General features: G+C 39.2%; 1 protein-coding gene across 4 annotated transcripts; it reads right to left on the bottom strand.

Annotated features, from left to right (window-relative positions):
* Positions 1–5,672: 5,672 nt before the first annotated feature.
* Positions 5,673–56,778, bottom strand: TCAF1 (TRPM8 channel associated factor 1). Of its 4 annotated transcripts, none has more exons than XM_025379583.1 (9): positions 56,511–56,778; positions 30,569–31,202; positions 16,981–17,975; positions 16,595–16,692; positions 15,251–15,464; positions 14,365–14,604; positions 13,169–13,506; positions 11,442–11,692; positions 5,673–8,477 (listed from the first exon to the last, which is right to left on the bottom strand). In XM_025379583.1, exons 2-9 carry the CDS (start codon positions 31,186–31,188, stop codon positions 8,468–8,470), a joined length of 2,766 nt encoding a protein of 921 aa, XP_025235368.1. In that variant the 5' UTR covers positions 31,189–31,202; positions 56,511–56,778; the 3' UTR covers positions 5,673–8,467. The 4 variants fall into 4 exon arrangements, with proteins under 4 accessions (XP_025235368.1, XP_025235369.1, XP_025235370.1 ...); XM_025379584.1 differs by having other exon boundaries at positions 56,577–56,729; XM_025379585.1 differs by having other exon boundaries at positions 11,416–11,692; positions 56,577–56,729.
* Positions 56,779–72,089: the final 15,311 nt, after the last annotated feature.

Below are 72,089 nucleotides of genomic sequence, written 5' to 3' on the forward strand. Positions count from 1 at the left end.
GACCAGACTTACAAGAAATGCTTGAGTATTTCTATTGGAAAAAAAACTTTTCATGATAATTGCTACCATTAAAAAGCATGAAGTATAAATGTCACTGCTGGCAGTAAATGCATTAGCAAATTCATAATACTTCATTACTTCAATGGTGATATGTAATTTTTCAAATCTCTAGTATGAAGGTTAAAAACCACAACAGTTGGGTGCTGTGGCATGTGCTTGTAGTCCCAGTTATTTAGGAAGTCTCATTGGAGCCCAGGAGTTTGAGTCCAACCTGGAGAACATAATGAGACCCCATTTAAAAAAAAAAAAATTTAAAAAAAAACCGCAGTTCTGTCGGATGCCAATAAGTGAAAATGATAATAATGATTATAGCTATGATAAGTTGTTAAGGAATAAACAATATATAAAGATGTATATTAAGGCAACAAAATTATAAATTTGGGGGCAGAACGAAAGTCTAGAGTATTGGTATGCAATGAAAGTTAATTTATTATCAGCTTAAAATAGTCTATTATAAGTATGAGAGTTTTTAATGTAACCCCAATACTAACCACAAAGAAAAAATTACAACAGACATACAAATGATAAAAAGAAAGGAATAAAAGCTTAACACAACAAATACCCTCATCAAGCCAGAAAGATAAACACGAGAGAGGAAGGAACAAAGGATAAACAAAAGAACCAGAAAATAATGAACAAAATGGCAGAAGTCCTTACCTATCAATAATAACTTTGAATGTAAATGAAATAAATTCCCAATTAAATTACATACAGTGGCTGAATGGATTTAAAAAAAAAAAGATTCAGCAACATGCTGCCTATCAGATACTCACTTCACCTATAAGGCCACACATAGACTGAAGTGAAGGAATAGAAAATGAAATTCTGTGAAAATGGAAACCAAAAGAGAGCAGGTATAGTAATACTTATATCAGACAAAATAGACTCTAAGTAAAAAACTGTAAAAAGAGGAAAGAAGGTCATTATATAATAACTCAATTCAGCAAAAGGTTAGGACAGTTGTAAGTATATGAGCACACAACACCAGAGCACCCAATATATAAAGTAAATATATAAAGCAACACATAAAGCACATATTATGTGATCTAAAGGGAAAGAAAAATTGAAATAAAATAAAAAGGACTTTAGCACCATCTTTCAGCAATGGATGGATCATCCAGATAGAAAATCAACAAAGAATTATCAGATTTAAATTACATTCTAGATCAAATAGACCCAGCAGATATTTACAAAACATTCCCCCCAATAACTACAGAATGTACATTTTGCTCAATAGCACATGGAACTTTCTCCAGGATAGAATATATGTTAGTCCACAAAACATATTTGAAGAAATTTTTAAAAATCAAAATCACATCAAGCATCTTCTCTTACCACAGTATAGTAAAAACTAGAAATGAATACCAAGAGGAACTATAGAACATACACAAATACATGAATACTAAAAACAAGTTTTTGTACAACCAGAGCATCAATAAAGAAATTAAAAAGAAGATTTAAAAATTCCTTGAGACAAATAAAAATGGGAATATAACATACCAAAACCTATGGGATACAGCAAAAGCTGTTCTAAGAGGGAGTTTATAGCAATAGATGCCTACATCAAAAAAGTATAAGAATCTTACATAAACAACTTCATGCAGCACCTCAAGAAATGAGAAAAACAAGGGCCAGCTGAACCCAAAACTATCAGAAGACTCATAAAGATCACGCAGAAGTGCAACAGAGACTGAAAATAACATAAAAATCAGTAGAACAAAGAGTTGGTTCTTTGAAAAGATAAATGTTTTAGCTAGACTAACAAAACAGAGAAGACTCAAATAAATACAATCAGAGATTTAAAAAAAAAAGCAGATGCCACAGAAATACAAAGGATCATAAAAGACTTTTATGAGAAATTATATGCCAATAAATTGGAAAACCTAAAAGAACTACATAAATTCCTGAACACATGAAACCTACCAAAATTTAACTAATATGAAGAAATAAAATACCTAAACAGGTCAATAATGTGTAACAAGAATGATCAGCAATAAGTCTCCCATCAAAGAAAAGCCCAGGACCTGATGACTTTACTGCTAAGTTCTACCAAACATATAAAGAATAATATCACTTCTTTTTAAACTATTTTGAAAAGTTGAAGAGGTGGAAATTCTTCAAAACTCATTCTATGAGGCCAACATTATCAAAACTAGACAAGGATACAACACAAAAAGAAAACTATAGGCCAATCTCCTTTATCAACATAGATGCAAAAATCTTTAATGAAATCAAGTGAAACAAATTCAACAGCATATTGAAAAGATAATTCACCACAATCAAGTGGGATTTGTCCCAGGGATGCAAGGATGGTTCAACATATGTAAGTCAATAAATGTGATACATCACATTAACAGAATGAAGGACAAAAATGACATAATCATTTCAACAAAGAAAAAAAATTTGATAAAATTTAACATCCCTTCATGATAAAAATTCTCAACAAATTAGATATGAAAGTAATATACCTCAACACAATAAAGGCCATAAATGACAAGCTCATAGATAACATCACACTGAAAAAGTTGAAAGCTATTCCTCTATCATATGCAACAAGACAAGGATGCCACATTTACCACTTTTGTTCAGTATATTACTGGAAGTCCTAGTCAGAACAATTAGGCAAGAGAAATGAAAGGCATCCAAATAGGAAAGGGGGAAGTCAAATTGTCCTTGTTTGCAGATGACATGATCTTATATATAGAAAATCCTAAAGATTCCACAAAACAATTGTTAGAATAAATAAATTCAATAAAGTTGCAGGATACAAAATCAACATGCAAAAATCAGTAGTGTTTCTATATGCCAACAGCAAGCTACCTAAAAAAAGATATCAAGAAAGCAATCCATTGACAATAGCTGTACAATAAATACCCAGGAATATAGTAAACCAAGGAGGTGAAAGATCTCGAGTGGAAACTATAAAATACGGATAAAAGAAATTGAAGAGCACACATATAAATGGAAAGATAACAATGAATTGCAAAAATTAACATTGTCAAAATGTCCATATTATCCAAAGCAATTTACTAATTCAATGCAATCCCTACTCTTCACAGAAATAGAAAAAAATCCTAAAACTTCTATGGAACCACAAAAGACCCCAAATAGCCAAAGCAATCCTGAGCAAAGGTAAAGCTCGATGCATCACACTACATGACTTTAAAATATACTACAAAGCTATAGTAACCAAATCAACATGGTACTGGTATAAAAAGAGACACATAGATAACTGAAACAGAATACAGAACAGAAGTAAATCCATGCATTTACAGCCAACTGATTTTCAACAAAAGTGTCAGCAACATGCATTAGGAAAAGAAGAGGCTCTTCAATAGATGGCACTGGGAGAACTGAATATCCACATGTAGAAGAATAAAATTAGACCCCTATCTCTCACCGTATATAAAAATCAGTTTAAAATTTATTAAAAACTTTAAGAGCTGAAACTGTAAGCATACTAGAAGAAAACATGGGAGAAACAAGTCATGACATTGGTTTTTTGAGTAAGACCTCAAAAGCATACAACAAAAGCAAATATAGAGAAATGGTACTACAGTAAATTAAAATTCAGATGTACTGCAAAAGAAACAGATTGAAGGTAACTTAAGGAATGGGAGAAAACATATGCAAACTATGCATCTGACAAGGGGTTAATGCCCAGACTATATAGAAAACTCAACTCAATAGCAGAAGAATAAATAATTCCATTTAAAAATGGGCAAAATGCCTGAATAGACATTTCTCTAAAGAAGACATACTAATGCTTAGCATCACTAATCATCAGGGAAATGCAAATTAAAACCATAATGACATATCACCTCAGTTCAGTTAGAATGGCTATTATCAAAAAGACAAAAAATAACAAATGTTGGGGTAAATGTGAAGAAAGAGGAAGTCTTATATGCTGTTGTAAATTAGTCCAGCAATGATGGAAAACAGAATGAAGTTTCCTTAAAAAAATTAAAAAATGGAAGTACCATATGATCCTGAATCCCACTACTGAGCATATATCCAAAGGAAATAAAATCAGTTATGTGGGCCGGGCGCGGTGGCTCAAGCCTGTAATCCCAGCACTTTGGGAGGCCGAGACGGGCGGATCACGAGGTCAGGAGATCGAGACCATCCTGGCTAACATGGTGAAACCCCATCTCTACTAAAAAATACAAAAAACTAGCCGGGCGCGGTGGCGGGCGCCTGTAGTCCCAGCTACTCGGAAGGCTGAGGCAGGAGAATGGCGTGAACCCGGGAGGCGGAGCTTGCAGTGAGCAGAGATCCGGCCACTGCACTCCAGCCTAGGCGGCAGAGCGAGACTCCGTCTCAAAAAAAAAAAAAAAAAAAAAAAAAAAATCAGTTATGTGGAATGATATCTGCATTCCCATGTTTACTGCAGCATTATTCACAATAGCTGCATGGAATCAACCTAAGTGTCCATCAGTGGATGAATGGATAAAGAAAATGTGGTGTATATACACAATGGAATACTATTCAACTGTAAAAAGAAATTTTGTCATTTGTGGCAACATGATTGGGCCCAGAGGACATTATGTTAAGTGAAATAAGCAAGGCATGTAAAGATGACTACTATACAATCTCACACAAAAGTAGATTCTATAATTTTAAAAGTTGATTTCATAGCAGTAGAGAGTAGAATAGTGGTTACCAGAGGCTTGGGAGGGTAGTGGGGCAGGGGAGATGGGGATAGACTGGTCAACAGGTACAGAGGTTCAGTTAGATAGGAACAAGTTCTGGTGTTCTACTGCACAGCAGGGTGACTATAGTTAACAATAGTATATTGTATATTTCAAAATAGCTAGAAGAGAGGATTTTGAATGTTCTTACCACAAAGGGATGATAAATGTTTGAGGTGAAAAATATGCTAAATACCCTGATTTGATCATCACAAAATGTATACATGTATCAAAACATCACACTATACCCTGTAAGTATGTACAATTATTATGAGCCAATTAAAAGTAAAATAAAACTTAAAAAAAAAAAAGAAACTTGGTGGCCTAAAGATTTCCATTAGATAGTTGGCTGTTTCTCCAAAGTACAGGGTTAAAAATAGCTGAAAAGAGGTTATGATGTTCAGGGAAAGTAGCAAAGAGTACACCAGGGAGACTGACAGGTGGACAGAAATCCTCTGACACCAGCTGGCCTCATGTAAGACTAAAACTTATTAAAACTGTCAAATGAAGAGGAGTGCAGGAAAGCTTAGGGCCCTGGAGGGTCCTTCTTGAAATGTTTCCTAGAAAAGGGGCAAACATCAAAGGCCTTCTTGGAAAAGAATAAAGTTGGCAAACTTCATTCAATGTTGTATTGGACATTCTTTCATGCAACAAATATTAAAAAAACCACTAGATGGTAAGCTTACTCAGCAGACATGGTGAGATCAGCAGTAGGCTTTGTTTTTTTGTGGAACACCTGTACAAACAAAAGAATGTGAAGTGTGTTTTAATAACTGGAAGATACCTAATGTATTTTAACAACTGGAAGATACTTAAGAGACTAGTGGGGAGATATCATGAGCCTGGACACATCAAGTGGACCTAGGTACTTGAGGACCTTGAAAACCATGTTAAAAGCTTTAGCTGGGTTGCATCTTAATCAATGTGAAGTCACTGGAAGATTTTTATTTGGGTTTATTAGAAATTTTTTCAAAGTAATACATGCACAAGGTAAAAAATTAAATAGTACAGAAGGACTTAAAATGAAAAACACAGTTTCCCATCCCACCCTTTTTACATCTAGTCCCATTCCCTAGAGGTAATGCTTTTAACAATATTTATTTTAGATCGTCTGGTAACTAACTTTCTAACTTTAAATAATATGTTTGAGCAATAATTTCCTGACTTAGTGACTTTACACCATCTTTAATAATTCCCCATTACAAAAGATAAGGATTTAACTTACACTATCTCCCCTTTCCTTTGTCCATCTCTCTCCAAATGTCTGATAGTTACATCACTTTTTAATACATCTATTGGTTTGATTTATAGCTTTGAACAATATACTAATCCTCTAGTTCTTGTTCCATTAACTGAAGATCTTTTCATCCCCACTTTGAATATATAAGTATCTCTACCTTTGATTCCACCTATCTTCCTCTAATTCTCAATCTCTTTCTGCTTTCTTTCCCTTTGTCAGCATTAATTACTTTCAACTTCAGTTCTGAATAAAAAATGAAGCCTTTCACACTTTGTCAATAGGCTGATCTGAACACTGAATACTAATAAATGATATCAATATTATTTTGGCTAGATACTTCTTACTGAGAGCTTACTATATTTTCTTTCTAGGATATTTTCTTCCCTACACACCCAATATCATCATGCCTGTGCCATAGAAAAGGAAATGTACGTATCAAGCCTCTTATTTTTCATGAATAACTCAAAATCATGCCTCATTTTATTTTGCTCTATAATTGGACCTGAATTTTTTGACATATTGTTGATTTGTCTTTTTCTTGACTAAATAACCTTCTCAAGCATCCCAGCTTCTCAATGATACCATCTATGGCACTGAATGCACATTCTTCCCAGAAAGCCCAAGACTGTGTTCTCATCCGAAATTAGTCTGCTGGATAGCTGTCACTCTAGAGTAAGACATCCTTTTGGATAACTGTCACTCTAGAATGAGACATCCTAAGTAAGGTCCACTGTTTTATAGATCCCATTTCTTCTTCTTTCTGCTGTTTTATGGATCCCATTCCTTCTTCTTTCCTGGTTTTCATCCTCATTTTGCTGGAGAGCTTCCTCAAGATACTTCCTCAGTAAGGGTGCAAAGGAGGGAGACTTTCTGAAAATTTGCCTGTCAGAAAATGTCTTCACTTTGATATTCTTCTTGACAGTTTGCCTTACTGTGAAATTCTAGGTATAAAAATTTTCTATAAGCTATGTGAAGATGTTGACCCATTGACTTCTGGCATTCAGTGTTGCTGATGACAAATCTGTCAGCAGTCTATTTCTCATCCATTTTTGTGTTGAGCTAATCGTGATGACCTCATTTGTTTTCTCCCTGGCCACTTTAATCTCTTCCTTCTATTCTTAATATTCCAAAATTTTACAATATTGTGTCTAGATGTAGATTTTATTGGGACCTCTAAATCTGGAGACTTAGCTTGCTCTGTTCTTCCATTCTTTTTCTTTTTACTTCTTCACCTACATTGTCTCTGTTCTCTCTTCCAGGAACTCCTAACATTAAATATTGATTGTCTATGTCTCTTTTCTTTCTTTATATTTTCTATCTCTTTTTGCTCTTTATCTGGAGAGATTCCCTCAACTTTATTTTCCAGACCGTATACCAAATACTTATAGCAGTCTTATTTTATTTTCAAAGAGATCTTCTTATTCTCAGTTTTCTCTTTCTTTTGCTGCTTTTTAAGAGACAGGGTCTCACTCTGTTCCCCAGGCTGGAGTACAGTGGCACCATCATGGTTCACTGTAGCCTTGAACTTCTGGGCTCAAGTGATCTTCCCATCTCAGCCTCCCAAGTAGCTAGGACCACAGGCACATGCCACCATGCTTGGCTAATTTTTAAAAATTATTTTGTAGAGACAGGGTGTTGCCATCTTGCCTAGGCTGGTCTCGAACTCCTGAGTTTTCTGTTTCTTTGTAGTATCCTGTTTTTCATCTTAAATACACCCCAACTCTCTCTGAAGATGGAATTAAAATTAAGTTATTCTTTCTACATTGTCTTTGTTTCCCTCAGAGTTTGTCATATCTTAAGGCCCCTAATTCTACCTGGTGACTTTTCTTATTCCTCTTCCCTCCCCATCACCCATGTCTGGGAATTTCTAACTCACTATTCCCATTTAAGAATCAACATAACTGTTAACTTCTATAACAGTCAGCATGGGTTTCCTCTGCTGTTGTACGGTTAGGTCTGTTTCTTCAGCAAATCTCTTCTATACCTGAAGGCAACAGGCACTTGAGTAGGAGGTCTCAGCTGTCAGTAGAGAATCAGCTACTGGCTGGGGGCACTTATTTCCACTAGAAGAGAAATTTTTTTCTGGATCACCAACTCTTATATCTCTGCAGGCAGTCTGTTCAATTCCTTTATACAAACAACAGCAACAATAACAAGACATTTTTAACGGGTATCAATAGTGGAGACTGCCTGTGTTCTGTGCATAAGAGTTGGGGAAGAGTAGGAGAGGGCTCAATTTTACAACCGGAGTAATTCTTCAGTAGACAAACTTTTCAGGTGCTCAAGTCTCTTTGGGGTTATGTTGTTCAGATCAGCTTATATTTTATCTGAAAGGTTCTTCACTCTTTCATTATCATGCTTCATCCACTTTCTCTCTTCCAGAAATGTGCTGAGATCTTCTCCACTTATAACCAAATCCCTTCAGTTTTCTTTGCTGAGATGTGTCAATTCCTTTTTGCATTTCTTGACTTCAATTTCAGTGGGGCCTGGGGAGGGAGGGAAGGTAAACTTATGTTTAGTTCATTATCTCAAATTAGAAATTCCACTGGAGGCTTTTAGACACGGAAGTAACATGGATAACTTTATATTTTAAATATATCCCTGGGATGTACTGCTAAAAATATATTAAAGAGGGCAAGAATGGATACACATATTCTCAAAGATGGAGGTTCTAATTTCCTCTCTGAGAACCTGCAGTGTTTGGGATCTTTGGGAGTCAGATACTTCACCGAAATAGTCCATCATTCAAAATCCAACAAACTAGAGAACACTTTCATGGTGGTACCCTAGAAAGAATAACCCAGAACCTAAAAGATCTGGCTGATGCTAAAGGGCTCACTCCAGCACTATATATTGGGAAGCACTTCAGGAGCCTACCTTAAATTCTTTGAATTGTCATTTGGGATAAACAAAATGACTTTTTGTTTTGATAAAAATAGATGATGGGTAAGTATATGCAGCCAAAGCTCTGGCAAGTAGGGACATAATGATCCTTTGGTTTGCTGGTTGGCTTATTTATTTACCCATTAATTGGGTCATTCAAAGCACTGTACTTATGAATGCCCATTCTATAATCAGAATGCCTGAATTCAAATCCCAGATCAACCACTTATTAGCAATATAGCCTCAGATAATTTACCTTATCTTCATTAAATTCAGTTCTCTGTTTCATAAAATGAGAGTGATAATAGTTGCCATGTCATGAGATTATTGTGAAGATTAAATGAAACAACCTATATAAAGGAATCACTACAATAACTGGTATACACCCAATAATTGATAACAATTATTTTAAATGTTGAACAAATATCCAATGTCTAATGTTCAAAGCAGCTAGGCAATGGATATTCATGCAATCAGGAGAAATAATCCTAGGACTGACAAATAACATGATAAATAAATCTACTGGGAGGCCGAGGTGGGTGAATCACCTAGATCAGGAGTTTGAGACCAGACTGGCCAACACGGCGAAACCCCATCTCTGCTAAAAATACAAAAAAATTAGCTGGGTGTGGTGGTGGGCGCCTGTCATCCCAGCTACTCGGGAGGTTGAGGCAGGAGAATCGCTTGAACCTGGGAGGTGGAGGTTGCAGTGAGCTGAGACCGTGCCATTGCACTCCAGCCTGGGCGACAAGAGTGATACTCCATCTCAAGAAAAAAAAAAATCCAAAGAAAAAACTCTATAGGTCAAATCTTACAGTCTACATATCTACCCAATTACCAATTAAGCAAATAAAATGATATATTAAAATAATTAAAATAAACAGTGAGCTAAAGAAAAACTGGCTGGATGTATATGACATCAATCAAAAGGAGCCAACTTTAGTTAAAAGTATAAAGAAATAGGGGATTCTGAATAAAATTAAAAGGAAGTAAGTTTGGGTGAACTCTATCCAATTATTTTGTTTCAGAGTAAAGTCCTCTATGTGTGTGGACTTTGTCTGCCAAACTGGTGAGTAACTCGACAGGGACTGTGTCTTGAATCTGCGTTACAGAAATATAAACACTGTCACGAAACCAGATACACTCTGTTTGTTAAGGCCAAATGTCATTATGGAATTGATCTCGTTTCTTCAAGACATCTAGTCTTGATTTAATCAAAGAAGGAATTGGATGTGTAAGATAGAACTGGGTAAGGAGATCCAAGGAAGAGCTCCAAATTCACAATGGGGTTCTTATAAATAGCTTTACAAATCTAAGTTAAAAAAACTAAAATTTTTAGCTATTTTTAAAAAACCTATTGTGAATTTCTAAATTCTCTTCCTTTCCTCTCTTCTCTAGAGCTCTTCCTTTAGATTCATAAGGCAACATAGCAGAATCCTTTCAGAGGTTGCTGTATAAAGTGCAACATGGGCTAGGATTCACTACAACCGCCTCTGTAAATATAATCTAAAAGTCAAGTCTAGCTCATAAAGAATGATCAGTCAATTCGATAATAATAATGGCAGCAGACATTTTCTCAACACCTACTACCTGCCAGGGACTGTTCCATTGCTTTTTAGAGGTCTTATAAAATGTAATCTTCACAATAATCCTGTGAGATAGATACTATTTTAAAGATGAGAAAACTAAATCACAGTGAAGTTAAGGAAATTGCCAGGGGTATACAATTCGTGGGTGAAAGAACCAGAATTTGAACACAGGCAAGCTACTTGTAGAAAGAGTTATCCTAACCTCTAAATTCTGGAGAGAGGATGGAAAATAGTAAGCTCATTATCCTGTGGACCAGCATAAAATAGAAAAACCCCTTAGATGACATGCTCTGCAGACCTCACAAGCTTCTTCAGAATTTATCAGTCTGAACCTCCAGACAACCCTGTGAACTGGGAATTTTTATCCCCATTTTACACACAGGAAATGAGAGTACCAAGTTGAAATGACTTTCCCAAGAGCTAACCCTACCTAGTTCTGGGCTCTTCCCACTATACCAGAATGCTTGTCTAGCACTTTGAAAACTGCTCAAGTCACAAAATATATGCGCCCATCCGGGAGCTGTCTGGGTCTCATGGTAAATTTGTGTTCCAGTTGAGTTTTATGGTCAAGTTTTTGGAACAACTGATCAAAAACAAAAGCCCAAAGGGAGTCCTCAGGATGCCAACATGAGAACTACCCCCTCTGGGCTATGGCCTATGATGGTGAATCAGGGCTGATATAGAAGCAGGTGCCAAAGCTCTCGGAACTGGGCCAGTGCAGGGTTAGGAGGGAATGTGGCAGCTGAGAGCAGAGGAATAAGATGCAGAAACAGAAGCCCTTGCACCTGAGAAATTCTGATTCCACTTTTGGCTGTGTTCTGAACCCACTTCCTAGAGACAGAAGTCGGTAATAAGGTATAGGGCAATGAACTAAGAGGACAAGGCCAGACCCTGGGAGGCAGAGGTAGAGGAATGAATCCCCACCTCTGCCTACCTCCCCAAACCTCTCTACCTGCCACCTCGATGGGCACTCCTTACATCTGTGTGAGGAGGTACAATTTCATAATATTTTCCTTCCATTCAGGCAGATAGGCCAGGCTGGTAGCCACTTCCTTCTGGATGGGCCAGGCCCAGGCCTCAAAGAACGGAGCCAGGTTCTTCTGCACTTGGTGGGAGAACATCTTGACCCACAGATTCATTTTGTCAACATTATCTGTGGGTAAGTTGGTCTGGTTCCTGTACTCGGTGAAGAGACGGATGAATGGCTCCCAACCAAAGGCTTCCTGTAGCTGGAAAGAGAAAGAAAAATACAGGTGAGATTGAGAAATAAAAGAGGGTCCAACAAGAACCACTATAATAAGTGAACTTAGTGTATGTAACCCGTTACCCATCAGCTTCACGTCTATCACCGACCTGCTCTCCTCCATTTTGCCTACTGGCCTCATGCCCTGCTCTCCCACATTCTAATCTTAGGAAGGGCCTTGGGACCAGCACGGTGCTCAACACCAAGTGAACACTCAATCAGTGAGGGCCATGGTAATAACTGCAATGCTTAATATCAATATTTTCTACCACTGTCATTATCCATATATCCCACTAGATCATGCAAATGGAGATACGATATTACACAAGGATTTAAAATTGGCAGAATTGGAAAAATCCTCTTATCTCTCAAGAGTTGAAAAGTGAAACCTCAATAATAGGGAAACTTCCACCTCATCCTGGCACAAAGAAATCCTCATTAATCATAGATCTTTGTCAATGTGCAAGGCTATTAAAATGGCCTTTGGGGAAAAAAGTGAGTTGGATAGAAGTAGAAGACTACAGATTGTCTGGGTAACTAGAATTAAGAGTGAGTTGTAATTTTTGAAAAAGGCAGCCATCCTGAGGCTGTTGAGTTACAGAGCTTGAATTATGAAGCACTTGAGCAGTTCTCCAGACCAACTTCACATTTATTTCACCAGTGAGAAACTTGGTGTTCCTGGGGCAAAGCAGCCATAACAAGGTTGAAGTGGAGCCTCCCTGGCTGTTTCCCATAATTCTCATGGCAGTGGGAATGAATAAGAGAGCCTCCAGCAGGTGGAAGAACCAGAATAGAGCATGCTTGGCCTGAGACTGAGTTCTGAAATTCAAGGTGATGAAACTCTCCAGTTTCATGCCAGGAACTGATCCAGGCATTGCAGGGAGGGAACTGGTCATTAAACAACTGGTCAAAGGCGAGGCCACCTCCTTGTCCAGGTCAGTGAGGACTCTTGGACTGCCTACATAACGGGGACTCTGAGGCATGGCCAAGGCATAATGAGAAGATGGTACATTCATCTAAGGAAAAAAACGTAAGTCATAGCCTATGGATTATGTGTATGGGGGAGGGGAGACTGGTTTTAGATAGCTATTAAGTAGGAGAGTTTGGCTTCAGTCTCAGGTATGTCTGGCTTTAAAGCCAGAGACAGTGAGTACATGTATAGTACTTTATTTGCCTCTACCATTTTTAACCTTTCTCAGTGCTTTCTATTTACTATCATTAGCTCTATGGGGTGGAAGGTGAGGCTCAGGCAATTAAATCCACTTGAGGGTCATGCAAAGCGATACACGGAGAGACATCATCAATACGACTGTCACAGTTGGACTTTGTTAGGGCCCCCATATCCTGGTGTGTGAGACAGGGGCCATGGGAGGTCTTCTGGGCCACTAGAACATTATCTGACAGTTCCCCAGATGGTCCCCGCAGTAGGGGTCCCCCGTCACCTGCCGTTCTTGCCCAGTACCTGTAAATACGTTTCCAGTGCGGTCCATGCATTCCAGTTTTTCACATTGGGACCCTTGCTCAGGTAGATTCTGACTCTTTTCTCCCGAACTGGGGGCCACAGAGCAATATTGGCACGGCTTCGAGGAATGCCCAAGACCGTCTCATGCACATACACACACCACAGGTTGCAGGTGGCCTCCGTGGTGTGTGGTGGGAACTCCCACTCCTGCCGCTGCTGGTTGCGGCCCAGCTCGTGGACGGGGCCCCACAGCCCCTTGGTTCTGATGAGCTTCTCGTTGATGAGCTCCTGCACTGACTCCAGATGGCACATGATGGGGTACCCTGCATGCATCCAGCCTGGAAAATGCAGGAGGGAAGAGAGAGTTAGGGTCCTCCCCATTTAACTGGTAACATTCTTCTGTGTATTGTGTCTGTTTGAAAACAGTAACCCCAGCCAAATTCCAGCACACCATAATGCTCAGAAAAGCAGCCCAAACCAAGACCCTGCTAGGTGTTCCTTCTCCTCTTCTCATTCTGTAAGAATTCCTTCATCTTCACTCTGACACAAAATAGTGTGACTATGGAAGGAGACGCAGCTTAGAGATAAGGAGCCATTCATGTTACCATTCAATTTTTCTATTTTGATGAGGATGCCTTATCCATGTGAACCTGCATCACTATAACCTTTTCTCAAAATTCAGAGCTCTTTAAGGTAGCTCCTCTCTCACTGTTCAGATATGGAGTTGCCACATTAACACAAGTTTACAGTGAACATCTGTATAAGAGAAGAAAATGAGGGTCCAGAGAAATTCCCATGTTTCTTTAATGTCTGTATATTTCCCTCATTTTTCATGTTCCTTGACCATAGGCAAAGATCACTTTATTCAGTGTGTTCATAAAGTTGTAAAATATCCCTGTTCCAAGCCAACAATTCTGACCTAGGTCAAGGCCCTCTGCCATTTTCACCAGCTTGAAGTCCCCGATGAATGCCTGTGAAAGCTCAGGTGGCATTTCTTGATGTCCTTGACATGCTGACATAAACTGTTATATATATATATTATATATATATTTCCTTCCCATTTAAATAGCAAGGATACATCTATATGTCTTGCTAGCAAAATATGTTTCCCCTAATGGCTGCCTACTGCATGGCTGATGAAGCACAGGAAGGCGCTCGGAGGCAGCATGCACAGAGGGTTTGCTTGGAGCACCCACCCACTGAGATCTGCACGTCGGCAACAATCCTCTGAGGCAGGCGCAAAGGGAAGGGCTCAGCTCCCAGTCGCGCCACAGCCTGCATCACCTCGTCCCAGAGGCAGAGCAGCGGCTCAGGGTTCTCCAGAGTACGAAGATTTGCGGTCGGCACGGTCAGAATGATGTTGTCCGTGGCCAGCTCTCCCCAGGGCCCTGGATTCTCCTGGATACGCCTCTTCCACTCCTCCAGGGTGGTCTCCCCTAGGAAGAGAGATCATGGAGCTTGAAATCCTTTCCCAAATCCCACAAATTACAACATACAGCTTGGACTCCAGGAAGAGAACACCAAAATCATGAACTGCCACATCCCTCCTCTTTTTGAAAAAAATTAAAGTTCCGGGATAAGTGTGCAGGACATGCAGGTTTGTTCCATAGGTAAAAGTGTGTGATGGTGGTTTGCTGCACCTATCAACCCATCACCTAGGTATTAAGCCCAGCATGCATTAGCTATTTATCCTGATGCTTTCCCTCCATCTGCCCCGCTACCCACCCCACTGACAGGCCCCAATGTGTGTTGTTACCCTCCCTGTGTCCATGTGTTCTCATTGTTCAGCTCCCACTTGTAAGTGAGAACACGTCATGTTTGGTTTTCTGTTCCTGCATTAGTTTGCTGAGGCCATATCCCTTTTCTCTATGCTTTTTCTACGAAGTCCCCAAGGATGTGGTTTGGTCTTTATCTGTACAACCCCAAAGCCGAATCTAAGGAAGCTGACCCTCCTTCCTGTATTAGTCCGTGTCTCTCTCCTTGTGCATCAAACAGGCTCTAGTCACCTCCTGGACTCCCATGCTCTCTGGAGTCATCCCAGTTCTTCCCCTTCCCTCGGGAGCACCCAGGGCTTCCACTCACCCAGCTTGTAGTATGGAGCATGCACAGCCCCCTTCACGGTGATGGGCACAGAACCCAGTTTGCTGTTCTGAGGCACAATTATATAGAGGAGTCCACCCCAGAGGCACGTGATCGATTTTGTGGGTTTGTCCAAGCAGCACCGGTTAATTACGAGTGGGCCTCGGAAAAGCTTGCTGGCCCTGGTCAGGTCATCTGTGTGGCAGCCAATTTGTATCTGGAGCAGAGAGATTCCCCCCACAGAGTCACCATGGGACACGAATGGGTGGAAGAAGAGAGCCCAGCAAGGGACTCAGGATGGGTCATTCAGCCATGACCCCACGAGAGCCCAGCCTTCCCACCACTGATGAACCTTGTGTGATACCCCCGCGAAACTGTAGCATTCCTTGGGGCATATGGACTGAAGAATGTATAAATATTTTCCCAAGGCATTCAAACAGCTCCATAATGGGTCATGTTAGATAGATATTAATGTGAGGAGTGCCAGGTGTAACCTATAAGGCCAATTCTGAAGAGGGCTGACTCCCATGCCCAGTCCTCTGGTGTTGCTAACAAATAGAACACTCGGTCGCCTATCTCATGGTGGTGATTCCGGCATTTGGAATGGGGCAGAGGGAACCCTGCCTTTTGCTGATCAGAGAGAGGGCCCAGTGGGAGGCGGTGTAATCTGGCTAAGATAGTGGAGGGTTGATTCAGTTTCTCCCCTTTCTCCAAGCTCTCTTCCTGGGCAGGTACTTGGCAGAGTCCTAGGATTCTTTTCCCTGGGTTTCTGCTCACCAAGTTCCAGGATAGGCACAGGCACAGAATAGATGCTAACCATCACAGTGACCCTCAAGGGGGATAGGGAAGGACAGCAAGCTCATTTTGCAAATGGGGTGTATCTCTACGTGAAACTGACAGAGGGAAGGTGAACTGGGCAATTGAGGAATGGTCTTGGGTGTCACGGGGAAGAAGCCAAAGTCAGAAAGACCTTGTGCTACCATGGGAATGGATACGGAGATGAACAGTGAACTCAGATTTACTGAATGCCTACTCTGTGCGAGGTTACCTTCCATTTCATATCTCTTATTCCCTACTCTAGGATGTAAGTCAAAAGCACAAAACTTAAGAGCCAGAAATTAGTTAGGTATGAGTCCTGGGCACTTATTTGTATTAGCTCTATACATTTCAATCAATCAATCACTCAATCAGCTTTTCTGCACCTTAGTTACTTCATCCTTAAAACAAGGGTAAAATCACCTGCTCTGTATTACCAACAGGGCTTTGTGAGAATCAAATAAGATACTGACTGTGCTAGGAAAAGCCTTTGGGTTGCATGTCACATGGTGAGGTGGGGCATGGCCTTACCTTCAGGTCGGCAGAGGCAGCAGCTTCAGGCAGTGAGACTTCTATAATTTGCCTTCCAGGTATGTAGAGCCCAGTACTCATCCAGCAATATCTGGTGCCTGCCAAAAGCAGGAGGGGTAGGCAGACTTTATCCCTCCTCCATGATGCCATCTCCACCCAGCGTCACCAGAGACCCCTCATAAGCACATATCTTCCCCTTCATGCTGCCCCGACTCAACTCTTCCAAACAGTACTTAAAATCCCAACCCTTATCTTCTTCAAAGTTCATGGTAAAAAATGGAGACCACCCTCTGGACATGATCAGGTCCCTGAAATGGACTGCTGACGTCAGCCTGTCCCCATTCCTCCATTCCCGTAATACTGAGCTCCCAACCCTTGTTCCTTACCTGGATTGGTGCAGTTGACCTCGACGGTGATAGGAGATTCTGAGGGGCGCAGATAGGTGCTGCTGTACATATCTTCAATTTCTGGGACTAACAGAGAGAGGTCACTTCCGGAGTGGGCCAGCCCTGTGGCCAGGGAAAGCATAGCACCCCTGCAGCAGTCATTGATAACAGGGTTCTCTCGGGTTGCTACTGGGAGCCGGTATCGACTTAGCAGCTTCCTTAGGAGTCGATGCACAGACATGTAGGCAGGGATCTCTTCTGCGGGAATCTGCAGGAAAGCTGCACCATCTGGTCCCAGCTTTGCCAACCAGCCCTTTTCCACATTTCCTCTCTTCCTGCCCATTATAACCTGGAACTCGGCCAAGGTGGAGCGGAAGTGATAGGTCCTTATCCCTGCTTTAGGAGTACGAAAGGGCCCTGGATTGAGGCTTTGGCTTGTAATGCTGATGCCAAAGGGGTTGAGGAGGAGGTTTCCTGGGAATCGAGCCAAAGGGGACACTCCGGGGTTCTTGAAGGCCCACCACCAGGCTTGGGCTCCAACAAACAGCCCGCCACCCTCTGCTACAAACTCCTGCAGTTCTTTGACCCCCACTTCGCTCACGGGTTCAAAGCAATAGACACTTGCATCACTGGTCAGATTGGGCTCGATGCTGGTGTCTATGCCCCCCACTGCGAGGAGGCCACTCAGGGTTCTCAGCTCTGTCTGCACCACGATCTTGCCTCTGCGGCCCCCATCCAGCCAGCGGACGGCATTGAGCAGAAAGGGGCCCAGTTTACCAACAGTGAATAATACCTTATGGCCAGTCACAACCACCCGGCCCCGGCCATAGCGGGCAGCCGCTATAACACAGCCATGGTAGGAATCTAACCCTAGAGGAAAGGCTAAAGCCCCATGCACTAGCAGCTGGGATGGGAAACAATCCGAGTTGCTGATGTCCAGCTCTGAAATCCCATGCAGAAGCTCCTCTCTGTCCTCGGAGAGGTCATCTTCACAACTGCAAAAGACACATGCATTCTTTATTAGAGGTACAGTTCTGTACAAAGCTGTTAGAACAGTGGACAACATACAGTGAGTGCTATAGATATGTTAACTTTGCTAATATTGTTATTTTGAATTCTTAGGGGAAAGTTGGGAGAACAAAATGGACAGATCTGACCTCACTGGGTATGGAGACTTGTTGGAGGGGTGGCAGAGGGACTCAGTGTTAATTCTGCTCTGCTCATTCTTAGAGCACAAATTCTCCAATGGAAATTGCAAAGGGAGTCCTGCTGTGTTTACCCAATACCATGTCTTAAATATTCCAGCTTTAAGTTTATGGTTATTTCAACCCTCTAAGCAATACATATATAAAAAAAAAGAATGGGAAATCATGGTTGTTTTTTTTTTTTTCCTTATAAGGCGTCTTATTTATAAATTGCAGGAAATTGCTGCTAATTTCCTACAAATAAAGTCTGGAAGGCCAAGTCAGTAGTGCTAGTGAAGAATCATTATTACCTCAAAAGGTGGGGTAGGGGAACTGACTGGCCTCAACTCTAGTGGGAACTTCTGGTTACTGGAGCCCAAGAGGACTTTACTGTCTGCATCTAGAACTCCACTTGTTCACTGCCTGCCCAACAGGAGTGATGCACATCCATGCTATAAGGTTTTGCTCAGCACCATCTGTTTACTGTCTGTGGGTAACCCAGCCCTAGAAGTCCTCAAGATGCCCATAGATCCGAAATGAGATGGAACACTGGATAAGGTGGGGTTAAGGAGTAGAGTGGCCTCTCTAGCTTGAGATTCCAGAGTTGGTTCTGTCACTTTTGTTAGGTAAAGCTATGGCAATTGTATAGCAGGATGCAGCTGTAAGATAACACCAAAATATAGGGGTCAGATAGACAACAAATTTGCAGTATTTGTGCTGTACTCTCTATGGCTGGCAGAGCTCTACTGATGGGAAAGCTATGGTTGTCTTAGCAAGTATAAACCTTTACTAAAGATACAGCTACCAGCATACGAATTGGCAGATGAGTCTCTAACTCCGTAAACAACTATCATTAACATCATTCAACTATCTCTTCTTGCTCTGTTTTGAGGCTTACCAAACAACTCTGTGATTATAATATTGCTTTCCATGATCACCTGCCTAATGAGAGAAGGAAGTCACTGGCCAGGCCAACTAGAATATTCTAGATTTGTAACATTTATTTATTTTATTCAAGCAACATTTTGGATAGTCTGTATTTAATTTGGTGACTCTAAAATTTTTTTTAAATTCATTTTTAATTGTAGTAGTTTACACACGTATGCAAAATTTAATGAAAAATGTGTTTTAGTTCTCATAATTAGAGTTCTGTTTATACATTTTTTTCTCTTTTATTTTTGATTTTTTAATTTAATGGAGAGAGGGGCTCACTATGTTGCTCAGATTGGTCTTGAACTCCTGGGCTCAAGCAATCCTCCTGCCTTGGCCTCCCAAAGTGCTGGGATTATAGGCATGAGCCATGGCACCTGGCCTTCTTTACAGATTTCATGCAATTATTTTTTTTTAAGAGTAAAATCAGTGAAGAGTGCTCTAAGTGAATACATCAGCTTTAGGATTTCTACACGAGTCTACTGACAAGATGAGAGAAATTAAACCTGCAAAGCTGAGATTCAGACACTGAGTTATTAGAACTTCATCTGAACAATAAGACTACATGAGGTCTTGCTCAGTACTTAGCCAGGGGGCACCCTGGGAGGCATCTGTCTATTAGTTCCAACAGCCATGATTTATATACAGTAGGGGCTAAGTAATTCTTTCATATATTGAAAAAATGAGTTGGATTTTACTTCTCTTCCTTACCCTCTTCTGAAGTGAAACAAAAGTTATTTAAAAAAATAAATCCTGGTGAAGCCCTGTCTCTACAAAAATACAAAAATTAGCTGGACATGATGGCAGGTGCCTATGATCCCAGCTATTCAGGAGGCTGAGGCAGGAGAATTGCTTGAACCCAGGAGGTGGAGGTTGCAGTGAGCCGAGATCACGCCATTGCACTCCAGCCTGGGTGACAGAGCGAGACTCCGTCTCAAACAAAAACAAAAACAAAAACAAAAAAACAAAAAAAGTCAAATAAATAGGAAAAGAGAATAAAACAATGGTGGTTACTAGGGATGAGGAGGGGAGGAAACAGGGAGGAGTACGTCAAAGGGTGGAAATTTTCACTTAGGTAGAATGAATAAGCCTAGATAACTATGGATGACATGAAGACTATCTTGAATAATGTATACTGAAATTTTGCTAAGAGAGTAGGGTGCTTTTACCACACACATACTGAAGAGAAGTAACTACGGAAGGTGATGGATATGTAAATTTGTCTGATTATAGTAACCATTTTGCTCTGTATATCAAAACTTGTTGTACACTTAAATATATACAGTAAAATAAATTAAAAATGGTAAATGGGTTGATTTAAATATAAAAAAGAAAATAGCAAGTTTCAAAAATTTATGCATAGTATGCTATGTTTAATTTGTGAAATATCTGGAACAATATGTATCTATGCACATATACTTCCATCAAAAACAAACAGAGAAAAAAACAATCAAGAAACTAATGAAATTGGGTACCTACAGGAGTTAGTGGGAACAGATTACAAGTAATAGGGAAGAGAATGAGGCTTCAATTGCACCCATTTAAATGGTGTTGAAATTTCAAACATGCCCATTTTTAACAATCATCTTCATTGATGTGATAAAATTCACAAAGTACATCTTGATGAGCTTTTGCTAAGTTTATACATCTGAGTAACCACCACCACCACCACCACAGTGAAAATATACAGTATTTTTATCACCCTCAAAAGCTACCTTTTGCCCCAGTATGATCAATCCAGGTCCCACACACAACCACAGGCAAATACTGATGTGCTTTCTATCCATAAACATTAGATTTGTCTTTTCTAAAGCTTCATATAATGTAATAATAAAGTATGTACTCCTTTGAGTTTGGCTTCTTTCACTCAGAATAACTTCGTGAGAACCATGCATACTGTGGCACTATCCGTAATGCATCTTCATCTACGGCTGTGTATTATGCCATCCTGGGGATAGTCTCCACTTTGTTAATCCTGTCATCTGTTGATGGACATTTGGGTAGTCTTTGGTTTGGGCTTGCTGCCCTAAACATTAATGTACAAGTTTTTGTGTGGACATGTTTTCCTTTCTCTTGGATAAAGGGTGATGAAATGGCTAAATTGTATGTTAATTGTCAGTTAACTTTATATGAAATTGCCAAACCATCTTCCAAAGTGGTTGTGTCATTTTATATTCCCACTGGCGATGTATAAAACCACATTCTTGTCAACAATTCGTATAGTGAGTCTTTAATTTTAGCCATTTTTATGGTGCCATAGGGTATTTCATTGTGATTTTAGTTTTCACATTTCTCTGATGATTAATGACAGAATCATTTGGGCTTTTTGGCCTTTTATATTTTATCTTTTGTGAAATGTGTTAAAATATTTAGGCTTAAAAAAAAAACAAACTTGCAGGATGTGGTATCTCATGCCTATAATCCCAGCACTTTGGGAGGCCAAGGCAGGACTGCTTGAGCCCAGGAGGCTGAGAACAGCCTGGGCAATATGGCGAGACTCCATGTCTACAAAAAATTTTTAAAATGGCCAGGTGTGGTGGTGTGCACCTGTAGTCCCGGCTACTCAGGAGACTGAGGAGAAAGGACTGCATGAGTGCCATGTTTGTGCCACTGCACTTCAGCCTGGGACAGAAAGGGAGACCCTGTTTCAGGAAACAGAAACAAAAACAAACAAACATGGGTGGTCTTATTATTGGAATGTAAGAGTTCTCTATGTATTCTGAATGCAAGTCCATTGTCAGATATAAGTATTGCGAATATTTTTTTTTCCAGTCTGTGGCTTGCCTTTTTGTTTCCTTAATACTGACTATTGAACTGCAGAAGCTATTTACTTTTAAAAAATAAAGCTCAATTTATTAATCTTTTCCTTTTATGGTTCGTGTACTTTTTGTGTTCTATGTAGGCAAAAATTGCAAAGGTCAAGGTCACAGATATTTTCTCCTATGTTTTCATTTAGAAGTTTTTAAAATTTAGCTTTTGCATTTAGGTCTAGATCTATTTTTAAATATTTGCTTTCATGGAGTGGGGTGAGGGTCACAATTCACCAGTTGTTCCAGAACCATATGTTGAAAAGACTGTCATTTCCTCATTGAATTACCTGAGCAACTTTGTCAAAAAACAATTGACCATAAATCTGTGGGTCTATCTCTAAACTATCTGGTCTGTTTCATTGATCTGCATGTCTATCTTTCTGCCAATATCAAAGTGTTTTGACTACTTCATCTCTGTAAAAAGTCTTAAAACTAGCCTATGTTAGTTCCATTTCATTTGTATATTTTTAGAATCAATTTGAACTACGGACTGCATTAAATCTGTAGGTTAATGGGGGGAAACTGACATCTTAAAATATCAAGTTTTCTGATCCATCAACATGGTATATTTCTCCATTTCTTCAGGTTTTATTTAATTTCTCTCAAAGATGTTTTGTAGTTTTCACCATACAGGTCTCATGACATATCTTGTTAAATTTAACACTTACTACTTCATAATTTGGGTTCTATTCTAAATGTTGTATTTTTAAATTTTAATTACCAATTGTTGGTTGCTAATATATTAAAAAGGTAATTGGTTTTTGTAAATTGATTTTTGTATCTTACAACCATGTTAAAATTAATTATTATAGCTTTTCTGTAGATATTTTAGGATTTTTTTTTACATAGATGATCATGCTTTTTGCAAATACTTCTAAAAATAAAATAATTCCATTCTAGGAAATGCTCTGCTGACTTCATGTTTAAATGGATCTTGTCATTTAAAAATCTTCTAAATGTGTAAAATACTTTTTTTCTTTTAAATTTGTTTTCTGACACCAAGATTCAATCATTTCCTGTCTTTTGGCTCAGTGTTCTAGAAAAACAAAACACATATATAAGTTTTTATTTTTAGTTTCCAATCTCTATGCCTCATTTTCCTTGCCTTATTACACTGGGTAGGACCTGTAGCACAATGTTGAATAGAAGAGGTGAGAGCAGGTATTATTCCTTGTCTTGTTCTCAGTCTTAGGGGGAAATGTTCAGTATTCACCATTAAGAATATTTTTAACTATATATTTTTCATAGACATTTTTATCAGGTTGAAGAAGTTCCTTTTTATTTCTCATTTGCTGAAATTTTATCATAATTTGGTATGATTTGGTATTGAATTCGGTCAATATTTTGTATGTGTATTATTGAATTATATGGTTTTTCTTCTTCTTCTTTTTTTTTTTTTTTTGAGACAGTCTCACTCTGTTGCCCAGGCTTAGTACAGAGGCACGATCTCAGCTCACTGCAACCTCCACCTCCCAGGTTCAAATGATTCTCACGCCTCAGCCTCCCCAGTAGCTGGGACTGCAGGCACACACCACCATGCCCAGCTAACTTTTATATTTTAATAGAGGCAGTGTTTCACCATGGTGGTCAGGCCGGTCTCAAATAAACTCCTGATCTCAAATGATCCACTCACCTTGGCCTCCCAAAGTGCTGGGATTACAGGTGTGAGCCACCATGCCTGGTTTTTCTCATTCATTCTATTAATATGGTGAGTTAATCTGATTATTGAATGTTAAACCAGTCATTCATCCTAGGATAGCCTTACTTGGTCATAATGTATTATTCTTTTTATATATTTCTGTATTCTATTAATATTTTATTAAGAACTTTTTCATCTATATTTATGAAGGATATTGTTTTGTAGCTTTCTTACCATGTCCTTTTCTGGTTTCAGTATTAGAGAAATGCTGTTTTAATAAATCAAGTTGGAAAATCTTCCCTCCTTTTCTATTTTTAAAAAGAGTTTATGTAGGATTTGTATTATTTGTTCCTTGAATGTTTGATAAAATTCATCAATGAAGCTGTCTGGGCCTGGAATTTTCTTTGTGTTGTTGATTTTAAATACAATTTCTATTTTGAAGTGTAAGAAAATTGAAAACTTGCAATAGTAAAACATCCATTGCACATTTGTCAAAACTAAGAAGTCAACAGTGATCAAATACTACTAACTAAACTCCAGATTTTATATAAATATCATCAGTCTTCACACCAATGTCTTTTAGGACCCAATCCAGGATACCACATTGCATTTAGTGTTGGAATGTTTAAAATTACAATTCAATTTATTTAGCATATATTTCAAGTTTCTTTTTGTACCAATTTTGGTAATTTTTGTCTGTCAGGAAATTGGTCTATCTCATCTAAGTTGTCAAATTCATTGGCATAAAGTTGTAATATTCCCTTATTATCCTTGTAATGTCTGTAGGATCTGTACTAATGTTCCTTCTTCTATTCCTGAAATTCATAATTTGTGTTATCTCTCCTATTGTCATAGTCTATCTAGAGGTTAATCACTTCTAATGACTTTTTTTCAACTAATCAGCTTTTGGTTTTAGTGATTTACTTTTTTTTTTTTTAAGTTGTTTCACAGATTTCTGCTCTCTTTATTATTTCCTTGTTTCTTCTACAAATTTTGGTTTAATTCAATTTCCTTTTTTAGATTCTTAATATGAAAACATAGTTAATTGAGTTTCAACTTTTCTTCTTTCCTAATAAAAGTATTTAAAGGCATATCTTTCTTAGCAATGTTTTAATAGAATTCTACATGTTATGCTTTCATTTTTATTCAGTTCTAAATATTTTCTAATTTCCTTTGTAATTTCTGCTTTGACTTAAGGAGTATTTAGAAACACGTTTTTAAATTTACAAATATTTAGGAATTTTTCAGATACGTTTTATGTTATTTAATTCTAATTTAATTCCACTGTGATGAGGACATATATGGTATGATTTCAATTCTTTTACTCTTGCTAAGGCTTATTTTATAGCACAGCAAATGGTCTATTTTCATGAATATTTCATGTGCACATAAAAGAATGTGTATTCTGCTATTGTAGCCATGCTAACTGTTAGCATTCATAAAATAAAATTAAATAAACAAATATGGAGAAAACCCCACATGGAATAAAAACAGGCCCAAATGTAAAAAGCAACTCAAATACTTTTACTGGACTCCATATGCTCAGGGTGGTATATTCGGAAGGTAAAAATAACTTACCAAGTTTGTTATTGGTAATAGTATGGGTATAGTAATCATGAAACTCATTTGTGTGTATTACTGGACTGAGCAAATAAGTAAATGTTGAAGCTGTTGAAACCAGGATTCTCACTATGGCAGAAGAATACTAATATGGAATGAGTGAAAGAGAAGAATCATCCTGTGGTTTTGAATTAAAATTGGGGGTATCAGTATGAATGTATGATTAAAAGATATCATGGCTGTCTCTTCTGAGGAACCCAGAAATGATGACACCAGAGCAGTGAGCATGCTTTAGATCTTGGTTTCTAAATACCATTCACCACTAAAAGGAACTAGCATTCCTTGAGGAAATGGCTGAATCCAGGTTTTGAACCAGAAAAGTACAACATAAACTTGCAACATCGTTTTATGTCAGAAATTAAGTAAATACTAAAAAAAAAAACTGATGGGCTCAGGAGACAGCTTAATGAGGCTTTAACTTGCCAAATTTGAGACAACTTGACCTTTAAAAAATACTGACTATAAATGGATTGTAAAAAAATTTGATCTTAAAAGAAAAGGATCCATGAGTATAGAGTGATACTAAAACAAACATTTAAAAAGAACAAACCTAACAGTAAATGTGAAGGTGGGGAGGCAAAGGTCTTATTTACCAAAGGATGTCAATCAGTTCTTGGAGAAATTTACAAGTAAACCAACACGTAGCCTGAGGTAAGTGCTAAAATATTAGGTTAATATAGGAGCACAAAAGACTCATCTATATCAGAATGAGAGGAGAGGAGTAAGGGACAGCTTTCTAAAGATGTGATACCTGAGATGAATTTTGAAGAAAGGTTCAGAAGTGGCTGAAGTGGTAGAAGTAGCCACTTTCATAAATATTTACTCAGGCAAAGATCACCAATGAAAGCTAAAACCACTGGGTGAAAGGTTGTTGGCAAACAGGATATTCATACAGATCTCAAATTGTCACATCACACACTAAATTAGTTTTTTAAAAAAGGGGGAAAGGAATAAAATAAATAGAAATAAAATATAATAAATAAAATCAGTAAAATAGGAAAATCTGGCAAACTCCAATTTAATTAAATGATCAATTTGAACATCACCAATAATTGGACAAGCTGAGCTCATGCGCCTTTAATCTGTGACACTGTGATGAAAGCAACATAAATTATTTTCTCGCCAAAAATGTGTGAACTGAGTGTAATCATGGAAAAAAAAAAACAATTAGGCAAAGCCAAACTGAAGGCCATTCCGTAAAACAACTGAACTGCAGACTTCAAAAATACTAATGTCCTGGAAGATTTTTAAAAAGTTAGGGAACTATTTTGATTAAAGGAGACTAAAGAAACATGATACAGAAACTTGATTAAATCCTATATTTTCAAAAATCTAAAAAAAAGGATATTTTTGGAACAATTAGAGACATTTGAACATGGACATTAGATAACAGTATTCTATCAATGTTACATGTTTTGAGCGAGATAACTGTATTGTGGTTATATGGGAGAATGTCCTTGTTAGGAGCTACAGGCTGAAGTAGTCAGGTATGATGTGTCATACCTATCACCTGCCTCCTTCATTCTTGAGATCTGTAGGTTACTCTCAAATGGCTAGGCCAAATAATCTCTTCCTATGTATACTTATGCAGTATATGTGACAAAATGTAACCACTGGTGAATCTAGGTAAAGGGTGTGGTGATTATTACGTTATTCTGACTTTTCCTTAAGTGTGAAAAATTTGAAAGAAAGAGCTGGGAAAAATTAAAGGTAGCTACAATAATGATACAAAAATTGTGTATAATTACCAAATAGAGAGAAGGGGAAAAGAAACTCAAATCAAGCTAAAGGCATCAAAGGAAAATTTAAAAACATGCAATGAGGATGTTTAACAAAGAACATCAAATAAGATGATGGAACTAGAAGAAAAACATCAATGTCCTTAATTATATAAAAAATCAATGTCCTTAATTATATACATTTTTAACTCTGAATTGGGTTAAAAAATCAGATTCGTACTAAGAGATATTTCTTTAAAAACAGAAGAAAGAATAAAAGATCAACAAATAAAACAAAGTAGGAGTCATAATTATGTTAGACAAAATAGAGTTTAAGGTGAAAAATACTAAATGCAAGAAATAATATTTTAGATGACAAAAATATTTAGATGACATAAAAAAGTCATGAGTTTTATAAATGTAAAATATAGCTTTGAAATATATAAAGCAAAAGCCAAATTCAATTCTAAAATCACATTGAGTATGAAACAATTGTGATATACATATCTCTATACTTACCCTTTAGATCAACATATAATATATTATTTATATTTCCATGACTTAACTGATTATATAATCAGTTGATTTAAAGAGTAAACAGACGTACGTACATAACAGATGACACTCATGGAATCCTTTTGAAAGTGATATGGTTATTGACATTTTGTTAGGACAGAAAAATAGTGATAATTTAAAAAATGGGCTAACAGTATTGTGACTATATTTAAAAATTTGTCTTTATCTTTTGGAGATATACTGTTTTATGGGTAAAATGATACACTGTTGGAGACTGGCTTCAAAACAAACGGGAAAGGTGAAGGAGTGGGTGGGGTGTGATTTGATACCATCACCTGGGTGATGAGTACATGTGCTCATTGTTCTATTTCTATTTCTGTTATGTATTTTAAAATTTCCAAAATTAGATGTTTCTAAAAGGAAATTGCCAAGTCTTTAAAATGAAAAGGGGTACGTCAAGCTTAGGGTTATAGTGAAAAGATAGTCATTGTATTATTATTTATAAGAAAAAACTAGAAATAACATTAATGTGCTAATAGGCAAATGATTAAATGAATTTCAGGACAATCCAAATGAATGCAAGATGGTCTTCAAAAGGATGATGCCCATCTTCTTATAGGGATATGAAAAAATGCTCAGGATATAGTAAATGAAAGAGCAAGTTGCAGCTCTCTCTCTTTTTCTCTGTCTCTCTTTCTACCAGTCCAGCTCTCCCAACTCTAACCCCAATACATAAATGGAGGAAAAACATCAGAAAAGATACCGTCCAAACCATTAGCAGTGATCATTTCTTGGGAAGGGGGGAAGAAAAGAATTAGCAAGAGGCAGAGGATGAGGTGAACAAAGATCTTTCACTTTTTACTTTGTATGCTTCTGAATTATTTTACTTTTTTTTTTCCCAAGAAGCACGTATTTTAAAATTAAAAAGGAAAAAATGTTCATTAAAAGGAAAACAATTGTGATGAGGCAATCTCTCTTATAAAATAGCATATTTTGCCACTTGTGCTCACTCTCTAAAAAGTTCTATTTTGTGAAAATCAGTTAAAACAACTTTAGTATATATGGCTAAGAAAATAGTAAGAAGTACAAAGCATCGGGCGCGGTGGCTCAAGCCTGTAATCCCAGCACTTTGGGAGGCCGAGACGGGTGGATCACGAGGTCAGGAGATCGAGACCATCCTGGCTAACATGGTGAAACCCAGTCTCTACTAAAAAATACAAAAAACTAGCCGGGCGAGGTGGCGGGCACCTGTAGTCCCAGCTACTCCAGAGGCTGAGGCAGGAGAATGGCGTGAACCCAGGAGGCGGAGCTTGCAGTGAGCTGAGATCGGGCCACTGCACTCCAGCCTGGGCGACAGAGCGAGACTCCGTCTCAAAAAAAAAAAAAAAAAAAAAAAGAAGTACAAAGCATGAGTTAGGTAAATACATTCACCCCACCATGCTTGAGCATTGATTCTGACCTAAAACCTCTAATTAGGATTCTATATATGCCTAACATATAACCAGCAATAACCAGCAATGACCTCCAAGGCTGCGCAAGATGCTTATTATAAATAAACTTACAACCAAGTCTCTTGTGTGTCTAATATCCCTTCACCATTTTTCAAACTGAAGGGGGCACGGATAGCATTAATTTATAAGGTTGGTCAATTCAGGTTTCATGGGGGTATTTTCAAACCAAATTGATTGGAGCATTTGGGCATTTAGAGTATGACCATTTGCACGGTGCTCTTTTCTATGCATCTCTGATGACTTTGTGAATATACAGAGATCACTGTAGACTGAAAAATGGAATAATAGCTACAAGGGACAGTAGGAGCTTCTATGCCAACACTTTCCTTTAGAGAGAAAAAGAGAATTGAAAAGACATGCTAAGGCCACACTGTGCAATTGCTGGTTGTAGATCAGATCCAGGTTTCCAGGGTTTATGAACAATGACAGCATAGCCCTCTTCCTACAACAGTTACTTGGTTTTCAACTTTTGTTTCTAAGTCTTGTAATTGGAGATGTTCCTGCACCCCTAATTCTCAGATCTTTGCAAATCAGGTTCTTGAAATAAGAAATAATGCCTGGGATATATAATCTATTCAATAAACTCTGGCTAAATAAACGGATGAATGAACAGAGTTTGAACTCCTTTGCAGAAGCCCAATATTTGGGCTAAAATGATACAAGTCATCTTTTTGTCCGAAACCAGAGTAGACTAACTATTCTGGTTGATCTTCCTAAAACTTCCCTAAAAGTCCCATGCCAAGGAGAAGTCATAGCTCATTTCCCACACCTTCGTGGTACCCTTGGTGTGTCTTCCTCACCCAATCCTACCTTGCTCCATTCCCATCAGTCAGAAATATCAGTGTTGTTTGTTCTGAGGATGCTGAGAATGTTAATATAGAATATGGAGAGTGACCTAACGTACCTTTTCTGCTCCTGGGACTAATCCAGCTTCTAATCCCTCTCATTCATTCATGCAGTCATGCATGTAAGAGATGTTTACTGAGCACCTACTGACCTGCTATCTGTTAGGCACTATATGTGGTGCTGGAGTGTAGTGAGAGCAAAGCAGACAGGGCAGTACACTCCAATAACTTCCCGTGCAGGCTGTCCTGTACCCATCACCTGACTCCTTCGTTACTGATCATCAATCTTTTGCCCCTCCTAAATCCTAGATTTAGCACATGTAACTTGGACCATCTTTTCTGATATCTTAACTTCTGAAGGCTTCTACTTCCTATCGCATCCTAACCTCACCTGGAAGGACATTTTAAAACCTTTCCCACACCTCTCTAGGCTTTGGTTCATGGGGTCCTTCATGCCTGTTTTCCTTTTCTTCACATTCCTGTTGAAAGCAACCTCTCCTATAAACCATGTGGATTAACTACGCCAACTGTTGGGGTCAACAGCACAGTTTTGATTATGCAAGACACTGGGACCATAGCCATCAGTAAGTTCCAACTATCAAAGAGCTAAATGGTCTGGTCTGGGAAGACAGGGGCAGTGAGGACCTTGCCCCTCCTATGCCTCGGGGCATTTAAAAAATCTAGTTGATATGTAGTGATTCCATAACTGAGTGTGGGGGAGCACTCTTCCGTTCGCCTTGGAGCAACCTGAAGCTAAGACCCGGGTCTGCTTTTTAACCCTGGAGCCAACTCCCGAGTGGGGGTAAGGTACTCACCTAACCAACACTGGGATCTTGGGCATCTTCTTGGAGACTTTAAAGAAACTCGTGTCCCCTTTGTTGTCAGTAAAGTAAATGCCAGCCACACTGGTCACGAGGTTCCCAGGGAATGTGAAGAGAACCCTTTCATCATCACCCTGGTTTGCCCAGTCCCAGGCTTGTCCTCCTATGAGCAAGCCGCCACCACGTTTCATGAACTTGACCAGCTTTTCCGTCATGGTTTCATTGTAGGCGTCAATACAGTAAACCCCCAGGGAGTCTTTCACTTCTGGCTCAACCTTTGCATCCATTCCAGAGCCCTCGAGGATTTTGGCCAAAGGTGCCAGGGATGGGTGTACACCAATGGGAGCCCCAGGGGAAGAGCAAAGCCACCCCACTGCGTTCAGGAGAAAGGGTGTGAGCTGGGCTTCCACCAGGTAGTCCTCATGGGACATGACCACCAGGCGGCCGCGGCCATAGGAGGAGGCAGCAATGAGGACCTGGCCCATGTCATTCACCATCACAGGAAATGAAGCCTCTCCAATAAGAAGCAGTTCACATGGAACGGCATCTTCGGGTACATCCCAGCTTGTCACGCCATTCATAAGGGCCTCGAAGGCAGCAGAAGGAGTTGCCATGGCTCTGTTGGTTTCTGCAGAGAAGAAAGCAAAGGCTCAGCTTGGCGAACAATGGATAAACAAAGAAACAAATAGAGCAGTTCACTCTTCCAGTAGCTGGGCGATTCTTCCCACTATGCAGATGAGGTTGACACTGGGAAATGATTCAAGCACTCGGTGTTAGTGACTGAAGTCCAGGAGACCCCACTGGGCCCTCTCCTCTTAAACTCTGTGGTCAAACTTAGCTTGATACTTTTCCATCACAGACGGAAACAAACAGAAGGAAGGAATGAGCATGGAATTGTGTCCCCCAAAGAGACATTTGAAATCCTAACCCATAGGACTTATTTGGAAAGAGGTTTTCATAGATGTAATGAAGCTAAGATGAGGTCATAGGTGATTCAAATGGGTCGTAGTCTAATGACTGATATCCTCGTAAGAGGACATTTGGAAACACAGGGGAGAATGCTATCAGAAAATGGGGGCAGAGATTGGAGTGATGAGTCTACAAGCCAAGGAAGACCAAGAATTGCCGGCAAACACCAGGAGCTAAGAGAGAGGCATGGAACAGATTCTGCCTCAGAATCTCCACACTGCTGACACCTGGATTTCAAACTTCTAAGCCTTCAGAACTGTGAAATGATGTCTTCCTGTTATTTTAAGCCACCCCATTTGTGGTCATTTGCTTCAGCAGCTGCTGGGAATTCATAGAGTGGAGTGGCATGTTGTGCTCCCAGCCCATTCCATCCCTCTTGGCTGCCACACTAATCAGATTACTCAGAACCTCCATGTGAAATGCCTGGGCTTTCAGAGAAGGTTCTTTGGTCAAAGTCACAGGCTAGGTAGGAGGAAAGTGGAAGTCCTCTGTGGTTTAAATGCAAGTCTCCTACCACCAGGAGCAGAAGGTAACAAGATATGAAATTATTGCAGAATCCTAATTGCACCTGGGATGCAGCTGACAACAGTGTGGAGGTGAACTCACAAATATCCTCTGCTTCTTCACAATGAGATCCTCACTAACGATGCTCTATGGTCTGACCTCTGCTACAAGCGCTGTACTGAAACACTTCCTCCAAGGACAGATGTGTTTTCATGGTCAGGTCATGCAGGGTGTCTCATCTTCAGTGACCCCTCAGCAGCACAGGACACCACTGCTCTCCCAGTCCATGAGGCTGAACCACCTCTGTCAGTATGGCCCGAGGTAACCTCTTTGTATCCAACCTCTAGAACCACTTACTTTCTGTCCTTTTCTGACCTCCTCTTGGAATATGCAGATAGTCCTTACATTTTAATCTTTGGCCCTTACCACTTGTCTATTTCCCTTGTCAGATAACATGCTCACTCTCAACATAATATGCAACATGATTATAGACTTGGGCTCTGGACTTATGGCAGTCTAAGTTTGAATTTCAGCTCTGCTACTTAACAATTGTGAGACTTAGACAACACATCTCAGATTTAGTTTCCTTGTTAATTAAATAGGAATTATAATATCTGCCATATAAGCTTGTCCTGAGGATTAAAGGAAACAACATAGGTTAAATGCCTTTTCATAAGTATTCAATTATTTATATATGCATACGCATATATGCTTATAATTATTTGGTTAAGAATAAACCATTTAAGTATGTGAGTAATAGAGAATTCTTGCAAAGTGGAAAAAGAATTTAACCTAACAGGTTTTATAAGCACTGAATTGAGCATGTACTCATTCTGATTTAATAGTTTTCATATTTTGTTACCAATATTAATACTAACACTAATGCTAACTACTATTACATTCATTTCTCATGTATCTCTATGTGCCTTCCGCAAGCCAGGATAAAATAGCCCCAGTCTTGAGGTAACGAGTTCAAGACCCCACTGGCCATTTATAGCGAGTCTCCAAACTAAAAAAGTCTTAAATTTATTAATTTCCCTCTAAGGGAGCTCTTTTAAGGCAAATTACATAAGCTTAATGTTTCTAGTAGTGAAACAGAAGCATTAATAACCTACCTATCTCAGGGAACTATTGAGAAGATACTGACATGAACATTTGGTAAGCAAGAAGCTTGTCTCTTCCCTGCTCCTCCTGGTGCTCATAAATAATCAGGACAGCAAAGCGCACAGTGTCACCGTATGTCCCTTCTCCCTGCTGCTCCCATATCCAGCTGGTCACAAGTCTTATCAATGTCCTTGTTCATGGTTTCCAATCACACTGCCATTAACCTAGTTTAGGTCCTTAGTAATTCATGCCTGGACTCAACTGACCCAATTTCAAAGTTACCAGGACCTGTTCCCACCCTTTACTTTTCTAAAACCACTCTAACCATGTTATTTACTCTCAAAGCTCCATCTTAGTCTCTAGGGACAATCTACTGCCTTCCGGTGTGGACTGCCTGCAGAGCTGGCCACCCCCTGGCTTCTCCTGCCTTTTCTCCTGCTGCCTGTCTCCCTGCAGCATCCAGTCGCCAGGTGCCCCTGGACATGCCCTGCTTTCATTTTAGATGATCTTCCCATTCTCTTTCCATTCCGTTCCCTCTCCCAAATCTTTCTATCTATGGAAATACTATCCTTCCAAGAGCAGATATGGCACAGAAAAGAAAATTTAAATGGCCACTTCTGTGGAAGAGATGCTCAATCTCACTAGTAGTCAAGTAATGGAAAATATATTGTGTGTTGCTCATAATATTGTCAAAAAAGACACTCCTTTCTAGGAGAAAGTGGAGGAGGAGAAGGGGAAGAAAACAAAGATGAAGATGACAAAGGTGGCTAATAAGGTTTAATATTTGAAAGGCTAATAATGTTCAATACTGAAAGACCATCACAATCTGCAGGAATGATGGAGAATGTCTGCACTCTTTTTCAAAAACAATTTTATGGTGCCTACTTGGCTTCAAAGGTATGCCTATATTTAGACCCAACAACCCTTCTTCTAATAACCCTTCTTACAGAAATAAGGACAGTATCAAAGATATATGTACAGGGATGCTTACTGCTACACCAAATTACAAATGGAGATAAATGAAAACCTAGAAGTACAGATAGATAGACTAATGACAAAGAATGTTTCCTAGAACCATTTTTGATTCTTGTGGGTGCAGCATCTCTAACCCAAACCCACACCTATCCAGCTTTCACATAGCCCCCAGATATCCCATTGTACACAGCATAAGACCCTGTAGCACTGCCCCCAGTCATCTACCCATACACACCCCCTAAAGAGTTGCCCATTAGAACCCTTCTCCCTCAGCCTCTGCTGCCTCTAGTGCTGGCACAAGTACAACCAGAACAGACACCTCACATATCTGTCTCACTAGTTGTTTTCTGAGCTAGTTCAAGGATGAGTTGAATAAATTTTACATCCACCTAGAAGAATGTCCTAGATACATTTTAAGTGAAAATTTCAAGTCACTATGATATGCAGAACATGAAGTCATTTTTGTACGGGCAAAGATAATAATAGTAGTAGTAGTAATTAGTAGCAGTAGTATAATTATTATTAGTAGTAGTAACAACACAATGCTTACCAGGTTCCTGGCATTACTACACGTGATTTCTGTAACTTATTTAATGCTGACAATAAACCTATGAGGTATTTACTATCACTATCCCCATTTTATGGATGGGCAAAACAAAAACTCCAAAATCATAATGCCCAGAGAATTAGTTATTTGCTCAAAATCACACAGGTGGTAAGTGGTGGTGGATCTAGGATTCAAATCCATGAAACCCAGTGCTGGAGTCCATACTCTCAAGCACCAGGAATACAAAAGTATCTGTTACATACCAGGCTTTATAGGCATTGAAAATCTATGGAGGCCACACTTCAACATAATCACATTGATTACATTAGGAAGAGAGGTGAACCATTCTCTCTGCCTTTATACAAATCTGCATCCTTTAAATTGTATTGCTACTACAATGAGAAACAACACCGAGTTAATACAAATTTAGTCAAAGCATGTAAACACACATTAAAATATTAGATACAGTTTTTACATGATGAGGTAGACTGATCAACTGATCCTGGCTCACTGGACCTAAAAGGTCTTCCTTCATCTCTGATCGGGTTGTGCATCTGCCCACCTATGAATTTGATTTCCTCCTCTACGGGGGTCCCTTGAACTCTGCAGCTGGTTGTGTCCCCACTTTAACCAGCTATCAGTGACTTCATCACTTGATTTTTGAACCAAATGCCCCCTCTTTATGCCCGAATCCATATTTGTCCTCCAATCTTGGTAAGCTCAAATGAATAAAACCTGGAAGAAATGTCCTTTTATTTCTCTCCCTAACCCCTCCCATGGTTCCTGCTTGCTTTCTCCTGGGCCCACCTCTGGCCCCTTTTAGCTTGCTGGAAACAAAGCCACCGCGAAAGCAGAAGGTATTAAAGGCACAACCTGTAACTCAGGGAGAGAGCAGAGCTTCCACTCCTACCACAGAGCAGCGCCATGGCTCGTAAACCTGGTTTCCCTTTGAGAAATGCGTGGAGGGGCAGGTGGATGGAGGGCCCTGCTGGATGCCGCTCCACCCATATCCCGTATGGCAGTGTGATTTCAAATCCTGAACCTAGAGTAAGTGTGTGAGGCCAGAGTATACATTGTATTCTTTGGATGAATAGATATTCCATGTCTGGATGATTACATGACAGATGAGGGTATAAGGGTAAACCCAGGATCATTTTTTCAGCAAATGGCTAATCTGACCTTGAAAACTGGTTTATATTACAGACATTCAATTCTATGGGTCTTCTCTCCTTCATGCTGTTTTTTTTTTTTTTTCTCATGAACCTTCTGTTTCTTTTTCTTTCTACATCCAGTATATTTTCCAAGATATTGGGCTAGTTCAACTCCTTCTTTTGAATTCCGTCCTAGACATTCCCAGCTCAGTCTTATTTATTTTTCACTTAAGATTGTTTAATTCATACATCTGTAAGAGTATATAATACATGTGGAGGGAAATAGATGGTAAAATAACAATAAAACAATCTGAAAAATGAAACTCCCATATACCTACCATTCAGCTTAAAAAATAGACTTTTACCACCATCTTTGAAACCCCTTCTGTGATCCTCCCCATTCAGCCCCTCCACTATCCCCATAGGAGTAAGCAGGGTTGGGGTCTTTGCTTCTTCTAGTCCTCTATTTCTACCTTACCAAACTGCCTACTTAATTCTCGAGTTCCCCGGAGGCTCTGCTTTCACTCCTATTCGCTCACTTCCCTCCCAGGTCACTCAAGAGGATGACATAATTGAGGAGCATAAGCCCAGGAGTGAGAAGACCTGGGTATTATTACCTTTTTAAATGTGGGTGCTGCCTCCCCCCAGCTGTGGATCTGCGTGCCTCAGGGAGTGTTCTATCAAATGCACGGTGTGTGAGAAGGGATGTTCTAAACTCCCAGGGGCTGTCAGCACTCAGTTTGGAGTCTGGCGGGGCTCCACTCTCTTTTCCTCCCAGGCCCAAAGCCAGTCTGCAAAGAGCACAACGGTGACGTCTGAGGAGGGAGAGGGCTGGGGAGTGGGGGCAGCCGGCAGGGAGGAGGGGAGCTCCTCCGTGCGCGTAAACACACACACACACACACGCGAACGCTCACTCCAGTCTCCAGGGGCCAGTGCCAGTGGGGGACAGATCTCAGTCCCGAAGACAGTGTTCACAAAGATCAAAGGGCAGTAGGACAGTAGGCCACAAGCGATGCTCTGTCCCAGCTACCCGCGACCCTGCTCAAGCTCCGGGCATTCTCATCCGACAAAACAGCGGATTAGACGCAGTTCTCTAGGTCAGGCCCTTAGGTAACTCAACCACACAAAGCAAGCACACACAAACATCAGATGTCAGAACCTGGAGGGGAGGAGCAATGCGGCAGGGGGATGCAGGGCCCGAGTGCAGAGGAAAATCACCAGCAGAAACACGGACACAAAGGGGATTCTCTGTCCCCGACTTCAGCACACCCAGACCCACAGCGCGCCGATCGCGCCCCGCACCCCCGCCCCGGCCTCCCGCACCACCCTCCCCAAGCACCCAGGCCGAGTCCACCATCGCTGGCCCCTTCTCCAGCCTGCGAGGCTTTTGGAGAGGGCCACTCACCAGGTTACCCTGCGATTTCCACGGGGGCAGGTGGGAGCGGGCAGAACCTGGCGCAGAGACGGTCGCACAGGGAAGAGGCTTCCCTGTACCACAGTGACTGGGCGACCGAGCCGGGATTTGGGAGCGGGGAGGAGACCGGAGCAGGAGGAGAGGAGGGGTTTCCACGGGAGTCCCCTCCTCCCCACTTCCTCCCAGGCTGGAGTGTGAGCTCGAGAGGGCGGCGCTTGGCGGGGGACAGCGCTTCTTTGTGTCGCCGGCCCTGGTGGCTTGGTATTGCTGCGGCTTAGGGACGCCTGGCGACCCCATCCTGGCAGTGTGGATGGCCGTTTCATTAAAGATATAAACTTCTCTGACTCTACATTAGTAAGGGAAAGGCTGAGCAAATTGTGGGACAAACATTCTGCTTAGTATTATTCAGTTCTTAGGAATAGCCTGAATCTCCATTTAGTCGGTGAATACACAGTGATATATTGCCAAAGGGAAAATACAAATTGTAGAAATTGTTGAATATGCTTTTGTTTTTATAAGAAAAACAAACCCCGTATATATTTGTATTATGGTGGGGAGAACGCAAGGCTATTTCTACCCCTTAGTATTGTTTAACTTGACAAATAGGAGAGGTGCAACTTTTTATATAACTCTGCACTGTTTGCAGTTACGTGTTACTTCTGTAATTAAAAATAATATAGTTCAAACAATAGTTAACTAAAATGTATTCTTCGGTGTACAGTTCAAATCGCATTTCTTTCTTTCCTTTTTCCTTTTTTTTTTCTTTGGAGACGGAGTCTCGCTCTGTCGCCCAGGCTGGAGTGCAGTGGCGCGATCTCCGCTCTCTGCAACCTCCGCCTTCCGAGTTCAAGAGATTCTCCTGCCTCAGTCTCCCAAATAGCTGGGATTACAGGCGCCCGCCATCACGCCTGGCTAATTTTTGTATTTTTGTAGAGACGGGATTTCACCAAGTTGGCCAGGCTGGTCTCAAATTACTGACCTCGAATGATCCACCCGCTTCGGCCTCCCAAAATGTTGGGATTACAGGCGTGAGCCACTGTGACCGCTCCCCATTTCTTTCCTTTCTGATACCAGCTGAGAGCTGCTCCTCTCTCTTGTGTGTGTGGCCACTTCACCGCTCACAGGTGCTGGCTCCAGCATGGGAAATGCAGGGTGGTGACAGGGACCCGGACTAGGTGGACTGGATTCAAATCCCAGAGCTACACTTTACCAACGGTGTGACTTTGGGCAAGTTACCTAATTCCTCAGTGCTATTACCTACACAACGGGGATAAAAAAATCAATACCTATACTAAGCCTTATTATAAGGCTTCAGTTAGGTGAGTTTATGCTTGTAAAGTTCTTGAATCAATGTTTGGTATACGGGCCGGGACGGTGGCTCATGCCTGTAATCCCAGCACTTTGGGAGGTCGAGGCGGGCGGATCATGAGGTCAGGAGATCGAGACCATCCTGGCTAACCCGGTGAAACCCCGTCTCTACTAAAAATACAAAAAACTAGCCGGGCGTGGTGGCGGCACCTGTAGTCCCAGCTACTCTGGAGGCTGAGGCAGGAGAATGGCGCGAACCCGGGAGGCGGAGCTTGCAGTGAGCTGAGATCGTGCCACTGCACTCCAGCCTGGGCGACAAGCGAGACTCCATCTCAAAAAAAAAAAAAAAAAGTTTGGTATACGGTAAAACTGGATGAGTGCCTGATAAATATTCAAATCATCCTAAGATTCAATATTTCATATTTCAGGAAAATGCATACCTTTTAATCCTGACTAGGGTTTGAGTCCCAACCCAAGCCATACTCCCTTTCCCCATCTTCCTTCAACTCCTTTTCTCCAAATTGGATCATTAGGAACAAGTCAGCGGCAGGTTTTATGTAAAAGAAATGGCAGGCAGAGAGATCAAGAGAACCTGAATTCAGGATCCTGCCAAGTCACGGGCCACCTGAGAGACAGTGAACACATCTTTTATCTTCTTCAGCGTTCAGATTTTTCAGCTAAATGAGATGGGCTGGTGACTGGCACCCACTAAGTCCCTTCCGGGTCTGCAATGTCAGGACTAACAGCACCACAGGTTAAAACCCTGTAATACTGAATCTCGTGCAAAAATTTTAAATTCAGAACAAAAACGCATATATTGGTTACCTAAAAATAAACATTAATTATAAAGGACGAAATATACAAGGGAAGGGATGCAAGCTAACTTACCTCGGAGGATGGGGGCATGAGATTTGGTGGGGGGGGGAAGAGGTTTTAATTGTTTTATTTCTTAGAAAGAAAGGGGGGTGGAGGAAGAGAGGGAGTGCTGAAGCAAAGGTGATAAAATGTCAGCATATAATAAATCTGTCATATTATCTTCTGTGCGTAGCTTTGAAATATATTTCACAATAAAACATGTTTATAAGGGGCAGACTTGCTGGTTAGGTTCCTGGAGAAGAAATGCAGTACGAAAGAAATAAGAGACGAGTAGAAAGAAGCTGAAACAGAAACAGCAATGGAGAAGCGTAGGGAACCCTCTTTGAAAGACATCTATCTCCCTGGACCCAAAACCCAACGAGTCTCAGGCCCAAAACGCGACCACTTTGGCAGCCCAGCGTGCGCCCCCTCGGCCGCACTCCCCAGGGAGCCCGACCGAGCCTCCTCCTCCCACCCGCACCTCAGCGGACTGCATCGGGAGCCGCCCCTGAATTGGTCTGTGTGCCCGGGCCTGCTCTAGTCCCAGAAACCAGCTTCGGACGACACTCACCCTTTCGTCCAGCAATTTCCACACCGGGCTACTTCGGAGTAGGGGAGTCTTCCACAGAGGTGGGGGAAGGCGCCGGGGCAGACGCCGTGGGGATTTGCAAATTGGTAGTGAAGTGGCTGGGAAGAGGCATGTGGGGGGAGGTGGGCTGCAGTGCAGACTGTGGGGGTGGGAGCGTCCCCGGGAGCTGATTGGCTGCCGCGGGTGGGGGCGGAGCTTGGCCGCCGCCCCCGGACCGCTGAGGCCCCGCTTTGTGTCAGTTTCTACCTCAAGATGCAGCCCCAGATCCGGGATAGAGGCCCAGGCGCCCGCCCCTAGGGTGCGGCAGGACCATTTGTTTCAAAGTAAATCGTTGAGACTATTAACAAGGGAGCGATAGATAAATAATGACGATCTCTATATAAAATAATATGCAACTATTTCCAAGGATAGGTTAAATCTACTTACATAAATCTACTTATATATTATATGTTTATATACTATTTTTAAAATAAACATTTAACATAGTAAAAAACGTTCCATTTTGTGTAAAAAAACTTCAAAACTGTTCATATGTACTTATATAAACACAGAAATTGTATGGAAGATAGACTACTTGAACCAGTTACTTCAAACAGGAAAGTGGATTACTTGTTATTTTTTTCTTGATACACCTCATTAGCGTTTCAACAGTCACACGTATTATTTTGTAATAAAAATAAATTTAATCAACTAAAACACGACATGAAATATCCTCGCACAAGCGGCTGGCAGCGGCTTCTCAACAAATATGATTTCTCTCTGTGGAAAGGGTTCTTGAACTTTGTTCCTAATTCTGATCCATGTTATTTGAGTGGAACAGGAGACCTTACCATGGAACCAGGAACTGGCTTTATGCCTGACCAGGTCCTGCACTCGCATCTGCTTATCTAACCTTACAGCTGAGGAGAGCTCAGCTGTAAAACCTGGAGTCTCTTTTTATGGCTGGTCCCCAGGGACCCAGGGAGATTTGCATGGCCCCTGTCCTGTCTCCAGATTCCTCACCCCTCACTGCCCTGGCCCCTGTTTGCTGGGTACCTAAGGAAGGGTTGTCCTAGGACCAAACTGTTCTCAGGAAGAGACCATCACAAAGCCTTCTCCCCTACTACAAAAGTGTAGTGTCCAGAGTGGACCTTCCAGGGGAACGTGGCTTCAGAGGTGAAGAGGACGGGGTACAACATCCCGTATAAATTAACGGTTTCATTTCAACGGCACCAACTAGAGGAAGCATAGGTTAAGAACTGTATTTTATTCTTTCTATTCCCCCACTTCACCTAGATCACAAACAGGTGCTCTATAATGTCCACTGGATGGATGGATGAAATGGAGTAAGAAAATCCTTAGAATCATTCCTCAACAAAACAAACAGCAGCCTAATGCACAAAATGGATCAAACTACAAACTTTTTGTGCTGTAGGTTTTCTCCTTCCTTCATGCTCTTTTGTTTTAATGCTTCCTCAAATTTTACTTTTTTTTTTTTTTTTTTTTTTTTTGAGACAGGGTCTTGTGCTGGAGTGCAATGGAGCGAGGCTCACAGCAACCTCCACCTCTCGGGTCAATGGATCCGCCCACCTCAGCCTCCCCAGTAGTTGGGACTACAGATGCCTGTGCCATCATGCCCAGGGAGTTTTTTGTTTTTTTGTTTTTTGTTTTTTTTGTAGAGATGGGGTCTCACTTTGTTGCCCAGGCTGGTCTTGAAGTCCTGGGCTCAAGTGATCCTCCTGCTTCCCCTCCCAAAGTACTGGGATTACAGGTATAAGCCACCCTGTCTGGCTGCTTCCTCAAATTTTGAGCTGGTTCCATCTCCTCTTTCTCAGTCTCAGACACCACATTACAAGCTCAATTTTAAATCCTGGATCCTTTCTTATTTCTACTTCCCCTTGAGTTTGTTTTCCTTTCTAATGTTCTGCTTGGAGTAGCTCTGAGTAATGAAGACTGCCATGAAATCCTGAAAGTATTCAAATAATTTTTGAGATACTAAGTTTGGTAAATATTCCACAACATGTGAATAAATGAACAACTAGGCCGGGCGCGGTGGCTCAAGCCTGTAATCCCAGCACTTTGGGAGGCCGAGACGGGTGGATCACGAGGTCAGGAGATCGAGACCATCCTGGCTAACACGGTGAAACCCTGTCTCTACTAAGAAATACAAAAAACTAGCCGGGCGAGGTGGCGGGCGTCTATAGTCCCAGCTACTTGGGAGGCTGAGGCCAGAGAATGGCGTGAACCCGGGAGGCGGAGCTTGCAGTGAGCTGAGATCCGGCCACTGCACTCTAGCCTGGGCTACAGAGCGAGACTCCGTCTCAAAAAAAAAAAAAAAAAAAAAAAAAAAAAAATGCAATTCTTTAAAATGAGCTCAATTCATACCTTGAGAAATTGTCTTAATGTACATTTTCAGCAATAAAAGTATGACGCTACTTTTGGCAGGGGAAAAAACTGTAATTGCGTGTTTATGTTTACCTAAGCACAGAAAACATAAGGACAAATTTCGCTGCTTCAGGAAGTGGGGGAGGGTTGAGCAGTAATTTTTTTCTTTAGACACTTTGTATTTTGAAAATGTTACAAGTATCATTTTGAAACGCAAAATAAGACTACTCAGTAATACCACTCTTAGGTGTGCACCCAATATACACATTTTTACTGAAGGACAATGGAATCCTCAAAGCATCACCATCCAACATAGTCTAAAACTGGAAACTACTCAAATCCTACCTTCCCTGCCTTCTCAGCTCTAATCCACCCTGCTCTCTATCAGCTGGGTACCATCAACAGTAGAATGTTTAAATAAATTGTGGCATATTCACAATGAAATATGGTACAGCAATGAGAATGAATGATTTGCATTTTTCACAATATAGCTGAATCTCACCAACATATTGTAGTGAACTAAGCCAGAAACAAGAGAGTACATACTATATTGTTATATTTACATAAATATAAAAACAGGTGAAACTAATATTTGATACTAAGACTCAGAATAATATTTACTCTTGGGCCAGGTAGTAACTAGAGAGGAACACAAAGGAGACTTCTGGGTCACTGGTAATGTTCTCTTAATCAATTTAGGTGCTGGCCCAAGGTCGTGTTCAGTTTGTAAAAATGTATCAAGCTGTACATTTATGATATACTGATATATAACCACACATGCAAATATCTAACTTTAATAAGGTGTTAAAAATAATGTTTTAGTTCTAGAAATGTAGATAAATGTCCCAAAACATACTACTGATGCAAACAACATATATACACAAAATATTATAAATTCATCACTGAGATGATATTAAAGAGTACACAAAGCCAGAAACAAACTAAAAGCAGGAAACATTGAAGGAAGCAAGCATGAAAGCTGGCTGCCACCACAATGCTTCCACAAAACCCTGGAGAATGTATGGGGAGTGACTCTATGGGGTTTCCAGCCTAGGACATTATGACCAAGCTCACATAAAGAATGTAATTTAAAGTGACATCCCGGCACAAAGCTCAGACACCAAAGGGGTATTCCAACAGGGTAAAGGTAAATAGTAAGTAAATTCGTATCACACAAGAAATCAATGCAATTTGCTTATCTTGACCCTGCTGAAAGATGAAGGGGAGAAAGATCAATGAGAATGAATAACCACAAACCAGTTTTCCATGTAGGTTTGCAATATTAATTCATGCTATGTCTGTGGATTGAAAAACCCTAAGCAAATAATTTGAGGTGGTCCCAATTTGCTAATGTATTCAATTGGAAGATGCACACGCATATCTTTTCTAGAGAAATTTAACTTTAATGTGTCTAGAAATAATTTCTAGGACAAAAATTCACACAAAAGGAGAAGCTCACATTAATAATTTTTAAAATCACATAACACTCAGGAAATAAAGCACAATGAAAGAGAGCCATTACAAACAAGAGAATCAGAAACAGGCATGAATTACTAGTCACAGAATATAGAATAGCTATGTTTTGTACATTTGAAAAATAAAATAGAAACTAGAAACTTGAACAGAAAATAATTGTATTTATAAAAAGAATCAAATAAAACTAGAAATAAAAAATAATTGAAATAAAATAATTCAAAAAAATTATTGAAGAGACTAAATAGAAGATTAAAGTTGAAGAAAGAATTACCGAGCTGGATCTGGAGTAGAGGAAATTATCCATAATTTAGTCTAAAATCGAAAAAATGATGGAAAATATGAAAAAGGATAGATGACATAGAGCGTATAGTGAGAAGACCTAAGACACATCTGATCTGAGGTTCAAAGAGATGGAACAGAAAGATTGTGGGAGAGCTATTATTGAAATAAAAGATTGAATTTTCCAGAGATCTTGAAAGACACCAATCCTCAGATCCAGGGAGTCTAACAAATCCTAAAATGATAAAAAGAAATACTCATCTAAATATTTGTAGTGAATCAAAGAAGAGAAGACACCAAAGACATCTCAATTGGTTCAGCTTACACAATTCTGACTGAAAAATGAAAGTTGAGCAAATTCTCCACTTGAGGGGATGCATCAAGATCAGCTGCAGAAAAGAGAAGAACTTTCAATGGAGATTTTAAACAAGTAAGATCAAGATTCTGAAGCATATCCTCAAAGAACTGTAACAGGAGAGGAAACACGGCTTTACCAGTGTGATCCTGAAGACAAAGCAGAATCAAAGCAATGGCTACCAAGAGGCAGAAGTGGTCCAGTCAAAGCAAAAGCAGATTGGTCAAAAGCAAAGGCCATGGCGACAGTTTTTGAGATGCTCGAGGTGTTTTGCTTGTTGACTTTCTGGAAGACCAAAGAATGATAACATCTGCTTATTACTGTAGTGCTCTGAGAAAGCCAGCCATAGCTTTAGCAGGAAAACACCCATGAAAGCTTCACCAAACAGTCCTCCTCAACCATGGCAATGACTTTGCCCATTCCTCTCATCAAGTAAGGGCAATTTTGAAAGAGTTTCAATGGGGAATCACTAGGCATCCACCTTAGAATCCTGATTTGGCTCCTTCTGACTTTTGTTTCCTTATCTTAAAAAATCTGTGAAGGGCACTCATTTTTCTTTAGTTAATAATGTAAAAAGACTGTATCTACATGGCTAAATTCCCAGACCTTCAGTTTCTTAGTGAGGAATGAAATTGCTTTTATCACTGCTTATAAAAGTGTCTTGAACTTGAAAGGGCTTATGTTGAGGCAACATATTTTTTTTAAATTGTTTAATTCCATTTTTTCCACAAACTTCTTGAAATTCCCTCATATCTTTGGAACAATCCTCCCATTGGAAACAATAATAAAAGCTTAACAAAATATAGGAAACAACTGAAGACTCGGAAAAGTAAACAACATAAACAGGACAAGAGGACTATAATCCTTGATGAACACAAAACAGGACATGAGTTGTATATTTGCTATGGCTTTTTACTTTGGGACATTTTCCATTTTACAGTGCAGGGTTACTGAGGCTGAACAGGAAGTGTCAGTCTTACTGGTTCAAGACTATCAAACCAGGTGGAGCTCAAAGGGCAAAGTTTCAGACATGAAGAAACCAGACAAGTTAATATAAAATTTTATATATGAATTCCCCTAATGTCACTGGCTTATTCCTAAGCTATACATGCAAGAGGAGAGACCTCAGGGCTACTTGTAGGAAATAGTGGCCAAAAAGCTAAACATTTGAGCAGTCATTTCAGTGGTTATATTGTTCTGAGAAAAGCAATGGAGTTTATGCCCCAACAAAAAGAAAGGTTCTTATAAACACTCCATGATTTCAGTTGACACATAAGAAAATCCCTGACATATGAAGAAGAAGCATATCTTATGGTTTAAGGACTATGTTCTTGGAGAAAGATCAAACCTTAAATGGGCTAGTCCTAACAAAGCCTAAAACTAATCTTTGATAGCATCAAAGTAATCTGCTGGTACTTTATCTGCCCACTTCCCCAAAAAATCCCCTTGAAAGAAAATAACATCAACCAAAACCTTAATATTTTTTCATCCACAATATTCTGCATTCAATCAAAAATTAAGAAAGAGGTTAAAAAACAGAATAAATTGCCAATAACTCAAGAGAACAGAAAACAGACATGGGCATAAGTGGTTCAAAGCAACTGGGATAAATATGTTAAGAAATTCTATAGAAACAAGGCTGTGGAATTTCGGCACAGAAATAAAACTCATAAAAAAGTAAAATAAAAAATTTAAAAAGAAAAATAATAATTAAAATTGGTACTTGATAGATTGCTTTAATAGCATATTAAACACAAAAGACCAGAGAATTCATGAAGTATAGCAAAGGTAAGTAGAAAGTATTCATACATAAGAGCAAAGAAAACATGATATACAAAGAGATCAAAAGATACAGAAAGAGTGTAACAGGATTACAAGACAGGGTGAAAAGTTGTGATATATGAGTAATCAGAGTCCCAGAAGGAAAGGAGAGAGATAATAAAACAAGCAAAATGTTATTAATTAATGATTTGAAAAATATCAAACCACAAGCTGAAGAAACTTTACGTTTCCCAAGCAGAATAAACAGAAAGAAAACTACATTCAGACACATCACATTCAAACTGCTGAAAACCAAATTCATAGAGAAAATCTGAAAAGCTGCCAGAGATAAAGGATACTTCTCATTTAAATGAACAAAAAATACAGCTAAGTTTTCAAAACAACGATGAAAATGAGAACACAACAGAATTCCTAAAAGCAGAAAAAGAAAAATCTGCCAACCTAAAATTCTATACATAAGAAAAATATTCCCCCAAAATAAAGGCAATGTAAAGATAATTTTAGATATACCAAAGCTGAAAGAATGTATTCCCAGCAGAATATAACAACTAAAACTATTTTTTCATGATTAAGGACAATTATTCCTCATAGAAGCACAGTGCTTTAGGAATTAATAGAGAACACTGAAAAGAGTAAATACACAGGCAAATATAAATGAATACTGACTGTTTAAACAAATATAATTCCTTATGGAATATAGAAGCATATAAAAAAAACCAGAAATCAGTACAGCTGCAAGATGGAGATAAACTTTTAAAATTTTACATTGAGAGTACACAGAAGTAATAATTTAAAGTAGGTCATAACAAATCAGTAAGGTGAACTGTAATATCTCAAGTAACCAATAAAATAATAAAAAATTTATAATTCAAAATATAGAAGAAAAATTAATAGAAGGTGTTGAATTCAAAAGAAATCAAGAAAAGAGAAAATAAGAAAGAAGAGATTGGACAAAGAGAAAACTGTGCAAATTGGTAGACTTGAACCCAATTTTTTTTTTTTTTTGAGACGGAGTGTCGCTGTGTTGCCAGGCTAGAGTGCAGTGGTACGATCTTGGCTCACTGCAACCTTGCTTAAACCCAATTTTTATAGATTGCATGTTTGTGTCCCTCCAAAATTTGTATGTTGAAATTCTAACCCCCAGTGGAATGGTATTAGGAAGTGGGCCTTTGGGAGGTAATTAGATGTAGGTAATTAGTGTGAAACACTCATGATGGGATTAGTATCTTTCTAAGAAGAGAAAGTGACTAGAGCTCCCTCTCTTGGCCATGTGAAAATACAGTGAGAAAGGTAGCTGTCTATAAGCTAGGAGGCCAGCCCTCACCAGACATTAAATCTGCTGGTTTATCTTTAAATGTCTTTTGTTTAACTACCAGTCTATCACATTTGTGTCACAGCAGCCTGAAACGACTAAGATACCAACTATGTAAATAATACTAAATATAAATGGATTAAAAAATCCAATTAGAAAAAGAGCTCATCATAGAAGAGAAATATTGAAAGTAAAAGGATAGAAAAAGGTATACCATGCAAACGTTAACCAAAAGAAAGCTAGTATGGCTAGATGTACAATGGGCAAAGTAAACATTACTGTCAACAAGTGTTACTATAGATATAAAACACATTTCATAATGATAAAAGGATCAATTCAGTACAGCAATACAAAAATTTTAAATTTGTATCCTTAATAATGTAACTTCAAAATTTATAAAGCAAAGTTGACAATAATAAAAGAAGTAACAGACAAGTCCACAAGCATAATTGAAGATTTAAGTACATCTTTCTCAGTAATCTGATAAAACATGTGCATAAAAAATCAGTAAGGATATACAGGATTTGAATGCCATAATTAACAAATTTGACCCTGTTGACACATATGGTACATATACACCCACCAACAACAGAATATAATTGATTTTTAGTGTATGTCAAACATTTTCTCAAATAAAATATATATTGGCATGAAGCAAGTCTCAAGAAACTCAAAAAGGTGTAGAATATATTCTCTGATCTGAATGGAATTAAACCAGAAATCAATAACCCTAATTTAATTAGGAAATTCCCATGTTTGGAAATTAAGGAGTACACTTCTGAACACCCCTAAGGTCAGAGAAGAAATCACAATAGAAATTAGAAAATATTTTAACTAAATAATAATTAAAATACAATTTATCAAAATTTGTGGGAGGCAGCAAGAGCAATTACTTAATAAAGGAAAACTATATAGCTCTAAACGCCTACATTAGTAAAAGGGAAAGACTGAAAGTAAACTATTTCAAAATATTAGAAAAAGAACAACAAATTTGAAGTAAATCAAAGAATATAATAAACATAAAAGCAAGAATCAAATTCAAAAATATTTAGAAATTCAGTAAAACCAAAAGTTGGTTTTAATGAACCAAACTAAGAATGATCAATAAAGAGACACAGAGAGCGAATCCATTATAATTATCAGGGGATGTTATTACAATCCCAAAAGACATTAAAAATATAAAAAAGTGCTATTATGAGTAACCATATGCCAATAAATTTAACAAATTCAGATGAATTTTCAAATTCCTTAAACAACATAATTTATCCAAAACGGCAAGAAGAAACAGAAAATATAAATGATCCTATACATCAAAAAAATGTAGTGCAAAATCAAAACATTCCGCAAAAAAGTTTGGGCCCAAAAGGATTTTTATGGCGAATTTTCCTAAACACTTGAGAAAAATATAATACTAATATTACAAAACTTCTTCCAGAGAATAGTAAACAAAGAAATCCTTCCCAACTCATTTTTATTACAAAATCACATAAGTACATTACAAGAACAAAAAGCTAGAGATGAATATTACTCAATGAACATAGATTCAAAAAGTCTAATGATGTGAAAGGCCTTTCAATAAGTAATTCTTGATCGATTGGATGTCTGTATAAAAACTAATGAACCCTAACCCATACCTCATATCATATACAAAAATAATCTGATATAAATTATAAAACAAAATGTGAATGACAGAACTATTAAGCATAGGGAATCTTTTTGTGACCTAGAGGTAGGCAAAATTCTCTTCAATATAACTCAAGTCCTAAGCATAAATGTTTGGGTTTATTAACAAAAAAAATTAGATATTATAAAAATTAAATAAAGAGGTTCTTTTTATTAAAAGACATAATTGCCAATGTGAAAAGGCAAGTCAAAGATTGGAAGAGGATATTTGCAAATTGCTGATACAAGAAAAAATGTATATGCCCATCCAGAATATAATTTAACACACTCACAAAATTGATTTAAAAAAGAAACTACCCGCTTATCCCCAAATGGACAAAATACATCTACAGATGCACCACAAAATATGGTATTCAAATGGCCAGTAAGCATACAAAAGGTGCTTAATATAATTAGTCATCAAAGCAATGCAAATTAAAACCATAATAAGGTACCTATATCCATTCCAGGTGGCTAAAATTAATTATAGTGACAATATCAAATGGTGATGAGGATCTAGAGCTGATGGAACTTATATATATTTCTGATGGGAGTGTAAACTGATACAGCTATGTGGCTAAACAGACATTACTTAGGTTGATTAGATGTATGTTCATGAAAAGTTAAGTGTTTATGTCTACCAAAGATATATTCAAATGAGATTTATTTGTAATAGTCAAAAACTGGAAAAAATAAATGTCCATCAACAGTAGAATGGTTAAATAATTATATAATACTATAGAATAAAGTACTGCTATATGCCACTATATGGAAGAATCTTCATCGAACTAATGCTGCATAAAACAAACACAAAAGGATACCTATTTATGACTCAATTTATGTGAAGATCAAGATTGGACCAATATATCATGACAGAGTTCCGAACAGTGGTTATTTCTGAGAGTGAAAATTACCTGGAGTAGGGAAAAACAAAGTCTTCCGAAGTGCTGTAAATATTCTATATCTTGATCTGACCATACACATATTTAAAATTTATTGAGCTGTACACTTAATATTTGTGAACCTTACTCTACGTTATAACTCAGGCTTTTTTTGTAAAAAGAAAAATCTATAAACACACACTGGTAAACACATATTTAATACACTGATGGTATTAAATAATGATCAACATTTGATACTTGCGGGGTAAGAGACAAAGTACTAAGGATCAATTTAACTTAAGTATGCTAAATTAAATCTGTTATAAAACTAGTTAAACATCTTAAAAAATAGGAATTATATGGGTTAAATATATCATAAAATTAAAACATCAGAACTAAAACATGTAACGTCCAAATAATAGAAAGGAAAAAATGGGCAAACAAAGAAAGACAGAAGAAAAGGTGGGGAGAGGAAGAAAAAAGAAACATAAAAGGCAAGAAAAATAAAAAGCAAATAATAAGACGGTAGAAATAAATCTAATTGTATTACTAGTCACAATAAATATACATGAATTATTCAATGACAAGTTATAAATTGTCAAACAATATTTTAAAAATCCAGACTTTAAAAAAATCCAAGTTTACTACATATATACTTAAAACATAGATTCAGAAGATTTAGAGCCAAATTATAAGAGAGATAAATGAGGCAAAAACCAAAGAAACCTTGATTTGATCTTTGAAAAAAAAAATAGGATTTTAAAACAAAAAACATGAATAGGTATCATAATATAAGGTCCCTATATTATAAAATGTTCAATTTACAACAACTCACTGATAACATAGCCTCAAAATATATGAAGCAAAAATATATAGATTAATGAGCAATTGTCAAATCCACCATCATAGTGAGAATATTTAACATACCTATTTCTGTAATTGATGATTCAAGCAAATAAAAAATTAAAGATATGTAAGATTGGGTTGTATAATTAAAAGTTGTTTTAAACATATGCACAGAACATCATGTAATTACAGACGACACATTCTTTTTATGCACACAAAGAAAACTTACTGGGTTTTAAAGCTAGCTTCAGTGAATTTAAAAGATTGGTACCATGCAATCTCTGACTACGATATAAATTAGGCAACTACAGCTACAAGATAACAAAAGAAACTTCAAATGGCCAAATGGAATTTAAAAGGTACTTATCTAAAAAAATTCATGTCCCAAAGAAGAGACTATAAGGAAAATTATAATTAAAGCTACATGATCAAAAATAATCATATCAAAACTTGTAAGATGTAGCTAAAAAGTAGTGACAGAATTTATAGCTTTAAAAACTTACATATGAAGAAAAGCTCAACATTAATGAGCTAAGCATATAAAAGCTTAGAAAATAAATCATAGAAAAAATTCCAAGAAAGAAGGAAGAAATAATAAAATAAGTAAAAATATGAAAAAGACATAAAGCTTTTATGTTGCTGTTTGAACAACTAATAAAGTAGACCAAGTTCTGGAAAAAATAAAACAAAAAGAGAAAGAAAATATACACATACTAATAACAAAAAAGTGGCCATATCAATAGATAATGGAAAGATTTATAAACAGAATAAGAGGATATTATAAACAATTTTATTGATCTTGAATATATATATTCATGTATATACATTTGATCCTTGAACAATGCAGGTTTGAACTGCCTTGGTCCACTTATATCTGGATTTTCTTCTATCTCTGCCACCCCAGAGACAGCAACACCAATCCCTCCCCTTCCTCCTCATCCTCAGCCCACTCAATGTGAAGATGACAAGGAAGACCTTCATGACGATTCACTTTTACTTAATGAACGAGAAATATGTTTCTCTTCCTTATGATTTTCTTAATAACATTCTCTTTTCTCTGGTTAAGAATATAACATATAAAATATGTGTTAATCAACTGCTTACGTTAACAGTAAGACTTCCACTCACCAGTAGGCTATTAGTATTGAGTTTTAGAGGACTCAAAAGTTATATACAAATTTTCAATTCTGACGGGGGTCAGTATCCCAACTACTGCATTCTTCAATGGTCAAATGTATTTTTATATATTGAATAAACATAAACATATATGTATACTAATACACTCTTGTACATGTGAAATTGTTACATATCTTGGAAAATACAATTTATCACTACTGACTCCATAGGGAAACCTAAGTAGTTCTATAATCATTAAAATCTTCTGACAAAAAACACTCCAAACGCAGATGATTTTACAGGTGATTCAAGGAAATATTCAAGGACCAGATAATCCCAAACTTGCACAAATTCTTCCAAAGAATAGCATAAGGGAGAATACTATTCATATTATTTTATGATAATACCAACATCAGAAAAGGAGAGTACAGAAAAGTATAATTACATGCCAATCTTAAATCACACATGTAAATATAAATATCCAATGTTTACCTTTGTTTCTATATCCACATACAGAAGTTACTACATATTTACCAGGAAAGGTTTATTTCAAGAATACAAAATTGGTTTAATATCAGCAATTAAATACTATACTATGTTCTTAATACAGTTAAAGGAAAAAAGTATATATATTCTCAACAGCTACAGGAAAACCATTTGAAAAAACATCCATTTATAATAAAAGTGCTTACCAAAAGAAGAATAGAACTTTCTTATCATGGGGAAGATGTTTACAAAGTAACTATAGCAAATGCCATTTTTAAGTTGATATAGTGAAATATTTCTCTTTATTATCTTAAGGACAAAACAAGATGCCCTTTACTACTTTCATTCAACAGTGTACTGGAGCTCCTAGTCATTGTCATAAGACAGAAAAAAGAAATTAAAGGTATAAGAATTGGAAAGGAATAAACAAAATTATCATTATTTTCAGATGATTGCCTATGTTGCAAATCTGAAAGAAGCTACAGGTAAATTTAGAATTATTAATTTTCAAGTTTGATTGATGTATAATATATAAAAGGCAACTGAATTTCTGTATGCCAGCAACAATAAGCTACAAAATATAACTTTTACAAAAGGAAATACTTACAATAGCAGTAAAAATATAACGTGCCTAGAAATTTAACAAAAACTGAGCCAAAAGAAAACAATAAAAAATAGTACAAAACATTGAAGATGACATAAATAGTGTCATAAACCATGATCATTGAGGAAGAGAGCCAATGTCTTAGAAGTCATTTCTTCCCAAAATGATTTATAGAGCGCAATGGTTTGAATGTGTCCCTCAAAAAGCAGGTGTTGGAAACTTAATCCCCAATGTAACCGTGTTGAGAGGGGGGCTTAATGAGAGGCCATCAGGCCATGACGGCAGAGTGTATGAATTAATGCCGTCACTACGGGAGTGAGTTCATTATAAAAGGCGGCGTTCACCCTCCTTTTACTTTCTTTCGCCCTTTTTCTGCCTTTATGCCATGGAATGACACAGTAAGAAGGCTCCTGCCAGATGCCAGCCAGTCAGTCTTGGACTTCCCAGCCTCCAGAACTGTGAGCTGATAAATTTCAGTTTCTTATACATTACTCAGTCTCAGGTATTTTGCTACCGTAGCGCAAAACAGACTAAGACACAGAGTTGATCCAATATCAATCAGAATTCCAGCAGGTTTATTTGCTTGTTTGTTTCTTGTTTTGGAGAACTTGATAAGTTTATTTAAATATTTATATGGAAGGTCAAAGGTCCAAGTAAAACTAAAACACTCTTAACGAAGAAAAAACAGGTGATAGGACTTTTCCTACCAAATTTCAAGGCTTTTAATAAAACTATAGTGGTTAAAAATTATTAGTATTGAGGCAGAGTTAGACAAATAGAAAATAAGAATGGGCTTAAAACAAATTCATGCTTATATGGAAATCCTGATTCATGCAAATCACTGGTGCTGGGGCAATTGATTATCCATATGGAATAAACAACATAAAAATCAGTTTCCATGTGAATTAAGTCTAACAGCCAAAGGCAAAACCATAACACTTTTAGAAAACGATACAGTAAAATTAATCTATGATCTTGAGAAAATAATTATCAAACAAGACAAGCTATAAAAGAAAGTACTACTAACTTGAAATTAAATTCAAAACTTAGATTCATTGATAGAGACAGAGAAAGAAACCGACATAAAGACAGAGAAAAAAAAAACCTCAAAAGCAATTTGGAAAGATGTCTGTGGCATATATAGCTAACAATTATTGTTTAGTACCCAGATTATATAAAGAAAGCATTCCAATGAGTCAATAAAAAAGGTAAACAATCCAATATAAAAATGAATACGAGACAGGAATCAAAATTTCACAAAGAGCACAAAAACTGATCAACATATAAAAAGACAGCCAATCTCATTAGTTATGGGAAAATGCTAATTAAAATCACAGTGAAATGTTATTTCATACCTGCCAGACTGACAAAAAATGAAATTTTACAAGACCAAGCTATGGCAAGTATGTAGAGCAACAAACGTTCATCCACTGCTGGAGGGAGTGCAAACTGGTTTAACACTTTGGAAACAGTTTAGAAATGACCTAATAAAATTGAATATACATAAATCTTATAATTCAGCAATTCTACTCCCAGCTGTATACTCCAGGGAGGCTCCCACGCAAGTGTACTTGAATATTAGAGGACGTGGGCAGGCTTTAAAGTGGCCCCAATAATCCCTGCCTCCACGTGTTCATGTCCTTGTATCACCCCCTTCCCTTCAGTGTGAGATGGACCTAGGGACTCACTTCTAATGGATAAAAAATGGCAAAAATAATGGAATGTCGCTTCTAAGGTTACAAAAAGAATCTGACTTCTGTCTTCTCTTTTTCTCTGTGGGAGCCTTCACTCTGGGGGGAGTAAGCTGCCATGTTGCAACCATTCTTTACACAGAGGCCCATGTGGCAAAGAACTGATGTATCCAGCCAGGGTCAGTGAGGCCAATCGGCCTGCCAGCAATCACGTGAGTAAGCCTGGGAGAGGTCCTCGACCCTACACCTAGCCTTGAAATGACTGAGGCCCAGTCAATACCTTGATTGTTGATACAGCCTGTGAGAGACCCTGAGTCAGAGACTCCCAGCTAAGCCCCTCCTGGATTCCTGATCACAGAAACTGTAAGATAGGAGGTAACATGATTTATTTTGCTTGTTCGCTTTGGTTTGAAGCTGCTAAGTGTTGGGGTAATTTGTTACATAGCTTATAGATAATTCATACACCTCCAAAACTAGAAACAATCCAATGTCCATCAGCAGTAGAATGGATAAATTATGTACATTTACACCATAAACGACGAAAATGGAAGGAAGCATGAAAGATGAATCTATAAAACTTAGGAATACGTACAGGATAATGTCATTGATATAAAAGTACAAAATTGAGAAAGCAAACACATATGTTTTAGGAATACACACACAAATATGGTAAAACTAAAAAGAAAAGCAAGGGAATCATTAAGACAAAAATCACGAAAGATGTCACATCTCAGAGAAGGGAGGAGAATGGGCATCAGTTTGGACTCATGGGCTTCTAAGGTACTGTGGCACCCTATTTCTTGACCCAAGGAGATGGTCAGGCATTCGTTTCATTATTTTTTAGACCATTCTGAGATGTTTCATGTACTTTTTATTAAACATTTTAAAAACCAAGTATTGAAACCAATTCATCAACAAATCACTAGTTTGGAGGATGAAAGTGATGGACCGATGGTTGGCTGGTCAGCTAGACAGACACATTATGTCCTTTATGTCTAGTTCGAGCTGTACTTCTTCTAAATTTCCATGATTATCCAATTCGCAAAGATCTTTTTCTCCTGTACTCAAGGCCTTCTTCCGTTGCAGGTTGGGCCAAACCAGCGGCCAGCTGTCGGCTGATTACCAGCGAACTGTATCATCCAGCACTTGCTGCTTCAGGCCAAATGCATTCCAGACTAACATTCAGCCTGAATCCCCGCGCGGCTCTCACCGCAACCCCTCCCCAGGTCCCTTCCCCCACCACAAACCCACACCGAGCCCGTGGGCGCCTAGAGCACTGGGGTGGATAAGAACTTCCACCTGGGTTTAACAGAGACAAGCTAGCCTAGAAGAATGCAAGCCCCCAGCAGGCGAGATCAAATCGCCTCGAGGGTGCCTGCTAGCTCAGATCTAGATCTTAATGGCTTCTTGCGGAGCAAAAAAACAAATCCTACGAAAATAGGAAGGGTCATCGCCTCCCGCCCAGCAGAGGGCGTAACAATGCGGCGAGATGAAATAGGGACCGAGCTGCAGAGAAAATCATCAACGGGGTAGAGACTAAGGAAGGGATCCTCGGTGGAACGGCTCTATCACCTGGGGGAGTGCGGAGAGGCCGCAGTCTACGCCCGGCCCTCCCCAGACGCTCAGCATCGCACCCCGCGCACCGCTCCCCGCCCCGGACACTAACCCGGAGCCCAGGCCTCGGTGACCGCGGGCCTCTCCTGGTCCAGAGTCTACGCTGAACCCCACTCACTGTTTGCCCCGCTGTTCCCTGCAGCGCGGGTTCGGGGCAGTAGGAACCTGCTAGGAGCGGCAGGCGGTTGTTCCCAGGAGGAAGCAGCTTCTCTGCCCAGGAGGCACAGGGCGGCGGGCTCGAGACTGCAGGATGTGGAAAACCGTAGGCGGAGACTGCGGGGGCGGGGGGTGGCAAGGAGGTGCCGTCCCGGGAGCTGATTGGTCGATGCGCACGGGGGCGGGGCTTGGGCGTTGCCGCCCCACCCCTAGACATCAGAGGCTCTACCCCCAGATGTGGCTCCGAATCCCGGATGCAGGCCTAGGCGCCCGCCCAGGAATATAGGGAGTAAATTGTTGAAAACAAAACAAAAGTGAGACTATTTCTGAACAAGTGAGGGCCTTGATAAATAGCGAGAGATGTTTATATAAAATAATACACTACTGTTTTTAAGGACGAGTAAAATCTATCGGTTCTAGATATATTTTTTAATTAAAAAAGCAAGTTGTATTAAAATTGAGAGTAGGATCTCTTTCTTTCTTTCTTAATTTCCTTTTTTTTTTTTTTTTTCTTCGGGGGCTGGGTCTGGTTCTGCCACCCAGGCTGGAGTGCAGTGGTGCAGTCATAGCTCACTGCAGCCTCAACCTCCCAGGCTCAAGCGATCCTTCCACCTCCTCGGTGGCTGGGACCACAAGTGCTCCGCCACCGCGCCCAGCTAAGTTTTTGATTTTTTGTTAGAGAGGGGGTTTTACTTTGTTGCCCAGGCTGGTCTCGAACACCAGGGCTCAAGTGATCCTCCTGCCTGGGCATCCCAAAGTGCTGGGATAGCAGGCCTGAGCCACCGCACCAGCTTTAGCATTAAATTCTTGTATGAAGAAGACATGCTGCATGTGCTTATGTAAGAGGCGGGGCTAACGGTGGAGAAATTGTCTGTTGATTCTTACTTTCACAACCACTGAATTGGTTTTTTAAAAATCACATACATTGTTTTTATAAGTTTAATAAAACAGTAAGGCGTTGAGAATGTTACTAACCAATCAATAGATGACAGATATTGAGCATGAGGGAGGAAACAAAGAAAGGAGTAGCAGGGAAAAAGCCTGGACTTTGAAGCCACCACATCCCCTGCTTAAAAGCTGGGGAGTATATTCATTGCTAAGGCTGCTGTGATAAATTACCACACATTTAGTGGCTTAAAACAACACAGATTTACTACATCTTCCAGGACTATAGGTCAGAAGTCCAGCACAGGTCTTACTGGACTATCATCCTGGTGTAGGCAGGGATGCGTTTCTCTCTGCAGGATCTAGGGGCAAATCTATTTTCCTTGCTTTTCCCAGCTTCCAGAGGCTGCCTGCATTCCCTGGCTTGCAGCCCTTTCCTTCATCTTCAAAGTCAGCAATTTCATGGCTCCAGCCTCTGCTTCTGTGTCACATCTCCTTCTCTGAGTCTCCTGCTTCCCTCTTTCACTTTGAAAGGCCCTGTGATTACATTGGACCTATCTGTTAATCTAGATAATTTCCCATCTCAGGGTCAGCTAATCAGCAGCCTTCATTCTGTCTGCAACCTTAATTCTCCCTTGCCATGCAGCATTGCATATCACAAGTTCTGGGAATTAGGATCTGGACATCTGTATTAATCCATTTTCGTGCTGCCGATAAAGACATTCCTGAGACTTGGCAATTTACAAAAGAAAGAGGTTTAATTGGACTCACAGTTCCACGTGGCTGGGGAGGCCTCACAATCATGGCAGAAGGCAAGGAGGAGCAAGTCACATCTCACATGGATGGCGGCAGGCAAAGAGACAGCTTGTGCAGAGAAACTCCTATTTTTAAAACCATCATATCTCCTGCGACCCCTCCACTATCATGAGAAGGCATGGGAAAGATCTGCCCCCTTGATTCAATCATCTCCTACCAAGTCCCTCCAATAACACATGGGAATTATGGGAGCTACGAGATGAGATTTGGGTGGGGGCACAGAGCCAAACCGTATCAACATCTTTAGGGAGCCATTTTCCTGCCTATCACAAAGGGCTTGTTAGCTTCTGTCTTAGTGTTTTCATCTGTAACATTAGGGATAGTGACTGTCTCTACTTCATGGAATATTTATGAAGATTAAATGACTTAATACAGATAAAGCTCTTAAAGCAGTGTCTGGCACATGGAAAACCCTATGTGAATGTTCACCATAACCAGAGAAGGGACAGATCCTTCCAGACTTCTTCCATGATTTCCTTGACCCTTGCCTCCTTTGCTCTTCAAATCTCCAAGCTGTGTTTTCTCTCCTCATTTCCCTGCAAATCTAGTCTCCTTCAAAACTACACAGGCCTGGCCTGAGATTGGAGGACAGACATCGGTAGGAGTTTACTTCTAAAAGATTTCTAGAAGTGAACACACCCAGCTACTAGCACAGAGGCGTAGTTTATGACTACTATGGTGAAAGGAAAAGCCAGCGTCTGGGTGTATTTGTGCAGTTAAATGGGGTGTTGGGGGGGAAACTGTGGGGGCAGGTGGGTGTTTGGGGATTGTAGACTGAGTGTTTCTAAAAGACCAGGATTGCTTGCAGTTACCTCTCTTCTCATTCTCTCATTTCTCATTCTCTCTGCCAAGACAGCTGCACTTCTCTCTTGCCAGATCCCTCCTCCCCTCAGAAGCTGATAGTCAACAGGACATAAGCCTGCCCACCCCCACTCTCTCTCCAGGCACACAAGCAAAACCCACCATTTTTGGTTGCTGTTGTTTTTGCGGTGCAATTGGTCATAGAATTTCAGAGCTAAAACATCTCATCCACTCTCCTCCTTTATAGTAACAGAAAAAGGAACAGTGAAATGCAAACAGCAGAAGGGGTTTGCAGCAGGTAGAGATGGAGCGTGACCTTGGAATTCAGTTGCCAGTGCTCTTGCAGTACAAAGTCCTTGAGGCTGAGATCACTGGCTAGTCCTCTCGGCGCCTCATGTTTCTCTCTCTCTGTGTGTGTGTGTGTGTGTGTGTGTGTGTTTATGTTTTAGGGGCTGGCAGGACATGGGGCCAGTGTAGCTGAGAAAACCCCTTCACCAGCAAGCACACCAAGACTCCCGGACCTGGGCCATTGCGAGGTCTGGGCTAGCTGAAGCCAGGAGTTTCCATTTCACCTGCCTCCTCCACTACTGGCCACCCCTCGGTTCCTCCACCCCTCCCCCACCACTCCCCCACCGATTCCTCTCCTTCTCAGACTTGCTCTTTGCAGACTGGCTGCGAGCCTGGGAGGAAAGGAGGAGAGAGGGGAGCCCCGCCAGATTGCAAGCAGAGTGCTGACAGCCCCTAGGAGTTTAGGATGACCTTTCTTACACATCATCGCATGTGTTACAGCTCTGAAGAGCAGCAGTCTTTTTGGTGGCTAATAAGTGCAGTACTAGACAACAAGGCAAGTGGTCTGTTGGTAAGAGTTTCTGCCCACGATGCTCTCTACCTGTAAGGAGCTAAATTATCTCGGGGATGAAAGTGAACAATATAGAAGAGAGAAGATGGACAGAAAGACCCAAGTGAAATGAGCATTAAAAGGGAAGCAGGGTTTAGAATTGAGGGAGGCCTGTGAGACTGGGACAGAAAGGCAAAACAGGTCAAATGGGCTCATAAGGGAAGTGGAAGGGTTTTGATTTTGAGAAAGGTGCTGTAGGGAGGAGAGACACAGCGGTGGGGGTGAAGGAACCCACAGTGCAGGGAGAAGATCTTATTTATATTAGAGTGAGGTCATTGGGGGAAGAGAGAGAGAGACAGAGAAAGAGAGAGAGAGAGAGAACCCATCTGATTCCCTTCCTTCTGGCTTGACTGGAAGCTGGAAAGGATGGATGGAGAGGGTTGGTGCTGAATTCTGAAACCAGTCCTTGGTGATGTGGCCTGCAAATTGCTCTCAGCTTTATGAAATTTGTAGTCTTGTCTTTAGGATGTCTAAACCTGAACCAGTTCTCGAAAACATGGCAATGTAATCCTCTCCATTTCCCAACTTGCCTGCCACCTCTCAGTCCGGTAGCTAGGATTTGTAATTCCTTGCCTCAGGCACTTTTCCAATGCAGAAAGCAAAGTGTCAGGGCCACTTCATGGATGTGTGACCACTGCAGTCCCATGGATCCCCACACTCAGGAGAGCCTCACCCTTGGTTTAATGCTCTGTTGTCTCCACCTTGGAATTCTTAATATGTTTTGAACAAGAGGCCCCACATTTTCATTTTGCACCATGCCCCCAAATTATGTAGCTGCTTCTGCAAAGCATCCTGAAGGAGTCAGTCTTTAGTCAAAGCCTGAGCCACTGGACAGATTACCAAAGGTGCTTAGACAGTGAGGTGAGGGTGGGAGGGCCTTGGAAAAGCACCAAAGCCAAGAGGAGAGAATGCAGAGACCTGGGGTAGGACCTGTGGACCCTAGAAGGGCAGTGATGGGCTGACCTACGCATGTGTTATTGGGGTACCCTAAGGAGCTGACCAGACTCCAGAGGGGATGCCCAGGACCCCGTCAATGACTATGACAGAATTTTCTGTTAAATCAGTGGGATAGGAACTCAATGTCAGCACTGAGTTGACTGAATAAAAACAAAATCATTTTTGTTTTACATACATGAAATTTTCAGCTGAGACTGATACTTGCCTCATGTGCAAGCGGAAAAATGTTTTCCAAATTTACTTATAATAGAGGTCCCAGATCAGCAGCCCATAGGCTGGACTTGGTCCCCAAGGGTCTGTTTAGGGGAACTGGATAGTCCTCTAAATCTTTTCACTAATTTCCAACATTTAAGGAATCAGGAGTTTTTACATAAGCAGCAGACTCCCAGCTTCTCTTGAATAATTTGGAAACAGAGCATCAGAGGGCCTGCATTCTCAAGGCATGACAATCTAAAGCCCCCCTTTAGAAGAGTGTTCTGTTGGCTAGACTGCCCTACCTTCCCAACATCCTGTACCAGGCCCACTTTGCCCCTTCACATTACTGCCTGACCTTTGTAGGCAGTGGGACTTGTAATCAGGTCCTGAATGTTTCCCAACCATGCCCTTTCACTGCGTAGTACTCCCATGGGTGGGTGAAAGGGATTCCTGCAGTGTTGCAACCTGAATAGGGAAAGCAGATACAGCCTCGCAAGGTGACCTGACAGGCTCCAGAAGAAAAGTTTCACTAGAATTCAATAAGGAAAACAAAGAATTGCTCAGGTAAGTGGTTCTCCACAATATGAACTTTTGAAATATTGTTAAGTGTGGGAGTGTTCTCCATATGATTGGGGGATATCCCATTAAGGAATGGTACCCATGAATGGTGGAACTGTGAGTGCTGCGGGGTTATTTTTGGGTTTCTGAGAAGACACTGGTGGAGGTAGGAAAACATTTCTACACTTGAAGGATAATATTCTGACTTATTCGGGACTACTCATTACCTCAGGCCACTATTTGAAGACAGGATGATATCAGTTGGAATTCTTAGTGTTTTGTAAACTTCTTTCCTTTGTACAATCTCTCAGAGTGGGCCCTTTGGCAGAATGAGTGGGGGATAGTGTTTAAGCATCATTCCAAGATGAACCAGACTCTTATTTTTATGGAGGCAGATTTTGCAACCAAATAGTCTGGCTTCAAATATACATTCTTGTATAAGATGTAGTGTGAAGAAAGCCTAGCACATAGTAAATGCTCAGCAAATGCCATTGTATTTTCTTTTTCTTTCTTTCTTTGTTTTTTTTTTTGATGTTGTTTTGTTTTTTTGAGATGGAGTCTTGCTCTGTGGCCAGGCTGGAATGCAGTGGTGCAATCTCGACTTACTGCAACCTCCGCCTCCCAGGTTCAAGCAATTTTCCTGCCTCAGCCTCCCAAGTAGCTGGGACTATAGGCATGTGCCACCACACCCAGCTAATTTTTTTGTATTTTTAGTAGTGACAGGTTTCGCCACATTGGCCAGGATGGTCTTAATCTCCTGACCTCGTGATCTGCCTGCCTTGGCCTCCCAAAGTGCTGGGATTACAGTTGTTAACCACTGTGCCCTGCCTGAATTTCCTATTAAATTATATTCACTGCTCAAAGTTTATGGAATGAGGTTGTGTCCCATTCCTACTTTGGTTTATGCTACAAAATTCTTTATGTTTTTAAAACTTTATTTAAATTTATTGTATGACATATTGATAGCAAATCTATTTTTCTGGCATCTTTATTTGGCAATTTCTGCCTTTGCCTTCTAACAGAAGTAAACATTTATGCTAGCCAACTCATTCCTGGAAAGATTTCACCAATTTTCTTTGACAGACTTCTCAAGCAGTCATAGTCTTTACACTATCTAATGGAAACATTTATAAGTTTTTTTTTCTGGTCCCTGAAATATATAGCCTCTGTACCCTAAACCTGTACCCCTTTCTCCTGCCCCACCTCAATCCCATTTAAGAAATTCAAATAGGGTGGTTTGGAGAAAGGAAAAAATGCCCTAACATCCCCCTAAGGGAAAAACAAAAACCAATCTATTTTAAAGCAAGATATTAAAAATGTCTTAACAACTCTGGTTCAAGCCTGGAGTACTCCTCTGTTTGGAAAACAGCAGGTTCTTTTGACACTGATTATAAAAGGCATCCTTGTTTAGCATACTTTAAAATGTGGAAAAAATGAACTACTTTTTTTTTTTTTTAGAAATACATTAAAAAATAGTGAACAAAGGAGTATGTAAAAGGGCATTATAAGGATGCAATCAACACCATTCAAATTGTCCAAACTCTACAGGAGTTTAAAGTGTAGAGAACATTTTATTCCCTGAACCATGTGAGAACAAGTTGCTAAAATAGTGCCACAAATCACCCCTGAATATTAAGAAGGTTCTCCTATATAAGCTTCATATAATCATCACAATCAGAAAAGCTATCATTGATACATCACTACTTTCTAATCTCCATACCCCATTTGAATTTTGCCAGTTATCTCAATAGTGGCGCTAATAGCAATAGGATCTAGTCTAGAGTTGTGTGTTCCATTTGGTTGTTGTTTCTTTAACCTTCAGTTTGGAATAGTTCCTCAGTCTTTCTTTGACTTTTATGACTGACGCTTTTGAACACTACAGGACACTTATTTTATATTTCCTTGTTTTGGATCTTCCTGGTGTTTCCTTATGATTAGTTTCAGGTTATGCATTTTAACAAGATCATCACTTCTGTGAAGCTGAGCTCTTCATTCTGTCAGATGTCACATGATCTGAATTTATCCAATTACTAATGATGTTCATGATCATTACCTGATTAAGGGGGTATCTTCCAAGCTCTCGTATAATATAGTTAATTTAGTGTATCCTACCTTACAGTCCCAACTAGTCACTCTTTCCAACTGTGGCACCAATGGCATCATTAAGGCCACTAATTTGGCATTATTTGTATTTGTACAAATACATAAGACTTTTTATTTAATTATTTAGAACATCTCTTTTTTTTTTTTGATATACAGCATCACTTGTTCCCAATATAAACATAGGAACACCGTACCACTGGTTTCCACTATCTTACTTTTAATATACACATTAATGTATAGAAAGTTTATTTATATTTTCAGGTCTGTGCAATCTCTTGTGTGGAAGACTGACCAAAGAATTCCTTTTATTCTGTATAGAAACAAACTTAAGTATATAAATATGTGTGTTTATGTATATATACAAAATCAAGTATATACAAATCAAGTACATACATATATATTCATATATGTACTAAAATTATTTGTCTAAATATTAGGTTGTTGGAAAATTAAACATGAAGTACAATTTTGATTTTCAAATGAGAAGTTGAAGGGAAGGTCAGGAGGGGGTGAAGTGGGAAAATTATACTGAAGAGGGAGGGCTGTGTCCTCCTCCACCATCAGGAGTCGTGCCTGCACCTGGGTCTGTGTGCCAAGAGTGAGAGTTGGGTGGGGTGTCCCTGCCTCCTGTCTCCCAACACAGGGAGCCAGTGGGTGAATGAGCTCAGCTCTAACGGTCATGTAGTAAGAAGAGCAAGATGAAAGACCGAGAACTTGGGGAAAGCAGCCTGTGCTCTGTTATTAACTCTTGTGTAATGCTGAGCAATCTTTTTTCTTCTTGGGACCTTAGTTTTCACACTGTGGAAATGAGGAGAGAGGAATCCCTTTCAACACTGTACAGTAAAAAAGGAATAGGTCAGGACTGTAAAATTCTGAGATGAGAAAAACAGAAGCATAAACATCAAGGATACTTTTGTCCCCTTTGGGCTTACAGAACCTCTAACCCATAGACACACCTTCCTGTGTTTCACACATTTCCAAAGCTTCCACCGCACACAAGCTTTAGGACTGCTTTCCAAGGAACTGTCCCTCTGTCCCCATTGTCCTTGCAGCCTTTTAAGCTAAATGTGTTATATTTCAGAAACTCCTAGGGGTAAAGACACCCTCTTTGCTACTAATGCTGTAGTTCACCTGTGCTTAGAGTGAGATTTACCTTCACAGAAGTGGTGAGGAGACAGACAAACAGCCTGGAGATTAAAAAAGTAGGAAAAGAGCGTGAAAAGCAGAATTATTGTTCATAGACGTCGCCATCTTTCTTTCTGGGCTTGACTGGAGGTTGGAGGGGGCTGGAGTTTTGCTGTGGAGCTTCCCCATGATTCAGTGAGATTTATTTATAGAGACAACTTATGGGACTTCTGTGCTTAGGAAATTTATAGAGCTGTGTGGAAAGAAATTACAAAACCATTTAGAAATAGTGTACTCTTGTGAAAATGTGCTTTATTATTATTATTAATGAAGTTCTTTCTTAGGCATTGGTTCTGATACAGCCTTCTCACTGAAGTACTATCAGAGACGTTCTGCACCTTGGGAGATTACTAGTTCCAACAGATTTATGAAAATTATCGCCAAGTGGCCATCTGGTAAAGTGGCATAAAGGAGAAGAAAGGAGGTTCTTTTGTATTAAATTAACTAAATGAGTATGATTGTAAAAGCTGCACTGCCTTCCAGGAATGGAAAGAATTAGTCGTGGGCTTGGGCTTTGCAACTACTTGCCCGCAGAGCATCTCTCTCTGTTTCAGGTGGGTGGGGCAAGGAGAAAATATTTCCTTTAGGCAAAGTAGCTAAAAAACACAAACTAAATCTGTTCTTTCAATGAGTTTTCCAATTCTAAGCAAGAAGAATAGACTGTTGCAGTGGCAGAAGGCAGGCAAGCAGATTAGAAAGCCTTTTAGAGAGATTGTGAGGATCAGAAAACCTCCAAACAGCTTCTCTAAGAATCCATGTGGTTCACTATGCTCCATGGACCTTCTCTCACCTTAGTGCAAATTAGGGGCTTGAATTAGGAGCTGAAGTTGAGGTAAGGTTGATGCCTTTAAATTCCAAAGATTATTTGAAAGCCTCTTCCTGTGGCAGGAGATGAAGTGAATAGCTAAAGAAGAAATAAAGAAACAAACAAAAATTAAGGCCTAATGTTAATTTTTTATCCATTAAGAATTTTAAGAGAAAGATAGAAAGATAAAAATAAATATCCCATCGTTACAAGGTCCAAAGAAAGATTTACTTCTCGTTTTTCAAATTTCTATTTTTAAAACATAGCTGCAAATTGCGTTTATTTGTGCAGCAACTTAATAAACGTTTTCCTTCTGAAATAATGATAGATTTGTAAGAAGTTGCAGAAAAATGTGCAGGGAATTCCTGTGCACCCTTTACTTTGTTTTCTGTCGTGGTAACATCTTGCATAATTATAGTACAATAGCACAAGCAGGAAATAGATTATCTGAATAATCTACAGAATTTATTCAGATTTTACTACTTTTATATGCATTCATTTGTATATATGCATATATAGTTATATGTGACTTTATCATGTGTTTAGATTTGTATACCCATCACAATCTAGGTACAGAACTATTCCATTACCACAAGACTCCCTTGTGCTACCACTCTATAGCCATGTAGACCCCTAACGACATATAATTTTTGCACACTTTCTATGTACCAAGCACTGTTCTAGATACTAGGAATGCATCACTAAGCAAGTAAAAGTCTATTGAGTCTCTATTGAGAAGAAACAAAAAATAAGCAATTCCAAAAACTGAATATATAATATGTATTAGATGATGAGTTCTATAGATAAAAATACATTTTTAAAATTGGTATTATTTCTTGACAAGCTTATAGATTTAGGCACTAGGCTAAGAATTCAACATGCATAGCTGTTTTGTTTTTCTTTGCAGAAATCTGATGAGGGAGATATATTTTCTGCATTTTGCTTATGAACAAAATAAGATGTATAAAGATTAAATGATTTAATCTGAAATCACAAGGCTGCAAGATGAATGAGTAAAATATGGAAGTTTATAATGTGTTTTTTAAAACATCCTAGCATAAGCTTTCTTTCATGTTATTAACAGCTCTTTTAAAACGTTATTTAAATTTCTATGTAATATTTTTTGGTGGATATCCAAGACATGAGCTATGCTAGGCAATGTTTTACAAAGCAATTCTTGTCTTGTGGATTATAGTAGCGCCTGTGGTGCTGTTTTGTATGTTCCACAGTTACCAGCCTTTCATTTATTCAGGATAGGGCACGTGGGATTAGTGCTGGCCAATGGGCTGTGAGTAAAATTACGTGGTTCACTTCCGGTCAGAAGCAGTAAACGTATGAGTTTGTCATATTCTCTTCCCCTGTCACAAGTGCCTGTAAAAGCCATGTATTGAGATAGCAGAATCTCATGACAGAGCAAGTATGGATCTCTGATCAGTGGATGAAAGAATGCCCCTTGGCTTGCATTTTTGCGTAAGGAAGAAATAAACTTCTGTGTGCAAAGCCATTGTGTTGTTTATTTTCACAGTAGTCGCCTTGAGTTCAGTTTTTGGACTCTTACGTATAATATTGCATTGAAAAATCATTCTGGATTAAATATTTTTTCTGTTTGAGATTATTTTCTTGGTATATGACTAGAAGTGGAACTAATGGCTCAAAGTTTCTGAGGCTTACTTCCAAGTTGTTTTCCAAAGTGTTGTTTCTATTGAAAATTCATTGAGTGCCATTTCTCACTGGACTATCAAGAGCATTAGTTACTAAGATCAAAATGATATATTCAGGTACATGAAAGAGACAAAGAAATATCATTGTTGATTTGATTCATACTCATTTCATTATTAGTGAAGTTGACCTTGTTTTCATACATTTATTTTTTTAATCGCTTTATTGAGGTGTAACTGACCTACAGTAAACAGCACACATTAACAGTGTAAAACTTGATAAGTTTTGATATCTGTGTATGCCAGTGGAAACATTACTACAATCAAGATAATGAACATTTGGAGGTGATCTCCAAGACCTTCCCTATGCTCATTTACAATCCCTGTCTTCTACTCATCTCTGACTTAAAAGATGTGGCTCCACTATCTTCGGCTGGCATTGTTTAGGATAAGAAGTCAGATTTCATCATTATTTTCGTACTTTTGTATGTATATTTTTTCCCTCTGACAATTTTTAAGGTTTTCTCTTTATTACTGATTTTAAGCAATTTAATTATTATATGTCTTAGTATAGTTTTGCGTGTGTGTGTGTGTGTGTATGTGTGTGTGTGTGTGTACTTGGGGCTCACCAAGGTTCTTTGACCTTTGGATTTATAGTTTTCATCAAATTTGGTAATTGAGGGGGAATTCTTTCTCCAAATATTTTTCCAATTACATGTAAATTAGGTAGATTAAGTTTCTCATATTTTATATATGCCCAGTTAGATTTTTGCTCTTTTTCCTCTTTGTATTTCGTTTTGAATAGTTCCTATTGCTGTGTCACCAACTTCACTAATTTTTTTTACAATGCATAATCCTGCTGTTAATTCCATCCAGTTGTGTTTTTCTTTCAGGGACTGTATGTTTGCATGTTTAGAAGTTTGTTTTGGTTCTTTAAAAATATTTCCCATGACTTTAATCTTTTAAACATATGATTGCAGTTATAATAATTGCTTTGATGTTTTTGACTGCTAGTTCAAATGCCTATACCAGATTTGGGTCTTCTTTTAATCTTAATTTTTTTTTAGAGATGGAATCTCAAACTATGTTGCTCAGGCTGGAGGGCTGTGGCTACTTCACAGGTGAGATCATACCACACTACATCCTCAAACTCCTGGGCTCAAGCAACCACTCACTTCAGCCTACCAAGTGGGTCTTTCTTGACTGATAAAGTTTCCTTCTTAAAATTGGTCATATTTTTCTGCTCCTTTGTACACATGGTTGATAGTCGTTGTGAGTTTTTGTCATTTTGAGTGCTGGGTATTTTTGTATTCCTCTAAATATTTATGAACTTTGTTCTGGGATTCAGTTAAATTACCTGGAATTAGTCTGATTCTTTTGGGTCTTGCTTTTCGAATTTGTTAGGTAGGACGAGAGCAGCATTTACTCTAGAGTTAATTATTCACCACTGCTGAGGCAAGAAGCTCTAGGTATTCTATGTAAAGGCTTATAAATTAGCGGGGTTTTTTTCTTCTGGTCTGATTGATGGGAATAAGCATTGCTCCTGGCCCATTGTAGCACTGGGTTTTGTTCCTTTTAACCCTTACAAGTAGTTATTTTCTGATCTCAAGTATTTTATAATGGTGTATAACAGCCAAAATTCTCTTGAAAAAGAATTACAAATTCGGAGGATTTGCACTATTTGCTTCTAAGCCTTTCTATAAAGCTACAGTAATTAAGAAAGTGTGGTGTTTTTAAAAGATCATAGTGAAATCCCGTCTCCACTAGAAATACAAAAATTAGCCGGGTGTAGTGGCAATGGCCTTTACCAAGTTTCCATGTATCATCATCATCATTATGATCATCATCCGGTATTTATAGTTGCAAGCAACAGATGCAAACTTTGGTTAGTTTCAGCAGAAAGCACATTTATTAAGGAGTGTTAATAGCTCACATAATCTCTGAGAATAATGTCTGGAGTTGACTACCATCAAGAAAAACATTTAAAAAATCATTCTACGGAAGTGATTCTACGAAGCATCGATGCAGTTTTTTTGGGGGGCCCAGACAGGGTGGTGTGTGCTGCTGATACCCGTGGTACACCAGATAATCCTAGAATTGTTAACACTAGTTATTCAGGAAACTGGACTTACTACTGCCTCTAGTGTCAGTCTCGCCACATTTAATTCTGGGCAGTTCCTCCCTTTTTGTATCACTAGTCCTTGAATGGCACAAAAACACCTGAATAATAGAGACCGGGTCACAAACCTGAACCCCTACTGCAGACAACGCTGAGAATATTTTAGCCTCTCCTAAGAGAGGATACCCCAAGCATCAGAGGAAGAAGACGCTGGACAGAAAAACATCATGACAGATGTTTACATTTCACATCTTTGGGTCCTTCAACATACATACACTTCTTTCTTCTCATGTTAACAACTCCTCCCACTTAAAATGCTCTCATCTGACACTGTGCACAGTTAGAACACACTAGCCATCTTCTCAGATGATGTTAGAGTTTCATCCATCTTCGAGACTGGATGTTTTCGATGAATACCAGGCCTCCTCTGGAATGTCAAAATCCTGCCTTGATATTCTATAACCTGCGGACCAATCTAAAAAATATGCAGCCATGAACAAACTCAAATAAAATAGTAAGACAAGAGATGAACGAAGAATTAATCAAACATACCAATATACACGTGATACATCAAGGAGAAAAATTTGTGAAGATGCTATATCCTCACTTCTGTGACTGGCCACGTGGTCACAGTGTTTGTGACTTTTCTGCTCCACCCATTCCATAATCCCTTTGCCCTCACACAGCTCCTTAGCTTGTTTGGATTATTCACCCAAGGGGTTATCTGAATCTTCATTCTGAAGAAGGAATGTTAGAGTGGGCATTAAGTATGTGGAAACTGAATATCATGTACGTCATAGTCAACCTATTAGACCTCTATTTTTCTCTTTTTTTATTTTATAGCCTTACTTTTTTTTTTTTTTTTTTTTTTTTTTACTTTTTGAGACAGAGTCTTACTCTGTCGCCCAGGCTGGAGTGCAGTGGCACAATCTCGGCACACTGCAACCTCCGCCTCCCAGGTTCAAGTGATTCTCCTGCCTCAGCCTCCAGAGTAGCTGGGATTACAGGCACCCACCACCACACCTGGCTAATTGTTTTGGTGTTTTTAGTAGAGACGGGATTTCACCATCTTGGCCAGGCTGGTCTTGAACTCTTGACCTCGTTATCCATCCGCCTGGGCCTTTCAAAGGGCTGGGATTACAGGCATGAGCCACGGCACCCGGCCTAGCCTTAAGTTTTTAGGATGGCATTTTACCAGCCAGTGCTAATAAATTAAAGTCCTGTGGGCCACCTTGAGACTACAAGCGCTCGTACTTAGTAGCTGCTTATGAAAGACATTTGGACATACAGGAGGAAGGAAGGAGCTATTGATACAGGGACAAAATAAGATGAAATTCTAACCAAGAAAGCCATTAAGAAGAAATTTGTTTTTTAAAGTGGAGCACCAGAAAATATTTGAGAATAAAAATCTGATTCAGTCTCCAATAGGCATGAAGACATCTTTGAAGGTTATCTATAAAACATGCCCTTTGGGGACATTTGACTTTCACTTGATCTTAGCCAAAAGGCTGAGAAGCAGTGGACATCTGGCTTTCAAAGATTGACTTCTCTTTAAATCTCCATAGGCCTTTATGATAATTGGTCGCTATGGATAACATTACTTAATATGTATAATTTTAGAACATGTATAATTAGTCATTTTTTTGTTAATCAAAAATATCTTGATTTGTCTTTCTATTTTCTCCGTTGTATAAAAGTAGATAAAGGATTTTAGAATATTCCTAATTTTAAAATTATGCATTTGAGTATTTTTTTTCTTTTTATTATTATTATTATCATTATTATACTTTAAGTTCTAGGGTACATGTGCATAACGTGCGGGTTTGTTACATATGTATACTTGTGCCATGTTGGTGTGCTGCACCCATCAACTCGTCAGCACCCATCAACTCGTCATTTACATCAGGTATAACTCCCAATGCAATCCCTCCCCCTTCCCCCCTCCCCATGATAGGCCCCGGTGTGTGATGTTCCCCTTCCCGAGTCCAAGTGATCTCATTGTTCAGTTCCCACCTATGAGTGAGAACATGCGGTGTTTGGTTTTCTGTTCTTGCGATAGTTTGCTGAGAATGATGTTGGTGGGACTGTAAACTAGTTCAACCATTATGGAAAACAGTATGGTGATTCCTCAAGGATCTAGAACTAGAAGTACCATATGACCCAGCCATCCCATTACTGGGTATATACCCAAAGGATTATAAATCATGCTGCTATAAAGACACATGCACACGTATGTTTATTGCGGCACTATTCACAATAGCAAAGACTTGGAATCAACCCAAATGTCCATCAGTGACAGACTGGATTAAGAAAATGTGGCACATATACACCATGGAATACTATGCAGCCATAAAAAAGGATGAGTTTGTGTCCTTTGTAGGGACATGGATGCAGCTTGAGTAATTTTTGATACAACAGGTGTTAACAGTGAAAAATATGCCCTTTGGAACCTAGATCTGACTACTCTTCTGGCTCTGGAAGCAACAGAACCATAT

The sequence above is a fragment of the Theropithecus gelada genome, chromosome 3 (genome assembly GCF_003255815.1).
Source record: "Theropithecus gelada isolate Dixy chromosome 3, Tgel_1.0, whole genome shotgun sequence".
Taxonomy (NCBI): domain Eukaryota; kingdom Metazoa; phylum Chordata; class Mammalia; order Primates; family Cercopithecidae; genus Theropithecus; species Theropithecus gelada.

Bases quoted from the DNA above. Each gene is read 5' to 3' on its own strand.
- TCAF1 (XM_025379583.1), bottom strand. From the start codon at position 31,188: ATGGCAACTCCTTCTGCTGCCTTCGAGGCCCTTATGAATGGCGTGACA. The intron at 16,693-16,980 runs GTAAGGAACAAG...TGCTTTTGGCAG, and splicing joins GGTCAACTGCACCAATCCAG to GCACCAGATATTGCTGGATG. The intron at 11,693-13,168 runs GTACTGGGCAAG...TTCTCTTTCCAG, and splicing joins CACTGGAAACGTATTTACAG to CTACAGGAAGCCTTTGGTTG.